The following is a 72089-nucleotide window of genomic DNA, read 5'->3' on the forward strand; positions in this document are numbered from 1 at the left end:
AATAAAAATGTATTCCATCATAATTCCTAATCCAAACGTGCAAAATAACTAAAAATGCCTCTGATATTGAATCCATGTGAGTTTTACTAGAAACAGATGTTTTTCTATGGTTTGCAAACACCAAAAATAGGTTTAACCCAATTTGACTGTACACTCAATATGAAGGTTATTTAAACATTACTTCCAAACCACACATGAAAAATGGCTAATAATGCCTGAAATAATGCATATTCGGGAGTTTTACTCGAAACATATGCTTTTTAAATCTTGCAAATGCAAAAAGTAGTGTTTTACTCAATATCAAAATAATGTTCTTAGAATCCTGAGATATTGCAAAAAAAGCAATAATAATGTATTCAAGCATGATTTCTAAACAACACATGCAAAATGGCTAATAATGCCTAGTTATGTTTATCCGTGTTAGTTGTACTAGAAAAAATATATTTTTTAAGGTTTGCAAAGACACAAGTTGTTTTTTTTAATTCAATATAACAGTATAACTGTCATCTTAATATGAAATGTTTATAAACATAACTCCAAAACCAAACATCAAATCTGTTTAATAAAGCCTGTAGTATTAAATTTTTCTGAGTTTTACCAAAATCAGGTATTTTTAAAGGTTCACAATTACAAAAATAAGGTTTTACTCACTATGACAATTTACAGTCACATTCAATATGACAGTTTTTGAACTATAACTCCAAAAACACACATGCAAAAGGTCTAATAATGCCTGAAGAAATGTATATTTGTGAGTTTTACTGGAAAAAAATATTTGGTAAATTTTGCAAAAACAAAAAGAATTGTTTTACCCAATTTGACAGTAATATACTTAAAATCCAGAGATAATGCAAAAATAGCAATAAAAATGTATTCCAAAATAATTCCTAATCCAAACGTGCAAAATGTCTAAAAATGCCTGTGATATTGAATCCATGTGAGTTTTACTAGAAACAGGTGTTTTTCTATTGTTTGCAAATACCAAAAATAGGTTTTACCCAATTTGACTCTATACTGTAACACTCATTTGTGATTTAGGGCTATATAAATAAACATTGATTGATTGACTATTACATAAGTCAGGTCAGGATGAAGGTGAGGAGCAGCGTTAGCGGGGAAGATTATTGATGTGACAGTCGGACAGAAATGCATGCAATAATCTTCCCCGCTAACGCTGCTCCTCACCTTCATCCCGGCCTGACTTGTGTAAAACTTATTTGTTTGTCAAATAATTGGTAGCCTATCCTAAATGTTCAAATGTTATCTTGTTTTATTGGTCAGACCTTTTATTCAATTTCAACTTGTCTGCATTTTTGGGTATTCTGGTACTTGCACTCACACCTCAATATGTTATCATCTTTTGCAGATTGATAATTGTTTTCAAGCTTCGTGTGGCAGCCTCCTAATGTTAAGCATTACCAAGCTCCTTGTGGCAGCCTAGTGATTGTAAGTAATAGGGTATATGTTTAATGCTGGTACAAGCTGATCTCTATCATTGTCATCCTCTTGATGTGATACATGCTAATTCTCTTTATTCTCTATTTCAGGATTATGAATGTGGCAGTGTAAAGAATGCAGTTTGGAACTAGCTAGCAGGTATTTGTTGTTGCAGCATTTTAGGCAGACTCATGGGCATTTAAGGGACAGTTATCACTCATTACAGATTGCCCATGGAGTAAGCTACTAAATCATACATACAAAGTTCATGGTAAGCCGCAAACTCCCAAAACAGCAGAAGTAGCTACATTCAAGTGTCATGTGTGGACATGCAAAGACCTAACAACAGAAATAGATTATTTTCAACACCTAAATCAACATTTGAGGCGTAATGAAACGGTTCCATGCATGTTTTTAGGTTGCTCATTTAAAACAAATCTATACAGTACGTTTAATACACACAAAAATAGGAAACACAACCAACATTCATTGGTAGATTTTAAAGCTACTTTTGTCAGCACAAGAGGTCAGGTGCAGGAGTCAGACAAATCTGAAGCTGGATTAATAGTCTGTCGATACAGATCATGAATTTGAAACACTTAGTTGTGATGAGGCAACATAACTGAACCTGCAAATATCTATTGAACGGTGAATTGCTTGCATTTTATTGAAGTTAAAATATTTTTTATATTCTAAAGTCAGTTATTGATGAGGTCCTTTCTGAATTCCACTACATATTGAGTACAGCATCTTGGCCTGTCAAAAAAGCTTCAGTTCCGGATGTATTTCAGCATCATAAACTACAAGTTCAAGAGTCACGAACTGATGAGCTGTCCACTGTCCTATGCCAGTCTAATCAATTAGGCGTAGCTATTGCAAAGGACGGCCCCCTTGCTACTGCGCATAAACGTAAACTAATATACATCTCACTTTTCTGTTTTAGAGCCAGTTGAGTACATACTAGATGCCCAGTGGAATAAGGCCAAGGCAAAGCTGCAGCCAACATCTAGAAAGCGAGAAGAGCTGAAGTTTACTACTTACCACTGCACCAAAAAGGTGAAAACAAAGATAGCTTGGAAAGTGAGAGAATGGCTTTGTTTTCAGAAATAAAAAAGTGTGACAATGAAGTGCTGATAAAAGCAAAAAGGGTATAAAACTTCTCCCACAGACAACGAGAGGTCGTTGAACGGAGGCCCATGATAGAGGAAATCAAAAACCGATGACCTGCTCGGCTCCAGCAGAGTGAAGTAAGTTAACTTATATTTTTACGTATTGATATTTAACTGTAAGAAAATGGCAATTTTTTTCTAAATACATTTTATTGAATATTTTTCAGATTAATGAGGAGTTCTTGCAGATCACTACAAAGCCACTGCAGTCAAATTTTATAAACATCTGGACCACATTTCACTCAAGATGATGCAGATCTTCAAAAGCAAAGGTGGAGTGAAGGGGCAACGAATCAAATAAGTGTATATATACAAACATATATATATATATATATATATATATATATATATATATATATATATATATATATATATATAAAGATGTATTGGTTTATCTAGTTTTCTTCACACGCTCTCATCAACTTACCCCTCTCCCTGTGCCACCAATATTTAGCTAAATTCTGTTTTGATTTGTCACCCCTGCTTTTGTGTGACGACATTGACATCAGGAGGGAGTGCATCCTGAGAAGCCTTGTTATCCGTCTCAATGAAGATCCAGACACTTTCTTCAAGGAATATCTAGTAAGTTACTAGTTTGTGTTCTACATTAGCATGAAATGATGTTACCCATTTTTATTTACATATTTTGTGGTCCTTTGAGCTCAACACACTACAACTTTTTGAATAACTGGCATTTTGTAAACAATGGGGCTCTTTGAATTTTTATTTTTGTTTGGAATCACTGGTAGGTGCAAGAAAAGACAGAGTAGTGGTAGTGGCAAACGGGCAGAGGCCCTATGGAGTAAAACAGCTATTTCTGTTCCACAGGTCCATCTCTATAGGGATGTGGTTCCCTAAAGCAGTGGTTCTCAACCTTTTTTCAGTGATGTACCCCCTGTGAACATTTTTTTTATTTCAAGTACCCCCTAATCAGAGCAAAGCATTTTTGGTTGAAAAAAAGAGATAAATAAGTAAAATACAGCACTTTTGCATCAGTTTCTGAGCAAAGCATTTTTGGTTGAAAAAAAGAGATAAAGAAGTAAAATACAGCACCTTTTCATCAGTTTCTGATTTATTAAATTGTATAACAGTGCAAAATATTGGTCATTGGTAGTGGTCTTTCTTGAACTATTTGAAAAAAAGATATAAAAATAACTAAAAACTTGTTGAAAAATAAACAAGTGATACAATTATAGATAAAGATTTCTACACATAGAAGTAATCATCAACTTAAAGTGCCCTCTTTGGGGATTGTAATAGAGATCCATCTGGATTCATCAACTTCATTCTAAACATTTCTTTACAAAAAAAGAAATCCTTAACATCAATATTTATGAAAAAATCTAGCTGTCAACACTGAATATTGCATTGTTGCAGTTCTTTTCACAGTTTATGTACTTACATTCATATTTTGTTGTAGTATTATTCAATACATATATTTATAAATTATTTTTGCGTTGTTGCTATTTTTATAATATTTTAAAATAATGTCACGTACCCCTTGGCATACTTTCAAGTACCCCCAGGGGTACTCGTAACCCCATTTGAGAACCACTGGCCTAAATGATCATGTTGCAGCATTTGCATTATGTTCATGACTACTTGCTGAAGTTATTTACGGGCCAATTTCAGACATTATATTATTTCATATATATATATATACAGGACTGTCTCAGAAAATTATAAAATTGTGATAAGGTTCTTTATTTTCTGTAATGCAACTAAAAACATGAACATTTCTTACATTCTGGATTCATTACACATCAATTGAAATATTGCAAGCCTTTTATTATTTTAATATTGCTGATTATGGCATACAGCTTTTTTACTTGGTCTGAGGAAATATTCTAATTTTTTTAGATAGGATTTTTGAGTTTTCTTAAGCTGTATGCAATAATCAGCAATATTAAAATAATAAAAGGCATGCAATATTTCAGTTCATGTGTAATAAATCCAGAATGTATGACATTTTACATTACAGAAAATAAAGGACTTTATCACAATATTCAAATTTTCTGAGACAGTCCTATGTATATATATGAATATGGTTAATTTTCCAATCACGTTTAACTCATAATGCATAAATGACTGATTTGACAAGCAACAAAGACTTAAAAAAAAAGAAAGAAAAAAAAGCTAATTCATTTTCTGCTAGTGGTGTTCTGTTTTTGTGTTGTTCAGGCCTCCGCCACTGAGGATGCAGTAAGGGACATTGCCCTCACAGTCATGGGGATATACTGTACATAATCCGGGGAGATGGCGATAGGGAGCCAGAGGATGTTGGAGTTGTTATCGAAGGCATCAAAGTCCTGAGCAACGTGGACACCGTCATCATGGGGATTATAATGATGTTTGGGCTCTTTTATGCCCTCGATCTAAGCTTTCCAGACAACTTCAAGTACACATTTGAGTTTTTCCAGAAGATACTAATGAACTTGGATGGTCACAAACTGAACACAAAGATACTGCAGCTGAAAATCAAGTTGTTTGCATGAGAGGTGAACACTTGTTGACGAAGTCCATCATCGGATCTTTATTTTTGGTTGTATTGTTTTTGTCTTAATTTTCACCCCATTTAAAGACAATCTATGACCTAAAACATTTTGAACTGGAGAATTGGAGAATTGACAATGTTTCAGGGAAGAAGAGGCTGTTTACTGAACTGCTGGACGTACACGATCAACATATGAAATGCAGTCATGGAGAGTGGAGAGCGACTACGGGGGTTTAGACTGGATGAACTTTACCTCCCCGTTTTATCTTTGTGTGTGACTACCTTCCACACTTCTCACATCCATTTCTCTCCTCTGTTTCATCACTTAACTCAGGGTAAATGGATTGAATTTGATTAAATATTTTGGATTGTTTTTCTTTTTTTGAATAGCTAATACTGTTCTCATGTTTTGTTTTTACTTGCTTACATTCAAAAGATATTTGCTACTAGCATCCCATTAATATCAGATTCCTGGTCTGTGATTAAGTTTTTCTTATTTATTTGTGTTTGTTGCCAATTTGATCCATGGGAATTGTGTATTTTCCTTGTTTTCTTTTCTTTATTGTATGCAGCTGAGACAGGCTCCAGCAACCCCAAAAGGGACTAGCGGTAGAAAATGGATGGATGAAACTCTAGTACATTAAGGCTAATGGTTAAATTAGTACACTTGCGCAGGACTCAAATGTGTTTTTGCAGTTTCCTTTGTGGTGCTGAGTGTTAATTTTACACCACTTTGAGCTATGTTGGAGAACCATGTCTCGCAAAGTGTGCCTCGATTTATTTAAGAAAAGGTAAAACTGTTTCTTGCTGTTTTATATCCAAGACTGAGTTCTGTGTGCTTTGTATTAAGTACATTTGACATCTTTGTTTATATAAAACTAAGTTATTGGTCTGTGTTGGTACGCAAATCTGACATCTTTATGTAAAATTGACTTCTTGATATTTTGTTTTCACTAAAACGCAACATTTTGATTTGTGTTTGCAAGTCACCTTTGACAGTGTGTGCTGTTATTTTCAAGATTGTTGAAAAAAGGATTATTCTACATTAAAAGTACCAACCAGGTTTTGTCTGTGTTTTTATGGCATCAAGGGTGAGTTTTAGCTTGCTAAATTACCAGTCAATTTTGAGTTGTGCACATATTAATCAATTTCACTTATTAACCAAAATAATTTCATTTTAGCTGTATTTGTAAAAAAAAAATTAGTCCGACAAATGTAAATAGATTTCGCTTAGTTATTGCAATAATTTTAGTTTGGCTATATTTGCAAAAAATTTGTTGAATTAACTCATTTTTTTTGTATTGTTTGAATGTACTAATTTTGAGTTGGGGCAACATGTATTTGTTGGATGGAAATTCTGGCTTCATTTTAACTGAGTTCATCCAATGAGTCATTTCTTTGAGTGCATGTTCTCCCCGTGACTGCGTGGGTTCCCTCCGGCCGGCTTCCTCACACTTCCAAAGACATGCACCCGGGGATAGGTTGATTGGCAACACTAAATTGGCCCTTGTGTGTGAATGTGAGTGTGAATGTTGTCTATCTGTGTTGGCCCTGCGATGAGGTGGCGACTTGTCCAGGGTGTACACCGCCTAACGCCCGAATGCAGATGAGATAGGCTCCAGCACCCCCGGCAACCCCAAAAGGGACAAGCGGTAGGAAATGGATGGATGGATAAATTAAATAAATTCAGAATGTTTATCATGGTTGTTCTTTGTACTATGTAAAAACTCTACGTTTGAAGAGTTTTTTGAAAAGGATCATATTAGTACATTGTTTATTTGCTTAATCTATTCCATAATTGAATTCTATATACTGAAGGTCTTAAGAGTTGCACGTGCCTACTAATGTTTTAAATTACATGTTTATAAAAGTGATGTATCATATTGAAACTGTACACATGTTCTAAATAAACTTCAAACAACAATTGGTTTACTAACAAAATGAAAATAAATGCAATACATGCAGCAGAAAGACACAAAAATATTAGGCAAACAATTTGACGGAACGAACGCCGGAAGCGGACCTACATCGTTTTTACATAAACCAAAGTACTTCCAAACGATAAAGGAAATACAATAGATAACTGGAAATAAGTTAGCGAAAGAGAAGGTTAGGTTAGTAGTGGAAGATATTTTAGGGCTGCACTCAGAACACGTAGGATAAAAAGTATTATATACATATTTTAATAAAGACCGGGTTAAATAAAATAATGTAGAGCAGGGTTCCACCTCGGTCCACGCTCCATTTCAGAAGGTGGCGGTAATGCACACCAGAAGGTTGCAAAAAAGAAGAAGAAAGTACTTCCGGTTAGGATCTCTTTCGCCACAAAAACCTTGAGTAGCTTTTGTCATGTTGCGCAATGTTTTTGTCACATTTGGGACAACATCTGCGTCTTTAAAGCGTTACGTGCGACATACGCGTCTACCTTTAACTCTGTTGTCGCCACTGAGGACATTTACGGACTTGAAAGACGACACGACGACATTTGACTCTTCGCTGCTGGACTTCCTCGTATGCCCGCTGTCCAAAAAGACGCTCAGGTTAAAAAAGTCATGTGGTTTATTTTTACTACTGATTGAAATATTTGATTGTCACTTCCCTCAATTGTACACTTCTGCACTTATGTATATATATATATGCATATATATATATATATATATATATATATATATATATATATATATATATATATATATATAGATATATATATATAGATATAGATAGATAGAGAGAGGAATGATGGGAAGGTGGCAGAGGGGTTAGTGCGTCTGCCTCACAATACGAAGGTCCTGAGTAGTCAGGGGTTCAATCCCGGGCTGGGGATCTTTCTGTGTGGAGTTTGCATGTCCTCCCCGTGAATGCGTGGGTTCCTTCCAGGTACTCAGGCTTACTCCCACTTCCAAAGACATGCACCTGGAAATAGTTTGATTGGCAACACTAAAATTGGCCCTAGTGTCTGAGTGTGAATGTTGTCTATCTGTGTTGGCCCTGCAATGGGGTGGCGACTTGTCCAGGGTGTACACTGCCTTCCGCCTGATTGTAGCTGAGATAGGCACCTGCGCCCCCAAAGGGAATAAGCGGTAGTAAATGGATGGATGGAATTTAGTAGATGAATCAGCGCGCTGAAGCAGCAATTTTTTCGTGACATTATGTGTTGGCCATTTTTAAAGGGGTCCGTTTTTCCAAAACCAACTTTTCTCAACGTTCAAGTTTTGGAAACTAATGTGTCCGAGAACACTCATTCAATCCTGAAATACCAAACAATATCAAGCTTTTGAAACGGCAGCTTATCTACAAAGCTAGCTAGCAAAAAAATGCCATACACCCACATCACATGTTTTTTTTTTAACATTTATTTATAAATTTCAACATTCACAAGCAGTTCAAAATAATAATCAAAGTAAATACAAAAACAGTATAAAGCAGTGCCACTTTGTTTATTAAATACACACATATTTATATACAAACACACATATATATATATATATATACACACACGTATACATATATATATATATATATATGTATATATATATATATATATATCCATCCTTTTTCTACCGCTTATTCCCTTTGGGGTCGCTGGTGCCTATCTCAGCTACAATCGGGTGGAAGTCGACACCTCATTGCAGTACCCACACAGACAGACAACATTCACACTCACATTCACACACTAGGGCCAATTTAGTGTTGCCAATCAACCTATAACCAGGGGCATGTCTTTGTAAGTGGGAGGAAGCCGGAGTACCTGGAGGGGACCCACTCAGTCATGGGGAGGACATGCAAACTCCACACAGAAAGATCCCGAGCCTGGGATTGAACTCAGGACCTTCGTATTGTGAGACAGACCCACTAACCCCTCCTCCAATGTGTTGCCCTATATATATATATATATATATATATATATATATATATATATATATATATATATATATATGTATATGTATTTATGTGTATGTATTTATTTATGTGTATATATGTATGTGTATATATATGGGTATATATATATATGTATGCATATATATGTGTATATGTATATGTGTGTATATATATATATATATGTGTATATATATATATATATATATATATATATATATATATATATATATATATATGTGTGTGCGTGTATATAAATATGTGTGTATTTAATAAACAAAGTGCAAAGCCATAGGTTCAATCAATTTCAGTAAGTAACGTAAATTGGAAACACAGCATCATCGTTTTCACTGCTTTTTGATTGTTAGAGGTAGAGAGTGTTTTAATGTAGGGTTCGAAATACCATAACAACCCATCTCATCTGCTTGTTTTGATGCGTAACAAACAATGTACAAATGGCCACGCTCTCTGTTAATACACATCCGGTCTGATATCGCTAACAAAATAAAGGTTTTACAAAAAGTACCTTGCGCAAGCATAATGTACTTAAAGGCCTACTGAAACCCACTACTACCGACCACACAGTCTGATAGTTTATATATCAATGATGAAATCTTAACATTGCAACACATGCCAATACGGCCGGTTTAGTTTACTAAATTACAATTTTAAATTTCCCGCTGAGTTTCCTGTTGAAAACATCGCGGAATGATGACGCGTGTTTGTGACGTTATTGGTTGGAGGGGACATATTAGCCCAGCACCACTTATGGCTAAAATTTGTCTCTTTTCATCGCGCAATTACACAGTATTTTGGACATCTGTGTTGCTGAATCTTTTGCAATTTGTTCAATTACTAATGGAGAAGTCAAAGTAGAAAGATGTAGGTGGGAAGCTTTTAGCCTTTAGCCACACAAACACACAGGGTTTTCTTGTTTAAAATTCCTGGAGGCGAAGCTTTACTATGGATCAGAGCTGTCAAGCAAACATGGATCACGACTACATGTCAACCGGCAGTTTTCGGTGAGAAAATTGTGGAAATAAGTCGCCTCTTACCGGAGATCAGCGGAGCCAGCGTCCTCCGACTTTAATGTATTCTTTAACTCACTAAAACACTAGCAACACACAATAGGCAGACAAGGGATTTCCCAGAACTATCCTAGTAAATGTGTCTAAAAACATCTGAATCGCTCTCACTTACCCTCGCCTTTTTTTTTTTTTTTTTTAGGCCTTTACTCTAAATTTCCTCATTCCCCATCCATTGTCGCTTTCTCGGTCCGAATAGCTCTTGCTGCTGGAGGCTCACATTATAAACAATGTGAGGATGTGAGGAGCCCTACAACCACTGACGTCACGCGCACATTGTCTCCTACTTCCGGCAAAGGCAAGGCTTTTTTATTAGCGACCTAAAGAATTGTTGTTGTTGTATTTAATTAAAAAACGATTTATAAAATATTATTTGACACAAAAGGAACACACTCTTATGGTGGTAAAATAGTGTAAAAAAAACAACTTTTCAAAACAAAACAAAAGACTGAAGTTTATTGTTGTTGTTTTTTGTCTTAAATTTACTGTTATTACTATTATTTTACTTGCTGTCGTTTATTCATTACTAACATCCATGTTTTATCTGTATTTAAAGTTGAATTTTGGTGGTAAAATAAATTCTGTTTTCAAATGAATGGATAATCGTGATTACAATATCAATCAAAATAATAGAGATTAGTATTTTTGCCAGAATTGTCAAACCCTAAATTGCCATTAGTCCCTAAAATGTATAATCAAACCCTGGAGGGCGTGGTGGAGATATTTATAGAACAATGTCGCCATCCTCCAAACTTGATCCAAACCAACCTTTTTAGATATGTGACATTTTTCCCAACATGTAACACACCAGGATAATCATTGAGTTCTTTCTTTTTCTATATCGTCTTGTTGTCGCTATGTACTCAGTGACCTAGTGGTTAGAGTGTCCGCCCTGAGATCGGTAGGGACCCATTACCTCATTGCTTGGCACTCATCATTAAGGATTGGAATTGGGGTTTAAATCACCAAAAATGATTCCCGGGCGTGGCACTGCCGCTGCCCACTGTTCCCCTCACCTCCCAGGGGGTGATCAAGGGGATGAGTCAAATGCAGAGGACAAATTTCACCATCCCTAGTGTGTGTGTGTGTGTGTGTGTGAGACAATCATTGGTACTTTAACTTCTGGGGAAGAAAGGCTTGTAGATCCACATGCCTGCTTTGTCCACTGTTGCTATTGCTAACAAAATGTAGAGAGTAGTTTAAACGTATATCTGTCATTAGACTTGACGTGGGAGCGCTAAAAACATGGATGACGAGAAGAAGACAAGTCAAAGTGGAGGCACGTAAATAAGACCGCCCACAAAACGGAGCATTTTAAAGAGAAGATGGTCTAATCTATGAAAAATATTGACCAAAGAACCACCATTAAATGCTATGTAGACCACAAGGAAGTGTTTTGAAGGTAGAAAAAAAATCACAATTTGACCACTTTATGGCAATGCAATCCAATAGTGCATTGTATATTGAAAATTAATCATGATTTTCTTATTTGTTAATTGATTTTAACAGTTAAATGTTGTTAATTTGTGAAAATAAAAGAAAATTACCTTCGGAAGATGACTCCCACTGTATTTCAAATATAGAGTATTTATGATGGGTTGGCACTCGTCTTAGTTTCCATGCCGTCTACAACAAAGCAATATCCTGCTGGTACTTTCTCCTTACTACTTTAGGCAGGTTGTAAGCCGTGTGTACAGTAGCCAACAATTGCACTGTGACTTTGGAGAAATGTTAAGTAAAATTAAAAGTACTCATCCAAATAATTACTTGAGTTAAAAGTATCCAAAAAAACCACTCAAGTAATGACTCACTTCTGATTTAATGAGTAGCTATTTTTATTGGTACTTGCACTACACTGTAGTCTGTGCATGCATGTGAGAGACACTACAGCATGTACTACAAAAATGCACATTTTACATTAATTTATGTCGTTATAACAGATCTAATGTTAGCATATGCTCAACTAAAACATTAAAAAAAAAAAAACATCTACAACTTACCACAGCATGTTTTCTTATGTTGGGAGTAGACTTCTTGAAGGCTGAAATGTGACCATTTCTACTGACACACATAAAAGTGCATGACATAAATGTTCTTTTCGATAGTTTGTTACTGAACATTGAATAGTCGTGCCACCTCTTCTGACATCATGTCACCTTGTACAGTGTGTAGGATGAGTCTGGCCCTTGGACTGCCAGGCTTGTCTGATTGGTGAGATGGAGTCAAACGTCACCAGTGTTTACATTGGACTGGTGATACTGTGCCAGCTGAAATTAGTCTCTGTAAATCCAAAATAATACATCTTTGCTAGCAGTAATCAATGATTATGAATAAATGTAATGATATTAATAAATGAAACTCGATGTAACAAAACAGGGCAGGTAGAATTTATCCCAAAAGTTATTGAAGTCAATGTAACAGAGTAAATTACCTGCTCAGTGGCCTTGTCGTTATTGTCTGCCCTGAGGTCGTGAGTTCAAACCCCGGCCAAGTCATACCAAATACTATAAAAGTGGGACCATTATCTCCCTTCAAGGGTTGGAATAGAGGGTTAAATCACCAAAATGATTCCCGATCGTGGCCACTGCTACTGCTCCCCTCACCTCCCCGGGTGGGGTGGGGGAGACAAGGGGTGTGGGTCAAATGCAGAGGATAATTTCACCACACCGAGTGTGTGTGACCGTCAGTGGTAGTTTAACTGTAAAGTGTGTTTACCTACCTCTAGTATATCTATAGTATATATGGTTGTGGTTATGCTTTTCTAATTGTTTTCCTCCCTCCAGGTTTGATGAGAAGACCAACGAGCTGATCAATGACGAGCTGGGAATCGCGTACCCCATCACTGACGGCATTCCCAACATGATCCCCCAGGAAGCCAGACTTTTAGAGAAGACTTCTCCTGCACAAGGACACAATCTCCCATCTTGAATACAACTCAATTCATCTTGATGGGCGCTGCTGGTGTTCATTGATCCATCAGAAGAGTGTTTATGAAGTTAGAAATATTAATAAGTGAGCAAGTATGTTCTCCCTGTCTGTGATGGTTGGACTGGTGCCCATCATGTCTCTATTTGGTTTGTTCTATTCTGCTGCAGTGGATGAGAACTTCCCTCAAGGCTGCACCAGCATTAATAATGTGTGTTTCTACAGCCTGCTGCTTCCTGTCACCATCCCTGTCTATGTCTTCTTTCACCTGTGGAGCTGGATGGGAATCAAGCTTTTCAGGCATAACTGAAATAAGGAAAAAATAATAAAATGTTTACTGTGTTTTTCTGAATGGTGCTTATGTTCTTTCAAAGTCCTCACTTGGCTTGAAATTTGAGGAACAGCGCCCGTGCAAATAGGAGGTTGAGGCCATCAATGAAACCTGTCACCACTGAATGGCACCGTGACTAAATCAGGAAGTGTGTTAGCATAGATACAAGATGTCATAGCACCAAATATGATGGTGATCTGACTTAGTGGAGCAGAGTTCTGTTTACATTTTTGTGACAAACTAAAAATTCAACTGGCAGCACAGGTGCCAAATCCAGCCCAGAAATTACACCATATCTGTCTCTCAGTTCAATTCAAAACATAGGAAACAAAATTTGTTGCAGCAAGTTTCTAAAAACACGAGACTGTTCCTGTTGTATCTTATCTTGCTGATTGTATTGTACCAATGTCCTGGCAAGAAATCTGCATTCAAAGAACTCTGGCTTATTAATGATTCCCAGAGCCCCAAAAAAGTCTGCGGGCTATATAGTGTTTTCTCTTTGGGCTCCAGTACTCTGGAATGCCCTCCTGGTAACAGTTAGAGATGATACCTCAGTGAAAGCATTCAAGTCCCATCTTAAAACTCACTTGTGTACTCTAGCCTTCAAATAGACCCCCCTTTCAGAGAAGTTGAACAACCGTTTCTTTTCTGCTCCACGAGGGAGAGGGGGGCACATATTCGGTGACCACAGATGTTGCGCTAGCTGTCCAAAGTCGGGACCCAGAGGGTTGGGGGGGTTCCCACATCTGCGGTTCCCTCCGAGGTTTGTCATTGTCATCCCATTGAGTTGAGTTTTTTCTTGCCCTGATGTGGGATCTGAGACATTGTTGTAGCCCTTTGAGACACCGATGATTTAGGGCTACATAAGTGAACATTGATTGATTGATTGTTGTATGGAGGAACCTGGACCACTGTAAACACATTTTCAGATCTTTGCATTCACATTTTGACCTTGCAAGCAAACACAACACTGGGGTCCATACCTGTGGTTTACAAAACCCAAAAGCAGTGAAGTTGGCACGTTGTGTAAATGGTAAATAAAAACAGAATACAATGATTTGCAAATCATTTTCAATATTCAATAGTATAGACTGCAAAGACAATATATTCAACGTTCAAACTAGAAACCTTCGTTATTTTTTGCAAATATTACCTCATTTGGAATTTGATGCCTGCAACATGTTTCAAAAAAGCTAGCACAAGTGGCAAAAAATACTGAGAAAGTTGAGGAATGCTCAACAAACACTTATTTGGAACATCCCACACGTGAACAGGCTAATTGGGAACAGCTGGGCACGTAAGCGGCTAAGCCCGTGACCTTCGATCCCTCAGGCAATACTGCATCCAAAAGTGAAATCAGTGTGTAAGGGATATCACCACATGGGCTCAGGAACACTTCAGAAAACCACCGTCAGTAACTACAGTTGGTCGCTACATCTGTAAGTGGAAGTTAAAACTACTAGCCAAAGGGAATGCCATTTATCAACAACACACAGAAACGCCGCCAGCTTTGCTGGGCCAGAGCTTATCTTAAAATGGACTGATGCAAAGTGGAAAAGAGTCCTGTGGTCTGACGAATCAACATTTCAAATTGTTTTTGGAAACTGTGGACGTCTTGTTCTCCGGAACAAAGAAGAAAAAGAACCATCCGGATTGTTATAGGCGCAAAGTTCAAAAGCCAGCATCTGTGAATTACACAACGTGCCAACTTCACTGGTTTTGGGTTTTGTACATAACTGAGGCACTCCTCAAGGCCCTCCATTGAAGTCTCCTTTTTGTCAGTTAAATCTTTTTTTCATAATATATATTTTTTATTCTTTAGCTTGTTTACTTCAGAAGCAGTCAGTAGTCGTTTGTTCAGATTTTTCCGTTGTACTAGTAGTGTTCCTTGAAGGTTCCATTTTATGGCCTCTCATCATTTTGTTATTCAACTGGTGACCCGTGAGTTCACTTCAAAAGCATTGTGAAAGACTCACATTTTTGCAGCAGAATCTTTAAAACACAATAGTGCTGTCATAAAGATGATCGTTCATCTGCTTTTTTGTAGAAGGTCCTTAAAAAAAGATTAGCACCCCTGTAACTGACAAGATGAGTAGAGCAAAATCAGATGACTACTGTAGAGGACGGTTGTTCTTTAGAGTATTAAAAATACATCATCACCCTGGTTCTTAGCTTTCTTTTGTGTGGCCTCCAAAACAATTTAGTTGAATATCCCTGGTGTAGCATAAATCAGTTGCCCATCTGACTGATACAGGGCAAAAAGCAACTTACAAAGGTTTTCATTCAGCTGAACAAACATCACCCAAATAACAAACCCATACAGTTTTATACAAACCCCGTTTCCACGAGTTGGGAAATTGTGCTAAAGGTAAATATAAGCGGAATACAATGATTAACAAATCCTTTTCAACCCATATTCAATTGAATGCATTACAAAGACAAGATATTTGATGTTGAATCTCATAAACTTTATTTTTTTTTGCAAATAATAATTAACTTAGAAATTAATGGCTGCAACACGTGCCGAAGTAGTTGGGAAAGGGCATGTTCACCACTGTGTTACTTCACCTTTTCTTTTAACAACACTCAATAAACGTTTGGGAACTGAGGAAACTAATTGTTGAAACTTTGAAAGTGGAATTCGTTCCCATTCTTGTTTTATGTAGAGCTTCAGTCGTTCAACAGTCCGGCGTCTCCGCTGTTGTAATTTACGCTTCATAATGCACCACACATTTTCGATGGGAGACAGGTCTGGACTGCAGGTGGGCCGGGAAAGTACCCGCACTCTTTTTTTTACGAAGCCACACTTTTGTAACACATGCTGAATGTGGCTTGGCATCGTCTTGCTGAAAAAAGCAGAGGCGTCCATGAAAAAGACGGCGCTTAAATGGCAGCATATGTTGTTCCAAAACCTGTATGTACCTTTCAGCATTAATGGTGCCTTCACAGACGTGTAAGTTACCCATGCCTTGGGCACTAATGCACCCCCATACCATCACAGATGCTGGCTTTTGAACTCTGCGTCAATAATAGTCCGGATGGTTCGCTTCCCCTTTGGTCCGGATAACACGATGTCGAATATTTCCAAAAACAATTTGAAATGTGGACTCGTCAGACCACAGAACACTTTTCCACCTTGCATCAGTCCATCTTCGATGATCTTCGCGGCGTTTCTGGACGTTGTTGATAAATGGCTTTCGTTTTGCATAGTAGAGCTTTAACTTGCACAGTAAGCAGCACATGCGTGGAATTAAGGTAAATAACAACAAATATTAACTATTTACTTAATTACATGTTGTAAAATTAGTTAGTTATATTCCATTTGTGTAGTTATTAGCCTCAACCCGTGTAATCAAAATGCTAATGTTAACAAGCTAACGTAAAAGTCGATGTTTGTGTTGTCGGCGTGAGATAAACACTGACATGTATTATTTATATATTGTTATTTACAGCTGTAAGGGCCTCTTGTGTGCTTATTGGAGGACATTTAGGACATTTGCACAAGTAAACACGCTGCAGAACTGCTCGTATCGGACATTTTACATGCAAGTATATATAGCTGATATTGTTTTTTTTGGCTGATATGGGACCAATAGCCAAAATCAATATCGGATTGGAACAGCCCGAAACTCCTAACTGTATATTGTTGTTTTTTAATGATAATGGTCCTTACACTATCTGCTGAAAAAACGTTGGCCCCTTGGAAAAATCTAATTGTCGAGTTTGGTGTAGTATCTGTGATTCTGCCTTCTCACTGCCCAATTTACTGAGCTCCCCGATCCGTCAGCTTACGCGCTAAAAGTCCATCACTTCTGTTCCTGACTTGACGGTAGTTTTTCTAAAATATAGGCATCTTACTATTTTGTTTAAAAAACAGTGCATCAAAGTATCTACTGTTAACCTGAAATAATCAAAAACCACAGTTGAGGAATATAATAACGTTACTTTATCCACATTGTTTACTAAGCCAGTGTTAATTTTGATCAGCAGTTATTAATTTTGTTTTAGTCTGTCTTTTGACGAAAATGTATTTTACTTCATCACATTTTACTCACATTTTAGTTATTTAAATGAATTTAGTTGTAGATGGATGGGTTTAGTTTTATTCAACCAAATTCCTCAATATTTTAGTCGAAAAAAATTACAGTAAATTTTGTGCAACTAAAATATAAAGTAAAACAGATAACGCATTTTTGAAGATGTCTTGAAATCACTAATCATTAATCATCATTGCAGCGCAGCTCAAAAACAACAAGACCTGCACTCCATGAATATTTCAATAAGTACATTTTACACTAACTTAACTGTGTGTTATTATTTTAACTGAAATTAAGCCGTTTTCCGATGTTGAATAAAATATGATTAAAATGGTCATATGAAGAAACTAGTTTTGCTCTATATTTTGTATTATTACACCGAGTGTGCAGAATTGGCGTATTGGTGACTGTCCCATATAAATATACCAACAAGTCTTATAAATGTAGGACATATTGCGCTCTACCACGGTATCGAGCACTATTCTCTGGATAATCCAATCAAGACATATATATATATATATATATATATATATATATATATATATATATATATATATATATATATATATATGTCTTGATTGGATTATCCGAGACATATTGCGCTCTACCACGGTATCGAGCACTATTCTCCGGATAATCCAATCAAGACATATATATATATATATATATATATATATATATATATATATATATATATATATATGTATATATGTCTTGATTGGATTATCCGGAGAATAGTGCTCGATACCGTGGTAGAGCGCAATATGTAGGTGTGGGAAAAAATCACAAGACTACTTCATCTCTACATATCTGTTTCATGAGGGGTTCCCTCAATCATCAGGAGATTTTAATGGAAGCATTCACATACAATGGTTTGTATAGAGCACAGAGTGGGTGGGTACAAGCAGGCGTAGGGTGTGGTGATTGGCTCATGTGTTACCTAGGAGGTGTTTCCGCCTGTGGCGGCATGTTGAAATGATTTCACTGCGCTTGTTGAGGGATGATAGCTCTGGATGATATATAATAAACAGTTTCTCTTTTAAGCATAAGTTGCATCTTTTATTACCACTGTTGTAAGGTGTGCTGGATGCAAGAATTTGCCATGTTATTGAATATTCAACATTATTGTCTTTGAGGTTCCAAATGTGTTTGCTGAGTTCGGTAGAATTCTGCAAAGTCTGGTTTCTAAAGGAGGCGTTGTGATTATTCCATCTTGTTTTGAACGCTCCTTCGGTTAATCCTACGTACGTGTCGGATGTGTTAATGTCCTTGCGTATTACCTTTGCTTGGTAAACGACTGATGTCCGTAAGCACCTTCCGTTGAGAGGGCAATCAGGTTTCTTGCGACAGTTACATTCATTATTGGTTTCAGAGTCGTTTAGTCTGGGGGTAGGCAGTCCTTTTGCAATTGCTTTGTTGTGGTTTGAAATGATTTGTTGCATGTTATTCATACAGCTGTAGCTCAATTTAATGTTGTTCTTGTTGAATATTTTTCTTAGGGTGTTGCCTTTGGGGAAGTGTTTGTCGATCAGAGTGAGGAACTTGCGGCCGATGTTGGTTGAGACGTCTTTGCTGAATGGCGGATTGTACCAGATGATGTTGTTTCGTTTTCTGCTCTTTTTTGGTTGGTTTCCTGGGGTGGGTTCATAGGTGAGGGTGAAGTTGTATCCACTTTCATCAAGTGCTTTCTGGTACGGGGGGGTTGCTTGGTCGAATTCAGCTTTGCTGGATGACAGCATCGATAGCCTTTTATTAATTCCGGTAGGTATTCTTTTCGTGGTGGTGGGTGGGTGGTTGCTGTCGTGGTGCACGTATTGGAGTGTTGTGTTGGGTTTCGTGAATGGTTGGTAGCTGTTATTTCTCAGGTTGAAAGTGACGTCGAGGAAGTTGACGGTTTGCTTGTTGGCTTCAATCGTGATCCGTAGGCCGTTTTCTTTGACGATTTGGCATATGCGCTTCTTGGTGTTCTCGCTGCTCCTTGGCGAGGCGCGGCACACTGCCAGTCCATCATCACGGTAAATACCAAGGTTCAGGTTGAGGCTAGCAAGCTGGGAGAGGAGGAAACTCCCAACGAGTTCGCACGTTTCTGCTCCGTCAAAACTCCCCATAGTAACGTCAAATGTTGAATTGTTCTTTTTTTGCCATGGTGTACTGTTGTGGATGAGTATGGAGTTCTTTGCGTGGATGATGATGTTTCTTTCGTTGCCTGTGATTGAGTCGTAGTCCGAGGCGAAGTTTAGTGCTTGGGTCAGTAGGTCTTGCGTGATGGAAATTGACATTGACAAATTGACATTTGTTGAGCACTGTACGACGATCCGAAATGGAAAAGTTCAGCATCGACTACTCCACGAAGAACATTCCCATACCCGCGCAGAAGGACTACAAGCAAAGACTCATAGAAAAGACGGAACACTTCCTAAGAAGGATGCGGTGGAAAGCACACTTTTTCCTCCACCCTGAAACAAAAGGAACGCAAAAGGAAACTTACGGATTCAAATCTACCAAGAACCCACCCACAGTCAAGGAATTAAAGGACTTTGAGAACGACATGCTCAAAATGATACAATCAGTCAAATTTAAGCCAGCCCGCAACCCATTCCTCACCAAGCTGAAAAATGACACGGAGTGCATCAAGAAAGTAAGCAACCTCATCATAGCCGCCGATAAAACCACAAACTTCTCCAGAATGGACATACCAGAACATAACTCTTTACTGGACAAAAGCATCACCAAATCATACAAAAAAGCGCAACCCAACACTTTACAGAACATCCACCTGGAAAACAAGCGGATCGCAACCGAACTGGACATTGAGGACAGGGTGGACGCCACAGCCAACAAAGAAGCCTTCATCACACTGAAGGACCACAAACCCAACTTCGCAAATAACCCAACATGCCGACTAATAAACCCAACTAAATCCGAAATAGGAAAAATCAGCAAAATAATCCTGGACAGAATCAACGCAAAAATCAAGGACAAAACACCACTCAACCAATGGAGAAATACAGCAGCAGTAATCAAATGGTTCAACAACATCCAAGACAAACAACAACACAACTTTATCTCCTTCGACATCGAAGAATTTTACCCTTCCATCACGCAAGACCTACTGACCCAAGCACTAAACTTCGCCTCGGACTACGACTCAATCACAGGCAACGAAAGAAACATCATCATCCACGCAAAGAACTCCATACTCATCCACAACAGTACACCATGGCAAAAAAAGAACAATTCAACATTTGACGTTACTATGGGGAGTTTTGACGGAGCAGAAACGTGCGAACTCGTTGGGAGTTTCCTCCTCTCCCAGCTTGCTAGCCTCAACCTGAACCTTGGTATTTACCGTGATGATGGACTGGCAGTGTGCCGCGCCTCGCCAAGGAGCAGCGAGAACACCAAGAAGCGCATATGCCAAATCTTCAAAGAAAACGGCCTACGGATCACGATTGAAGCCAACAAGCAAACCGTCAACTTCCTCGACGTCACTTTCAACCTGAGAAATAACAGCTACCAACCATTCACGAAACCCAACACAACACTCCAATACGTGCACCACGACAGCGACCACCCACCCACCACCACGAAAAGAATACCTACCGGAATTAATAAAAGGCTATCGATGCTGTCATCCAGCAAAGCTGAATTCGACCAAGCAACCCCCCCGTACCAGAAAGCACTTGATGAAAGTGGATACAACTTCACCCTCACCTATGAACCCACCCCAGGAAACCAACCAAAAAAGAGCAGAAAACGAAACAACATCATCTGGTACAATCCGCCATTCAGCAAAGACGTCTCAACCAACATCGGCCGCAAGTTCCTCACTCTGATCGACAAACACTTCCCCAAAGGCAACACCCTAAGAAAAATATTCAACAAGAACAACATTAAATTGAGCTACAGCTGTATGAATAACATGCAACAAATCATTTCAAACCACAACAAAGCAATTGCAAAAGGACTGCCTACCCCCAGACTAAACGACTCTGAAACCAATAATGAATGTAACTGTCGCAAGAAACCTGATTGCCCTCTCAACGGAAGGTGCTTACGGACATCAGTCGTTTACCAAGCAAAGGTAATACGCAAGGACATTAACACATCCGACACGTACGTAGGATTAACCGAAGGAGCGTTCAAAACAAGATGGAATAATCACAACGCCTCCTTTAGAAACCAGACTTTGCAGAATTCTACCGAACTCAGCAAACACATTTGGAACCTCAAAGACAATAATGTTGAATATTCAATAACATGGCAAATTCTTGCATCCAGCACACCTTACAACAGTGGTAATAAAAGATGCAACTTATGCTTAAAAGAGAAACTGTTTATTATATATCATCCAGAGCTATCATCCCTCAACAAGCGCAGTGAAATCATTTCAACATGCCGCCACAGGCGGAAACACCTCCTAGGTAACACATGAGCCAATCACCACACCCTACGCCTGCTTGTACCCACCCACTCTGTGCTCTATATAAACCATTGTATGTGAATGCTTCCATTAAAATCTCCTGATGATTGAGGGAACCCCTCATGAAACAGATATGTAGAGATGAAGTAGTCTTGTGATTTTTTCCCACACCTACATATATATATATATATATATATATATATATATATATATATATATATATATATATATATATATGTCTTGATTGGATTATCCAGAGAATAGTGCTCGATACCGTGGTAGAGCGCAATATGTAGGTGTGGGAAAATATCACAAGACTACTTCATCTCTACAGAACTGTTTCATGAGGGGTTCCCTCAATCATCAGGAGATTTTAATGGAAGCATTCACATACAATGGTTTATATAGGGCACAGAGTGGGTGGGTACAAGCAGGCGTAGGGTGTGGTGATTGGCTCATGTGTTACCTAGGAGGTGTTTCCGTCAGAGGCGGCATGTTGAAATGATTTCACTGCGCTTGTTGAGGGATGATAGATCTGGATGATATATAATAAACAGTTTCTCTTTTAAGCATAGGTTGCATCTTTTATTACCACTGTTGTAAGGTGTGCTGGATGCAAGAATTTGCCATGTTATTGAATATTCAACATTATTGTCTTTGAGGTTCCAAATGTGTTTGCTGAGTTCTGTAGAATTCCGCAAAGTCTGGTTTCTAAAGGAGGCGTTGTGATTATTCCATCTTGTTTTGAACGCTCCTTCGGTTAATCCTACGTACGTGTCGGATGTGTTAATGTCCTTGCGTGTTACCTTTGCTTGGTAAACGACTGATGTCTGTAAGCACCTTCCGTTGAGAGGGCAATCAGGTTTCTTGCGACAGTTACATTCATTATTGGTTTCAGAGTCGTTTAGTCTGGGGGTAGGCAGTCCTTTTGCAATTGCTTTGTTGTGGTTTGAAATGATTTGTTGCATGTTATTCATACAGCTGTAGCTCAATTGAATGTTGTTCTTGTTGAATATTTTTCTTAGGGTGTTGCCTTTGGGGAAGTGTTTGTCGATCAGAGTGAGGAACTTGCGGCCGATGTTGGTTGAGACGTCTTTGCTGAATGGCGGATTGTACCAGATGATGTTGTTTTCGTTTTCTGCTCTTTTTTGGTTGGTTTCCTGGAGTGGGTTCATAGGTGAGGGTGAAGTTGTATCCGCTTTCATCAAGTGCTTTCTGGTACGGGGGGGGTTGCTTGGTCGAATTCAGCTTTGCTAGATGACAGCATTAATAGCCTTTTATTAATTCCGGTAGGTATTCTTTTCGTGGTGGTGGGTGGGTGGTTGCTGTCATGGTGCACGTATTGGAGTGTTGTGTTGGGTTAAGCACTTGATGAAACCAGACTTTGCGGAATTCTACAGAACTCAGCAAACACATTTGGAACCTCAAAGACAATAATGTTGAATATTCAATAACATGGCAAATTCTTGCATCCAGCACACCTTACAACAGTGGTAATAAAAGATGCAACCTATGCTTAAAAGAGAAACTGTTTATCATATATCATCCAGATCTATCATCCCTCAACAAGCGCAGTGAAATCATTTCAACATGCCGCCTCTGACGGAAACACCTCCTAGGTAACACATGAGCCAATCACCACACCCTACGCCTGCTTGTACCCACCCACTCTGTGCCCTATATAAACCATTGTATGTGAATGCTTCCATTAAAATCTCCTGATGATTGAGGGAACCCCTCATGAAACAGTTCTGTAGAGATGAAGTAGTCTTGTGATTTTTTCCCACACCTACATATATATATATATATATATATATCTCACATACCTCTTTTGTGTGTTGTCAAGTTGTGCAATTAATAGCTGAACGATTATAGTGCACTGTACAAGTATCTTGCTTATTAGATTGGAGGGCAAGCTGGCCCATGGTGTACAACAAAAGTACCGTAGTTTCCTTACTACCAAGTGCACTGAAAATCTTTTTTTTTTCTTAAAACTCGACAGTGCACCTTATAACCCGGTGCGCCTAATGTACAGAATAGTTCTGGTTTTGCTTACTGACCTCCAAGCAATTTAATTTGGTACATGGAGTAATGATAGGTGTGACCAGTAGATGTTAGTCAAACATAAGAGATATGATAGCAATATGACTCAAGTAAACAACACCGACATTTTATATGTTCCATTGAGAATATAGAACATTACACATGGCACTCCAAAATCCAACAAAATGTTTAAGTACGACTTTGGTAAGCTCTGAAGCCGCACCGCTTGATGTACTTCAACATACGAGTATTACTATAGTGTGTGTATAAGGTAAGACCTATTACTTGGCGTTTTGTTTCGCAATATTATTCAGAAGCAACTTTTCTTACCTTCTGGTACCTGCTGATTGGTATTTGGGATCTGCATAAATCCTGAAAAATTGAAATCATCCGCCTTTGTAGTCAGTGCCGTAGTCAATAATCTTCTTCTTTTTCTCTATCTTCTTGTTATGGGACATTCATCCTCCGCTGTTGCCATTTCTAATATAAAATAGTGTAAAGTTCTTACTTATATCTGTCAGTAAACTCACCATGAAAGCGCTAAAACATACAGGTGTAGTGTGTTTACATTATTCACCCAAGGAAATTTAGTTATTAAAGAGTTCCGGTTGCACAGTTTTTCACGGGACACATTTTCAAAAAAATTCCCACTTTTCCCCAAATTCCCAAATTTCCAGGAAGTTCCCATTGAAATGAATGGGGCATTTTTACAAGTTGCACAATTCCCACATTTTTCAACCTACTCAAACCATTCCAACATCAACACATTCCCCTCATCCTGGACATTCCAACTAACACTTTCCCAAGTTCCAAATCAAATTTCTGTTTCCCTGGAAATTCCAACTCCTCAACATTTAAACCATTCCAACATTCAAACTATTCTTACATTCACACTACATTCTGTCAGCATTTCAGTTCAACTTCAGCATTGGAGCGTTCACACGCAATTCCTTCAGGAATTTCCTTAATCTAGTTTAGTCATTGTTTTTGTCAACATGGATTTTTTGAAAATGAGACCCATTACCTCCCTGCTTGGCACTCAGGATCAAGGGTTGGAATTGGGGGTTAAATCACCAAAATGATCCCCGAGCGTGGCCACCGTTGTTGCTCACTGCTCCCCTCACCTCCCAGGGGGTGTAACAAGAGGATGGGTCAAATGCAGAGGGTAATTTCACCACCCATAGTGTGTGTATGACTATCAGTGGTACTTAAACTTTAACTGTACAAAGCTGCTCTTTTCACCTTAGCTTTGAATCTGGGTGACCTTGTTGGTGGTTACTGTAGTTTGCTGTAACTAAATAGGCTTTATTTTTATATTTTTTGGGGAATGACTTTCGCTATCCAGACACATTGTTATTTTTGTAATATTTGTTACAACTCAAAGCTTTAAAACTGAATAAGCCCAGCAAGAAGTTGCCATGTTGTGCAAGTGTGCGTGTTGCCCAGTGAATCGTGCAGTGACAGGCCCAAAATTACCAATCCGAACCAAAATGGACGACTTTCATTTTGTTCCTGGACATGATTTGTAGAGACTTTTTGTGTCTGCTGTCATGATAGATTTTCCACAAAATGTAACTATCTGTCAAATGGGTGTATAGGATTCATTTAATAGGCTCTTTTTAATGTACAGGGGGGACTACTGATGTTTAAGCATTGGTGTTCAAGTATCCAACTTTTACTTACGTGCTCGCAGACTTTGGTGAGGTTTTGTGCATGTTTAGGCTCTCAAAAATGCAATAATGCAAGGAAACGCATGGAATATCAATAATAAACATACTGTAGCAGTTCAACAGCTATTACTAGCCCTTATCGAACACGTTTAATACCATAACATCTGCTTTATTAATTCAGTAAAAGCGCTTAAAATGTTTTAACAAAGCAATAACATAAATCAAAAGCATCTCATGTTAACTTGAACATGCAATTACTTCCTTATCCATGCATTAAAAGTAAGGAAGTTAAAGACATGCACCGAATCCCCACGCAAGCCTCCATTTTTTAACACAAGTAATGTTTTGTTCTGAGATAAGAAACATCAGAAAACATGACAACCAACTGCTCACTTGTCAGTGTCTCTTCTTGCCCTTCACGTCCCGCTCGCCGGCTCTACTCTCGGCGAGTTTCATGAGCGGTGACTCGGGTCTGGGTGATAGTCCGTCCCCTTTGGCCTTAAAGAAAAACGACTCGTTCAGTCTCATCTGGACGGGTCTGACCTGAGGAAAGGCAAATTTTAGTTTTAGCAGTATGGATGCAGTTATGATTCACACAACACAGTTTACTTTATACGCACTGTGACATCTTTGCAAGCGACACAGGGTCTTTAGTTATGGTGTGTACAGTACAGTACAGTACAGTATCAAAGTAAACTCAATTTGAACACGTGATAAAAACCTCTGACCCAACAAAGACAAATATTGTTGCTTTCTGTACGTTACAACTGTAAAAGATTCTGGAAGACATTTTGACACATGAATTTATACCTGGCCATATGAATTTAATTGTTAGAAGATACAAAACCAGTGAAGTTGGCACGTTGTGTGAATGGTGAATAAAAACAGAATACTGTAAGACTCAGGGCGTCCCTGAAAGACAGTGACTTGGGTAGACAAGCTCCCTTGGGTGATGCTGGGGCTTCGGACTGCCCCCAAAGAAGACATGCAATCTTTCTCGGCAGAGTTGGATGGACTGCAAAGCCAAGATACTTAATGTTCGAACAGGAAAACTTTGTTATTTTTCGCAACTATCAACTCATTTGGAATTTGATGCCTGCAACGGGCTTCAAAAAAGCTGGCACAAGTGGCAAAAAAGACTGAGAAAGTTGAGAAATGCTCATCACACACTTGTTTGGAACATCCCACAGGTGAACGGGCTAATTGAAAACAGGCGGGTGCCATGATTGGGTATGAAATTAGCTTCCATGAAATGCTCAGTCATTCACAAACAAGGATGGGGCGAGGGTCACTACCTTGTGAACAAATGTGTGAGCAAATTGTTTAGGAACAACATTTCTCAACCAGCTATTGCAAGGAATTTAGGAATTTCGACATCTACAGTCCGTAATATCATCAAAAGGTTCAGAAAATCTGGAGAAATCGCTGCACGTAAGCAGTAAGGCTGAAAACCAACATTGAATGCCTGTGACTTTTGATCCCTCAGGCAGTACCACATTAAAAAGCGACATCAGTGTGTAAAGGATTTTACCACATGGTCTCAGGAACACTTCAGAAAAACACTGTCAGTAGCTACAGTTTGTCGATACATCTGTAAGTGGAAGTTAAAACTCTACTTTGCAAAGAACAAAGCCATTTATAAACAACACCCAGAAACGCCGCCGGCTTTGCTGGGCCAGAGCTCATCTAAGATGGACTGATGCAAAGTGGAAAAGTGTTCTGTGGTCTGATGAGTCCGCATTTCAAATTGTTTTTGGAAACTGTGGATGTCGTATCATCCGGAACAAAGAAGAAAAGAACCATCCGGATTAATATAGGCCCAAAGTTCAGAAGCCAGCTCCTGGACAACAAAGTATGAATGTTCTGCCCTGAGCAAGTCATTAAGTCATTGTTTTCCTGTTTTTAAGCAACAGACACAATGCTCTAGACAAGCAGCAACAAGTTGAACAACGTTAGAAATCCACACAAGTAAGCTTCATCACGAACTTTGACAGATCTTTGCAAGTAGATATTCTGCATAAGTATTTTTAGTTGGGTTTTTTTATTGATATTGTTGACTTTGTGATATCTTGTATTTGCGGTCGTGTTGTTTTTTTTTGTCTGAGAGTAACTTTGGCGAACAAAGCTCATTTAATACATGTAGTGTTAAATTTGACAAGTAGAGGGCAATAATGCTACACCTAAGTTAATTGTGATGAATCACATACATTGTGTACAATGTTTGATGGAGATAATGTTTGATTTCTACATGCGTACACATCTGTAGTTTATTGTGTGAATGTATTAACACAAAACTTATTTTACTTATGTAAAATACACAATGGAAATTATTTATGTAAAACACACAATGGACGTAATACTTTTGTAATGTTTACTTTATGTTTAAATTTTCAGTCTTACAAACCTAAATAAGGAAAAAGTGTAAAGAAATAAACTAAAAGATATTCTCTTGTCAACAAAATGCCAGATAATATGTCTTACCTTATACACACGCCATAATAATACTCTATGTTTAATATTTAATGTGCCAACAATCCATCAAGAGGTGCAGCTTCATAGCTTACCAAAGTCGTACTTAAATATTTTCATACATTTTTGAGCACCCTGTCTAATGTTCTGTATTTTCAATGGAACATATAAAATGTTGGTGTTGTTTACGTGAGTCATATTGCCATCATAGTACAGCCTACACGTATCTCTTATGTTTGGCTGCCATCTACTGATCATACTTATTATTACACCATGTATCTAAAAAAATTGCTTCGAGGTCGGTAAGCAAAACCAGAGTTAATCTGTACATTAAGCGCACCGGGTTATAAGGGGCACTGTCGAGTTTTCAGAAAAAAAGTAATTTAAGTGCGCCTTATAGTCCGGAAAATATGGTAAGCGTTTCATCACCTGGATGGGGTCCAGCTTTCTGCTGCGGCAGGACGCTTGGTTGCAGTCACTGGAGGTGTTGGTGTCCACAGACTTGGTCTCGGAATCCGACAGAGGACTTGGGGTTGTGTCCTCTTTCCTCTTGGCTTGGACGCAGCCTTCTTGTCCAAAATCAGCTTCTGTCTTCTCCTCTATCATTGGATAGGACAGAGGATCACAGCCCGCTTGCTCCTCACGCCCCTCTGTGACATCATCACTTCCTTCCACGCACCTGCCAAGGTGTCTCCTAGCTCGATGCGGCAGGCTGAGGTCCAGAGGGTGGACGTTTTCAGCGCACAGTCTTGTTTTGCGGAAGCAGAGGTAGGAAGAGTACAGAGCAGTGAAAAAGTTCTGTGTCTGCGTGGAGGTGTTCACCGTTTGTGTAAGGGACGTCTGCTGGACTAAAAACTTGGCTACCTTTGGAGACACGTCCGCAGAGGCCCCCTCATCCACCTGAGGACGGGCCTTGGCAGTATGTGAGACAAGACTGGACCCGGCTCCTGTGTGGAGGGAACACTTCTTGTTTTGCTTCTTCAGTCGATGTACCCGCTTTATGTTCCTGGGACGCTTCTGCAGGTGTTCCACACCATCCCGAGAGCTCCGTGGTTTATCTGCGTGTCGTTTCCACACGGCTTTGGCGGCGCCCTCACCGCTAGATTCGGAGCTGGACGGTCCGAAAGTCTTTTGGGTGATGAACAAGTCCTGGCTGTTGAAGTCCTCCAGCTGAGAATCTTCTTCTACACATTGGTGATGACTCAACTGAGAAGACACCTTGTCCTGTGACAACTTTGGAGATGGAGATGCAGAGTTGGGACGTTTAACATGAATGCAGCTGGACGACAAATCGAAGCCAACTTTTCTTTTATTTTTGCTTTTGTTGTGGGTGTCTCCTATCAGTATGGACTCGTTGGTGCTGGACATGAAAATGTCACTTGTCTTGAAAGCAACACATTTCCTCCTCTCCTTCTCCTTCTTCTTCTCCTTCTTCTTGTCTTTTTTTCTTTGCTTTGCATCTTTTTGCTTACTCTTCTCATCGCACCTATTTGTCTTTTCGGGAATGTTGCGTTTGCTTTTGAAGACGTTTTTGCCCTTCTTTGGCTCTTTTTTTCTCTTCCTTTTCACAGACGAGATCAACGATTCCCACAAGATGTCCTCCTCTTGCCCCATACGCCTGTCAAGCAATCATAAGACACATTTAAAACTTTTGTGCTGGCTTCTGCCTTAAAATGTTTTTGTGTGTGCTGCTAAGGTTTTGAAGTAACTCCAATAAATTCCAATGATATCAACTTTGTCCAAATTGTTTGTGGTACATTTTGTGCTGTCAAAACATTTGTACTAATATGCTTTAAACGTAACTAACGGTTTTTTTTTATTCACAAAAATATATCCTTTTAGTCCAAATCTGTTCAAACATGTCTCAAACATTTGTGCTGTCAAAAAATCATTTAATCTAGGGGTTTCCATACTATGGGCCGCGGGAAGTCCCATGTTAATATATATATATATATATATATATGTGTACATATATATATATATATTTATATATATATATATATGTGTACATATATATATATATATATATATATATATATATATATATATATATATTACGGGTGTAACGTTACGTGAATTTGTATTGAACCGTTTCGGTACGGGGGTTTCGGTTCGGAGTTGTACCGAACGACACGGACATATAAGTAGCACACCGCACGTTGTGTAAACGGTGCACACCGAGGCACCATGAATTGATTAACGTGGACCCCAACTTAAACAAGTTGAAAACTTATTCGGGTGTTACCATTTAATGGTCAATTGTAGGGAATATGTACTGTACTGTGCAATCTATTAATAATAGTTTCAATCAAACTAAAAAACAACAACACACGGCATGCTAGCAACGACTGGGCTATGATAGACTGACCACACCTCCTCTTTTCACAGGATATGTCCTCTTTGCCGAGCTTTCCAGGTGGAGTTCCTTAAATGCCTCGAATGTCCGGCATTTTAAGTTAGGTTTGCGTGTATTTTCAATGTACGTTCAGGGTTAAGAGGGGGTTGAAAACAAAAAAAAAGTGGTGCACGCAGCGTTAACATTTGTGAGGGCGTGGCAGAGACAGAGAGCGAGAGAGTTATGATAAACGTGCATGCGTCACCAGGCTCTGCTTTTTATCCATTGATTAATCAGATTTTATTTTTTATTATCTATAGCAGGGGTGTCAAAAGTGTGCCCCGGAGGCCATTTGCGGCCCACAACTAATGTTTTAAAGGCCCATGGCACATTCTAAAAATACTATTAAAATGAACAAAAACATAAATAAAAGTGAAAATAAAAACCTTAAAGGCTAAATGTAATTTAGAAAAAGTTGCAACGTTGACTAATAAAACAAAGCTGTTTTTTTTTCTTTCAAACTGTCATTGCTCAAAACATAATATTAAATCAAAATCAATGTTATTTTGAATTATTGACCTATCCAAGTTTCCGATTACTTCACATCAAATATTCCACAAAGAAAAATATTTTTGGTGGAAGATTTAGCAAATTTGTTAAATAAATAATCAAAAAATTTATATTTTGTTGTTTTCGTACTGTACCGAAAATGAACCGAACCGTGACCTCTGAACCGAGGTACGTACCGAACCCAAATTTTTGTGTACCGTTGCACCCCTAATATATATATATATATATATATATATATATACATATACCTACATATATATACATACATAATTACATACTAGAGATGCGCGGATAGGCAATTATATCGCATCACTAAAGTCATCATCCACCCGCCACCCAACCGAACCAACATTTCATCAAACCCACACCCTCCCGCCACCAGCCCGTTGTTATATATCTAATATAGACGATGCAAGGCATTAGTTAGGTTAGAAAGTGTAACTCCCTCCAAATAGCACAGACACAATGGCTTTCTCGAACTGATTTATTTGAAGGCTTACTTTCCCTTCAAATTCACGTGAAAACTGTAATAAATAAAGCACGTTACAAACGTAAAAATAATAACATGCACAGCATGTGGATCAAACATTTCACCAAGTAAAATACCAACAAATGACAAATACCTCGTTGGCCATACCCGGGTAGCTTCCTTACATCCGTCGACAGACCAAACGAGACACTTCAAAATAAAAGTATGCCCAAATACTGTTTCAAAGAGTGCTGCTCGTTTTTCGTATGTGGGTAAAAACATTCAACTATTTATAAATGGTTGATTTTCATAGGCTAGTAAGGTAAAGTGTTGTACCTGACAAGTTTGGGCTACCTTGCTTCTGCAGCCTTCATCAGAGGTGTCACGTGATGTTAGCGTGACGTTGTCTGTGACGTGATAAATGGATTGTACCATCAAGAGTTGTCAGGTACAACACTTTACCTACTAGCCTATATAAATCAACCATTTATAAATACAAGGCAGTAGGCTAAATAAACCTCTTCAACATAATATTTAACTATGTATAATGTAGCGGCTGGTTACGGGGTGTTAGCCAATGACTTTGGCTGGGGGGCGGGACTTCCGGGAGAGATAGGGAAGTGACGTTATAGACAGGAAGTGAGAGTTCGAGTTGTCCCGGGAAAAGCGTTAGAGACATGAGAGCTGTTGTGTGGTTGTATTACATCTTGTGCAATAAAGACAAGACAAACAAAGAAGTTTTATGAGCTTACATTCCTGGGATTATTACAATATAAATTTCCGAATTGGTTCAACCGCCACCCGCCCGAATCTATTTAAAATCTATTTTTTCTTCATGTCTCCCGCCCAACCCGCGGTTTATCCGCGGACTCCGCAGTTGTGACCGCAAACCGCGCATCTCTAATACATACATATATATATATATATATATATATATATATATATATATATATATATATATATATATATATTAGGGGTGTGGGGAAAAATCGATTCGAATACGAATCGAATCGTTGATGTTGTGCGATTCAGAATCAATTCTAATTTTGTAAAAATCTATTTTTTTTTTTTTTTTTTTTTTAAATGTTTTATTTTGTTTATTATTATTTTTTTTTAATCAATCCAACAAACCACTACACAGCAATTACACAGCAATACCATAACAATGCAATCCCATTCCAAAACCAAACCTGACCCAGCAACACTCAGAACTGAGCACCATTTATAAAAAAATTTAAAAAAGTGTCAAACTGGCTTACACCTGCATCGCATCTCATAAGCTTGACAACACACTGTGTCCAATGTTTTCACAAAGATAAAATAAGTCATATTTTTGGTTCGTTTAATAGTTAAAACAAATTTACATTATTGCAATCAGTTGATATAACATTGTCCTTTACAATTATAAAAGCTTTTTACAAAAATCTACTACTCTGCTAGCATGTCAGCAGACTGGGGTAGATCCTGCTGAAATCCTATGTATTGAATGAATACAGAATCCTTTTAAATCGGGAAAAAAATTGTTTTTGAATCGAGAATCGAATCGAATTGAAAAAAATCAATATATTTTTGAATCGTGACCCAAGAATCGATATTGAATCGAATCGTGGGACACCCAAAGATTCACAGCCCTAATATATATATATATATATATATATATATATATATATATATATATATATATATATATGTATATATTTTTTTCTTTAATTATTATTATGATTTTTTTTTTTATCTGTCCTTTTTAATCTGTTTTCTACCGCTTGTTATTCTAAGGGTCTCCTAGCAGCTCAGGCAAACCACATTGTTTAAAAATGTATTTTCCCATCGAAAATATGCAAATAATCATTAACTTTAGAATTCGATGCCAGCAACACGTGACAAAGAAGTTGGGAAAGGTGGCAATAAATAATGATAAAGTTGAGGAATGCTCATCAAACACTTATTTGGAACATCCCACAGGTGTGCAGGCTAATTGGGAACAGGTGGGTGCCATGATTGTGTATAAAAACAGCTTCCCAAAAAATGCTCAGTGTTTCACAAGAAAGGACGGGGCGAGGTACACCCCTTTGTCCACAACTGCGTGAGCAAATAGTCAAACAGTTTAAAAACAACGTTTCTCGAAGTGCAATTGCAAGAAATTTAGGGATTTCAACATCTACGGTCCATGATATCATCAAAAGGTTCAGAGAATCTGGAGAAATCACTCCACGTAAGCGGCATGGCCGGAAACCAACATTGAATAACCGTGACCTTCGATCCCTCAGACGGCACTGTATCAAAAACCAACATCAATCTCTAAAGGATGTCACCACACGGGCTCAGGAACCCTTCAGAAAACCACTGTCACTAAATACAGTTCGTCGCTATATCTGCAAGTGCAAGTTAAAGCTCTACTATGCAAAGCGAAAGCCATTTATCAACAACATCCAGAAACGCCGCCGGCTTCTCTGGGCCTGAGATCATCTAAGATGGACTGATGCAAAGTGAAAAAGTGTTCTGTGGTCTGACGAGTCCACATTTCAAATTGTTTTAGGAAATATTCGACATCGTGTCATCCGGACCAAAGGGGAAGCAAAGTTCAAAAGCCAGCTTCTGTGATGGTATGGGGGTGCGTTAGTGCCCAAGACATGGGTAACTTACACATCTGTGAAGGCACCATTAATGCTGAAAGGTACATACAGGTTTTGGAACAAAATATGCTGCCATCTAAGCGCCGTATTTTTCATAGACGCCTCTGCTTATTTCAGCAAGACAATGCCAAGCCACATTCAGCACGTGTTACAACAGTGTGGCTTCAGAAAAAAAGAGTGCGGGTACTTCCCTGGCCCGCCTGCAGTCCAGACCTGTCTGGCGCATTATAAAGCATAAAATACGACAGCGGAGACCCCTGACTGTTGAACGACTGAAGCTCTACATAAAACAAGAGTGATAAAGAATTCCACTTTCCAAGCTTCAACAATTAGTTCCCTCAGTTCCCAAACGTTTCTTGAGTTTTGTTAAAAGAAAAGGTGATGTAACACAGTGGTAAAAACGCCCCCTGTGCCAAATTTTTTACATGCCCTTTCCCAACTACTTTGGCACGTGTTGCAGCCATGAAATTCTAAGTTAAATAATATTTGCAAAAAAAACAAAACTTTATGAGTTTGAACATCAAATATCTTGTCTTTGTAGCGCATTCAATTGAATATGGGTTGAAAAGGATTTGCAAATCATTGTATTCCGTTTATAATTACATCCGACACAATTTCCCAACTCATATGGAAACGGGGTTTGTATATACAGTATATATAGTCGAGGTTACTGTGGTTTATACGTTATACAGTGCCAGTGGGGTAGAGCGGAATATACATTAGGTCAGGAAAAAACACAGAGGCTATTTCATTTGATATAAAATACCCTGAAGAGCAGGGAAACTTTCGAAACAGGCTTGAAGGGATGAAATAGCCTCTGTGTTTGTTTCCTGACCTAACATATGTATATATATATATATATATATATATATATATATATATATATATATATATATATATATATATATATATATATATATAACACCTCCGAACCGAACCGAAACCCCCGTACCGAATCGGTTCAATACAAATACACGTACCGTTACACCCCTAATATATATATATATATATATATATATATATATATATATATATATATATATATATATATATATGTAGATGTGGGAAAAAATCACAAGACTACTTCATCTCTACAGATCTGTTTCATGAGGGTTCCCTCAATCATCAGGAGATTTTAATGGAAGCATTCACATACAATGGTTTATATAGAGCATATATATATATATATATATATATATATACTGTATATATATATATATATATATACATATATATACTGTATATATATATATATACATATATATACTGTATATGAATATATATTCATTGGTCAGAAAATGTATTTTAGAATTACCTAACCTAACAGCACAATTGCACGATTAAAAATAACATATGGCACAAACCAGCACCAATGAACAGAAGTGTAATTTTAATATTTGCAATTACAAGGTAAAAAAAAAAAATGGATGGATGGTTGCAATAATAAGGTGGGCCAACTTGACACAGGCGCTTACTAGCATTCCGTAGTACCACAGCAATATCGCCCCTAATTTAATACACCTATTTGACACTTTCGTATTTAACCAGTGAATAATAAAATAATACAATAATGAATGAATTCATGACTATATAATATATATTCCCTATATAAGGTATTTATGTTCCGTTCTAAGGACGAGTGGAAGCTCCTGTTAGGCAACTATGAAGGAAATCACTGCATACATTGTACTTGTTGTCTCATGAAACATGTTTTACAGCATATCGAAATAATAATGTGAATACTTTGAAAAATAATAATTAAACGACGTGAAAAGGGTGAAAAATAACGTCGGTACCTGAAAGATTCGCAGAATGTTGAGCTTCTCTCAATATCAAAAGGTGCCGCCGCCGCCACCTTCATGTCGCATTCAGGAACTACACGTAATTTTTGCAGTCGGCGGGGATATCAGCGGCTATCTTTGACCAGGCGACGTTCAATGGGCCATTGAACGCAGTGCAAACATCGCCGGGAATGGGATTAAAAGATACTAATAAATTATTTAAAATATCCTGAAAATGTTGAGCTCTTTTGGAAAAGAGATGAGAAGGCGATGAGCAGTTCAAGGTCAGATCTAGTGGACAGTGTTGCCAACTCTTCAGTAACGAGAGTAGCTATTGGCTGTCATAAAAGTTGCGAGAATTCGCGAGAAGACGATTCTCTAGCTTTTAAAACTTTGTGAGTTGTGTGGTCCTCTGTGTTTTTACATGTTTATTTCTATTTATTGCTTAGTTAGCTTTACCCCATTAAAAACATTTTATTCATATTTACTTTTATGTTGTTTTTAAATTGGTTTTATATTTACTTATTTTGTTTTTATTCAGTAATTGGTGGAGCTAAGGATACTATTTTAATCTTGTTTTTAATATTTGTGTGCAGCACTATGGAAACATGTTTGTTGTTAAATGTGATATATAAATAAATTGGATTGTATTTGATTGAATTACTACTGTGCTACTTATTTGGGGTTGCAGAGAACTGAATTTTAGTTTTAATGTAACCCTGGGGTTTATATAAGTCGCTTATACTGTATGAAACTATAAAATAACAAACACGGAGGCTCTAGTTTTACACGAGGACCACTTTATTTTCTCTCTTTTCAAAACTTTGCTCCACTCCAACTTGACACCACTTCTGCTCTTTGCACCTTCAAAATAAGAGCTCAAGGCATATACTTGTATAATAGGATCTTAACATCACAAAGAGGCAAAACCATAAAAATAGGTTACATACCTTCCCTCCTACAAAAAAAAAAACGTCCTCATTTCAACACAGGATAAGTGCAAAAACAACACAAACAAGCAAAACTAAAAAAAACATATTAACCTGTCCCCCCAAATATACCGAGCACACACAACAACAACAAAACAAATATATATATGCATGTTTCCTTCACACCACAGCACAGTCCCAATCACGCATGCCACACTATTTCCACGTACACCAGAAAGTTCTGATACACCATAGCATCCAGACATACTATACGCCAGGGCTGCCCAATACGTCGATCGCCGAGGGTGTGTCAGTCCATCGCAAGCCAGGTATTAAAAAAATAGACATGAAAATGAGCAATCATCAATCTTCACCAAGACTTCACTTTCGTCAGTTGTCATTCTCCGCACCGAGGATCTTGTGAGATGACGCTGGCTGCTGCGAGCTCATTATTAAGAAAAAAATCACTCACAGGACGGAGAGAAAAACGTTTTACTTCAACAGACTCTTGGGCCGTACCTACTGTCAAACTCTAAAGATCGACTGCACAGTTCCTGTCTTCATCATTAAAGACCTGCTTCATCCTGCCTGTGCTAACAAAATAAGAGTCTCAGAAAGCTAGCGTGCACAAGCTAGCAAGCGACTGAGTTTGATGCCAATGTATTTCTTATAAAGTTGTTGCACCTTTTCTGCTTCCGGCGCCTAGACCGTAGTCAAGGAGCGCAGAGGAGACACTTCTCCAGGGCCGATGGATTCTTGGGGCAACACCCTTCACTTTGTGGTCCTCTCCAAGCAGTGGGTCTTCACAATTCTGGACTCCAGGGCAAAATGACGAGTCCAGCGATTAGTTGCAAATCGTGGCTTTTTATCTACGTCTTGCACGCAGTCAAAATCCCACACAAAAACACTAGCCACTCCCCCGCCCTCAGCGACCGCTCCCTCTCCTTTCTCACCCACACACTCGCTAACATCACTCACTTGCTGTCACACATTAAAGGGCCACACACACATATGCTACTCTCATAACAAAGTGTTTAAGAAAAGTATGCTGGACCACCTCCATCACCATCACCATCACCATCACCACCACCACTATTTGCGCCAGCTGGGCACAGGACAGCCAGTGGCAGGGTGGCGAAAGTGCCTGACAGACTTGATCTTTGAGCACGTCCGAACTTTTGAGTTTGTTGGATAAAGTTTACCTGGGACTGGTTTGTTAAGATTGTTCACACACACACACACACACACACACACACACACACACACACACACACACACACACACACACACACACACACACACGCACACACACACAAAGATTGATGTAATGCTGGTATTACAAAGGTTTTCATTAAGTATTATTTGCATTAAAAGATTGGTTCTCACTGTGCTTGCACTAAGGTTTTCAGCAATGTAAAAGTTGGCATCTATAAAGGGGGAGATGTTCTAGGGTTTGTGTTGTCACAACACCCCTTGTGAAATGGTATGCCCCAGTAGCATGGAGGAGGTGGGCGTGTGTGATGTTCTAGGGCCAGTTCAATACAGTCGTACTAGAATATTCACTATTGTCTCAGGTCATATTAGATTAGATTAGATAGTACTTTATTTATTCCGTCAGGAGAGTTCCTTCAGGAAAATTACAATTTTCAGCACAATCCCATTCAAGAACATTACAGGGAGACAGAACAGGATCGCTGACGGGTCTGCCGGCTTCCAGCGCCCTTACAAAAAAGATGACATACAGGTAAACATGGGGGGGGGGGGAAAGGGAAACATCAAACATCAAAGAACACAGAGGACATTAAAGACATTAAAGCAGCAGATACAACCAGACACTTCTACATACAGCTATGAATAAAAAGTAAAATAAACATATACACTGTGGTGGCCTCTGCGGTGTTCCACGCCATTGTCCGCTGGGGAGGAGGGAGCATGGCCAGAGACAGAAGCAGACCCAACAAAGCAACCAAGACAGCCGACTCCACTCTCGGCCAATGTCCAGTCCGCATGGATGAGCGAGGATACGTCCAAGGTGACTGAGGTGTCCGACACCTGCTCACCCAGTCGAGACACCGCGAAGCCTCTCCGTCCCAGCGCTCAGTGCTAGCTCTGCAGCCCTGTCCCCTCATCCGCATTTCCTTCAGTCCCTCCAAACAGACTCCGGTGTAGCAGAGACCCAGCAGCTGGTCTCCATGGCCAAAAGGCTCCTGGGAGGCAGATCCAAAAGTCCACAAAAAAAGCACCACAGAGGTCACGAAAGTGCCACCCCTTGTCACACAGTCCCAAAGGGTCCAGGACCAAAATGCAAAAAAATATAATAACACATGAAAACAAGAGGGAAACACAAAAGGATGACACAAGAGCACAGAGCTCCTGCCTACAGCAGCCACTACAGCAGCGCCATCTTGGAAAAAATGTGTGTATTATTCATACACACAAACAATATGACGCCATTTCCGCTCTGGCGGAGACAACCTTACTGGCGCAAGTTGGGTCCCCCCTGTATATAGCCGCCGAAATAGCCGACTTGTGGACCAGACGCGGCATTCCCCTCATGTAACCTATGCTGAATCAACACCAGAGGACCATAGACACCAAGTTGGTGACCCAAATTGTCCCGGCTTCGACACATGCCGACGTCATAGCGACAAACATTGGGTCAGGCAATGGAGTGCCCCCCGGCGGCATTGTGTCAATACAGGCATACACAATCGTAATAGAGGTCTTGCACTTCCCCTTTCTGAACCCCATGCACATATTCTGCCTACATACACCCCCAAAAAAGCAAAATACCCTGACAAGACCAGGCATGACAATCAATTTGGCTCCAAAGCCGAATTGTCTGCAAACCCAAAGCATGCATAAAATCATCAAAATTATACATCATCTCAAAAACATTACTAAAGGAAATCAGCCGCCTACAATATCTAAAATTGTTCTCACTTTGACGACCATGATCAGGCCAGCAGTCATTCATCCCAATACACAAGCCTTGATCATAAACAACGCCAAAAATTGGGTAGACACTACAATTTGCATTTTGAGGGACCACTACCAAAAAACCTTACAAGTTGAGATGGACAAACTGATCCTCTTGATCGGAACGGACTGGATGTCCCCATTCCCCATTGCCTCGGTCTGGGCAAATAAACAATCGCTGTGCAGACTGGCGGTCGTCACTCTCGTCCAAGCAGAGGCTTGAATAGTCTCTTGCTTATTAACCCCCACCCCTCCTCCCCTTCTCACAGCCAGGACACAAGGGCACATCAGAGCGAGCTGCAAGCAACTGGAGGACCTCAGCTTGGCGACTCCCTTCATCCAGTTCCTTCTACGACCTGCCTGGCACCTGCAACACAGACGGCAACACAAATCTCATCCCAGGAGCCACAGAAACAGGCGGGAACTTGCGATGAACCCCTTCCCACGACCTGCTGACACACTGGCTTCGACAACTCATTTGGAGTCTTCCTACACCCGATCCTTCGGGGGCACCAGCATTAATAAAGCGTGTTGGATTGGACTTCTAGCGGTCCTTGGTGGGTTTGAGTTTGGGTCCATCAGTGTTCCGTTGAACAGTGCTTACCAGGGTTGTGACCTTTACGGGTCCTAACCCTAACCCCAAATCATCCCCCCTACTCTATTCTAAACCTAACCCTTACCCTAACCTCAATGTCATTAAAGAAAAATCTTCAAAGCCTCTCAATATTAAAAAAAGCAAAAGTATACCTTGGTGAAAATGCACTCCGTACGTCATACTGCACCTTGGAACTCCCATACCTTACGTATTTTGTTGGAGTGTGGGGAATACTGGGATCATATTGCAAAAAAAAGCAATGTGGATTATTCACAAGGTTTTAGTTTTTTTTTTAGAACATACAGTACTCATAATCTGTTTATGCAATCAAAATTGCTCAAATTTGATGATCATGTTAAATTTAATACATCAATAATCTTATACAAAGCATTTCATAAATGATTACCGCCTAACCTATGATGTATTTTTAATAACACTAGTGCAGACTTATAACTTGAAAGGTTTTGGATATTTCTTATTGCCGAGAGCTCAAACCACTCGCAAACGTTTTTGTGTGTCTGTATACGGACTGAAACTCTGGAACAAACTGGACTTACAAGTTACAACACAAGAAATGTCAAACTATTTATCCTTTTTAGACTATTTTATAAACATCAGGTCTGGTAAAGCCTGAAAGTATTTCATTTGAATTTGTCTCAGAGTGTTAACACGTGCTCATTGTTTTCTCACCATTGTTGGTATTTTTTACTCCTATTATGTTGTTGGTATAAATTGTTGTTACAGTGTAATACTTCTTTGTTTCCTGTGGGAACACCACCATGATTTAAGGTGTGCACAATCATTCCAAAACCGCTCTAAAACAACACCTCCAGGCAACTTCAACCCTTTACTAATACCCTCCTCCATTCACATCCCATCTCCCCGGATTGTAAATAACCTAATGTAAATAATCAAATGTACTTCTAATGTATTTAGTTGTTCTTATGCTATCTGAACTCACTATGTTCTCTGCTCGCTGTACATATCCTACCAAATAAGAACTACACTGTTTCAATGTCCATTTCTCTGTTGATGCAATTGTTGATGACTGAAGTACTGTTATCAACCAAAGCTCCTCATCCCACCCCCCAGATTGTAAATAATGTAAATAATTTAATGTATATACTATGATGATTAACCTGTGTGGTGACTGTACTATGCTGATAGTATATATTTTTACCATGAAATGATTAACGTGGACCCCGACTTAAACAAGTTGAAAAACTTATTCGGGTTTTACCATTGAGTGGTCAATTTTACGGGATATGTACTGAACTGTGCAATCTACTAATAAAAGTATACAATCAATCAATCAATAAAACAAAGTAACAGTGAAGCTCAACGAGACTCTGGGGGTGAGATCAAATACGGATCTTCATGTTGACATACTGTATATTCATGTTTGCATTAAATGACTTCATATTAATATATGTTGTCTACCTTGTACTTTTTCTGTTTCATTACCTGAATAAAATAAACTGATGGCCATTTATTTACACTGTGTAATATTTTATTTTCCAAATATTATTACTGTCTAATATTGTCGAGTAATTATTGCAATATTTGGTGTGAAATAAAACATTATTAGTGGAAAACGATAGGGCGGAACCAAAGTTTGAGCGTCCGCCAAGCGCGCCGGAATCCTTCGATCAAGGACACTTCCGCCTCCTTGCCAGACTGATGTGGGATGGAGAAAGGATAGCTTCCATGTCTCGTTTCTTCTTTGCAGGTTGGTACACGGTGAAAATCACATAAACGTTTTCTATGAACGTGTTTTGACAAGTTTGACAATCTTCTTGTTGGATTGTAGATGTGAAATGTCGAGTTAGAAGTTGTGTTTGTTTGGAGTCCTTTGTTGAGAAGGCCGTGTTGTAAAATATATTATTGTGGAAACACACAGCATAGTGAGAAAAGCTGTGTCCCAATTCAGGTTCTGCATCCTTCGAAGGGCGAATTTGAAGGCCGCTTACGTCACATTCACATACTTTGCGCGCCGTTGTTCAACCCGTTTTTGGGTGGCAGGAGTCAACCAGGAAATCCTCCTCAGGCTCGACTGTCCCATTTAACAAACGGTGACGCATCCCTCGGAGGCACTTCCGAAAGTCCAGCCTTCTGAGGCTGCGTAGCCGGTGTCCTCCAAAGGATGCAGACCCTGAATTGGGAGACAGCTAATTTTTAATTTTACTTTAGCTCTGGATATCTGACATGCAAGTATAAAACTGTTATATGTGTGTTTGACAGTAAAAGAAAAGTGATTACCGTATTCCCTTGTATTGCCGCCGGGGCGCTAATTAATTTAAAACCTCTTCTCACTCCTGCGCTTACCAAAGGTATGCAGTAAAAATTTGAGTGTGATGTAAGCTTGGACCTTAAATCCTACTGAATAGCTCTTAATCTTCTTCCCTTTATGCGATTTCAACTTACCGGTATTGAAATCAGCCTCCTCCATTTTGAAAATGATGACAGGGGAAGTGTCACTTGTGACATCACGAGTTTGACCAGGCAGTAATACTAAGCATGCGCTAATTATTTTGGGAAACGTGATTCAAGGCAGGCGCATACTATATACCCTGCGGAAATTCAAGGAAATACGGTATCTCGTGTATGATGCAGACCAAGGTTTTTTACCTTTTTTGAGCCAAAGCACATTTTTTTCTTTGAAAAATTCACAAGGAACACCACCAGCAGAAAATGTTTAACATGAAACTGGATTTAAAAAAAAATATTTTCTGACCAACTAGATGGAATTGTATAAGACTGTTTAATTTTCTAAATGAGAGAAACCATCTTTGAATGTCTAGTAATATTGTGTTAAAAGCCAAATTTTTTTATGGTGGCATTTCACCTATGTTACACAGGAACAAAATTGTATTTAATGCTGAAAACAGGCACTTCAACTTGAAACAATGTGAATTTGGATAAGTAGTTTTATTTATATTTGAATTTAAATGGTAAATATACACTGTACTGCGTGTTGTATATTTTTTATGTTTTATTTGACAGCCAACCATTTTATATTTAAGCAGACATGTTAACTAGGGAAACATTTTAATTTTGGAATAAAGAGAATAACAGTCCTGATGCTTCATTCCCGTGTTAATTTTTATTTGCTTTTTAGGGAAAGAAAAACTACGGAGCCCCTAAAGGGACATGGAAGGAAAAAATGTTTTGCAAGAGCTTGCGAAAGGTTTCATTCCTATGTCAGTGAACCAGAAGTAAAACAGACACAGCGATGGTGAACCGGAAGTGAAGCAGACACTTCTCATTCATGAGAGACGTTTGATTTCAATTTTATTATTGGCCTAACATATAAAGACATCAAATCGTATTATGGTCCCACAACAGAGTACAGATGATGGGTAGGCTCCCGTATGCTCCCGCTCCTCCATCGCTGTGTCTGTTTCACTTTCGGTTCAATGACAGGAAAAAAATCTTTGTCCCTTTAGGGGCTCCGTAAAGAACAACTGTCAACCAAATAAGATTTCTATTTGTTACCACCGTCCTGGTCACTTGGAACCCTTAACATTAGCAATGTTAGTTCCATTTGTAGTGGAGATTTTAGCTCAGCCTTCTAATGTAAGGCAACCGCTTCACCAACCTCCCAAAATACTAAAATACATATTGCACACACACACACACACACACGATTGCACCGTGCATAGACAAACAACAACACAAAACTTAGCTTTAGGCTATTGTTTACAAGCTTGTGCCAAAGCAGCAGTATAGGTTTTGTTAAACACACATTTTACATCATTAAATTCAGCTTTTTAATGTTTTACCAAAGTGTGTATAATGTCAGGGTTTAATCCTTTTTAATAGTTCTTGTTTTTTTAACATACACATTGTCGTGGGCAAATACACATTTCTGTTCATTGATTAGCTCGAAAAAGTCAGCATTTTGCCAGTGATTTAGTTAGCTAGCAGTTGAAGCAGTGCTTGTGTGTGACTAGGGGGTGCAACAATGAGGCGACAATAAAATATTGTTTCTAACAATTATATCTGTCGAGAACAGTCACTTGTATTTTTCTGGTTGGAAGCGGGTCTGGACCGCCACTTGCAAAAATTTGGCCAGTGCTAACATGTAAAGGGTGAGAACAGTTCCTCTTATTCTTGTTAAAAACATGAACACCATGCTAATTTTGCGAAGCAAATGGCGGTACATCTGTGATTCGCCAGCATTTATACCGTAAGCATGATACCGGACATCTGGTCCGGTATCATGCTAGGACTCAAAGCTAAGACTTAACCTCGGTAGGAGTGTTAGCTTCTACCTTGCTAGCTAGCTAACATAATAATATCCATCCATCCATCCATTATTTACCGCTTGTCCCGTTTGGGGTTGCGGGGGGTCGCTGGAGCCTATCTCAGCTGCATTCAGGCGGAAGGCGGTGTACACCCTGGACAAGTCGCCACCTCATCGCAGGGCCAACACAGATAGACAGACAACATTCACACTCACATTAACATACTCGGGAAAATTTAGTGTTGCCAATCAACCTATCCCCAGGTGCATGTTTTTGGAGGTGGGAGGAAGCCGGAGTACCCGGAGGGAACCCACGCAGTCAAGGGGAGAACATGCAAACTCCACACAGAAAGATCCCGAGCCCAGAATTAAACCCAGGACAACTCAGGACCTTCGTATTGTGAGGCATATGCACTAACCTCTGTTCCACCATGCTGGCCCATAATAATAATAATAATAGATTTAATTTGTAATGCAAATGTTAGTGTGAGACAGACTTTTGTGAAAAAAACAACAATTATTTATAGCCGAACTCAGCTATCAACTGAAATACTTTTTAAAGCAGCTGTAAAAAAAGGATAAATAACAAACCTTAGTCGCGTGCACACACACACACACACTCACGCAGAAAGGCAGGCATAAATGCGAAGTTATCATAGTATTAAACATACAATCTGATAAATAGCCAATATTTGAAAAGTTTATCAAATATATAATTCTATACATTGAGCCTATTAGAATGCTAAAACTGCAAAGAGTTAATCAATATACCAGTGTGCAGCTTTTTAAACGTCACAAAATGCCTTTCTCTTAGAGGAAGTTACATTTTGTGTTGTGTTTTGTTTTCATTGCTGCTGTTTTATCTGTTTTTAATTACATAAACATGGTTAATTGTTTTTTTTTGCAATTTGCCTTTTCTTTCATTTAAATAGACAACATTTTAAGAGTCATTTTAATTCATATAACAGCTGCCTAAAATAACTTAAGCTGCAATTAAGTCGGTAGAAAATTTAGAGCCATTAAAAATGTGTATACAGTATGTGACTAATCGTTAAGATAGTCGTCGACTATCAAAATATTCGTTAGTTGCAGCAGTAGTGTGAATGATATTGGAGTGAAGTAATGCTCACAAAGTGCATTCTAAAATGTGTTTCCACAGAGCGATACAACAAGTCAGGAGACATCATACACTTATACAGACTGCCAGACACAATCACCAAAGACCTGCTCAGTTGGGACACAACTTTCCATAAAGACTCTCCAAGCGCATGTCAGAAGTAAACGTTTGTAAAGTACTGTAACTACTTGTAGTACAAGTAGGCAACACAGTTTCATTGTGACTAATGTTTCTTTTTTCTTTCTACAGGGACACCGACGAACCCACACTACACAGATAAGTCAACAAAGTGTCTTCATTGAGAGGCTACAGACCAAACAAAATGGAGACATGAGGACTGACTCCCCCAGGTACCCAGTAGTCCTTAAAATATAAATAGACTATAAATCAACTCGACATGCATTGCATCGACATTTGGAAGGGTGGTCCCCTCATCTGGGTCACTTCAAGGGATGTCCCGGTATGAAAAATCTTATCACAGTTATTGTTACCAAAATTATCACGGTTATCATTAATATCGTATGCAATATGCAAAAAAAATTCAAAAACTATTTATAGTGAAATATTTTGACCGAGTTTTATTAAACAAAATAAAACACATGCAACATGTTAGGGCTGGGCAATATTGGCTTTTATTAATATCGCGATATTTATATGCCATATCGCGATATACGATATATATCTCGATATTTTTCCTTAGCCTTGAATGAACACTTGATGCATATAATCACAGCAGTATGATGATTCTATGTGTCTACATTAAAACATTCTGCTTCATACTGCATTAATATATGCTACTTTTAAACTTTCATGCAGAGAGGGAAATCACAAATAAGTCGATTGACCAAAACTGTATTTATTAAATACTCTTCATCCACTCACGGGTGACTTTTTAAAGGAAAGAACAAATTAGTAGTGCTGCTACTACCTTTTGTAATAACACTTCTGCTGCATACTTTGTATATTGGTGTTGTCTGCTGAATATCTTCCCGCTTGAAGCCAAACCACCGGCAGATGATGGACCCCTTGCTGTTTTTTTGGGGCATTAATTTTTCTTCCTCCATTTGTGATCAGTTTCGCACCTTCTCTCTCTTGTAATGTCACTCGCTCCGCTCTGCTCAGCTTGCGCCACCTGCTTCAGCTAACGTTAGCCATGCTGCTAGCTCTCTGCTCGGCGAGAGCGTATGACGCTACACACGCAACAGTATGTGACGTATGTTTAAAGGCGGGCTTGTTTTACGTCTCTGTGAGAAGGAGAGACGAGAAGGAGTGAGAAACGCCTGTAGTGTAATGCCCGCAGCTAAAAGCAACTGCGTGAGAACGTATACTCTAATATTACGATACAGTCATTTTCTATATCGCACAGAGACAAACCCGCGATATATTGTTTGTATCGATATATCGCCCAGCCCTACAACATGTATATATTTACCTCAAGTACAAAGTTGAATGTGCATATGAAAGCAACACAAGCATTATAAACAAAGTAATATGGCAGAAACAAAATAATACTATAAATAAATACAAAAAAATTTTAACATTTTGCAAGATTACACCATATGGACATAAAACATAAAACTTTTTGTCCATATAAATAAACATAGTGTTTATATATGAGGTCTCGTCTTATACATAGAGCTGCATGGTTATGGGCAAAATAATAATTAAGATTATTTTTATTAATATTCAAATCAGGATTGTTAATTATGTTAGGTCAAACAGTGTTGGGTTGTGAATGTGACGCCATAATGTAATTTGTAATATCTAACAAAACTGTTATAGATAAACATTATCTATATATTTAAAGACAAATATTTGTTTTTTTGTTCACCAATATTATCAGCGTGTCAGTGTTTTTATTATATGATGCCCTTATCTCTATTTTTACATTTTCATAGGGGGAGGTCTTTTTAATGTTATGTGCACACAATTACATGTACTATGTGTACAAGTTCATGTTGTATATCTGTTGTTATATCCATTGAGAGTTTGAGCAGGAATCTGTCATATAAGAAGTAATTACACACCACAGAACATTTAACAAAATGCTATGTCACATGAGTGGTTATTAAAGTAATTACTTTGGTCAATGAAAACACACAAGTAATGTTAAAACATAGTTTACCTTTTGATATCAATATAAAACACACCACAGTTTGACTAATGACTATAAAGTCAAATAAACAAGCTCTGTTCTTCAACAACAACCATGTACTTCAGTCCAACAGTTTGGCCAACAAAAATAAACAAGAGTGATACTTCTCACATCAAATACACAATCTTTTTGCCTCCCCAACAACTCCGCCTGCGTTCAATTGGATGAGATGACAAAATATTTTAGCTAGTAATGATGTTATTGGATCACTAACAAAGTTAGCAGTTAAATAAAGGAGGAGTGAGCATCTCAGTAAACAAACTACAGACTTTACAAACAAGTTCCCGACACATCGCCTGCTGTGTGCTAACTCTCAGTCTCAGCAGCTGACGGAAGGATGCCAGCTGCACGCTCAAAATGAAACTGTAACACAAAATATTGTTCTCCTCCAACAGCATTGCGGTCTTAATCGCACACCAATACTCCACGGAAGTAGAAGCGATTGAAAGGAAGTGAAACGAAGTGATGGGCTCTGTTAGCTCGGGGGGAACATTTTCACAGCAAAGTCTGTGAAGTCGCCGCCATGTTTCGCGAGCTGAACGGCTCTGGTGCACTTGCACAGGCGCTGCGGCGCTTCAGCATTCAGAAAGTAAGCAGTAGTGACTAAAATTAATTATTAAATGACAGCTTTTTGTTTATTAAAAACTTTAACGGAATTACTAACCGTCTGAAATTTTACCGCAGTTTATCATTATACCGTTTATCGTTACATCCCTAGTCCCTTCTCAAGGTTTCTTAATTTTCCCTAACTGGAGGATCCCACAGTGGCGGTGTGAGGATGAAATTACCACGTGCTTGGTCCCGTCAGTCAGGTAAGAGCCGAACCAGTGAAAGGCAGTGTCAGAGAGGCCGTTGAAGTGCTGCAGACGGTGGAGGAAGATGTGATCAATGGTGTTAAACGCAGCAGACATGTCAAGAAGAATGAGGAGGGATGTAGAATCGGATCACTGGTGACTCTGATGAGAGCTGTTTCTGTGCTGTGGAAGGGGCGGAAACTGGATTGGAATTTTTAATAAGGGTGGTTTTAGATTTAAGATGGCTGTGAAGCTGAATGGAAACAACCTTTTCTTGGATGTCTATGAAGGTTCTTAACCTTTTGTAGGATTTTGGAAATTAATGGAAGATTTGAAATGGGTCGGTAATTTGATTGAGGGATTGGGTCTAAGGTTGTTTTTTTTAAGCAGCGGTTTAATCAGAGCTGTTTTAAGGGAGGGAGGAACATTGGCTGTTTGGAGAGAATGATTAATTATTTTTGTTATGAGCTGGGTAGTGGAAAGGTTGTGTGTTTTTAGCAGAGGAGAAGAGAGGGGTTCAAGGGAGCATGTGGAGGGTTTGGATCTGCAGATGATCTTCTTGACCTCCTGCTGCGATGTAGAGATGGAAGTGTAAAAAATTTGTGTGCTGAAAGTTGCTTTGGATGACTTGAATGGGGCTATGCGTTTGTATGATAAATGAGCGGATATTGTCAATTTAGGAGGTAAATCATTCAAGGAATTTTGATTGATTGATTGAAACTTTTATTAGTAGATTGCACAGTTCAGTACATATTCCGTACAATTGACCACCCGAATACGTTTTTCGACTTGTTTAAGTCGGGGTCCACGTTAATCAATTCATGGATTGGTTGCAGTCATTGTCTGTATAAATGTAGTATGGAGTGATCTGAGGTTTGAGAATGTGGATTACTGTAGAGAAGATCTGCTTGGAGTTACCTGGCTTATTATTGATGATTGTTGAATAGTGCTCTGACCTAGACCAAGAGCTTTTTGTGTAAGACCTTTATTGTTCCCGGTAGGCCAATTAATACACCGTCATACCGAATTTTACGCCGGCTTGCTCCAGGACATGGCCTGACCTTTTCATTTGCCTCAGCTCTTCTGTTTACCATGGGGCAGATCGGGAGAAGGTGACTGTCCATTTTTTTAATGGTGCATGAAAAACCAGGATGGAGGATAGACTGTTATTGTAAAAAAAATCCACAACCCTGGAGACTGAGTACGATGTAGGTGGGAGAAGAAGTTTCAGATGATGACTGGAAGAGGCGGAATCGATGTTATTTAGGTTCGTAAAAGTTATTGTATGTCGTGTAGGATGAACAAAATGAAATGAGGAAATTGTGTATGTCTGTTATAAAATTCGGTTGGGGTTTTGGAGGATGGTAAATACGAGCTATTGTTACAATAGTGTTGGCATTTGAGTAGTAGATTTTCAAAAGAACAAAAATTTGGGGTAAACAAGGCTCAGTTAGCCCTGTATAAACTTATGGCTGCTGCCACGTTTTTGTGAGGTAGAGAAGGCCCAGCCCCTTGTCCTTCATGTGTTTGTGGACAAATACAGATTTATTGGATAAAAATTGTTCATTTAGTTGTTGAAATAGGTTATGGTTTGTTGAGTCCTATTTGTTCGCACGCCAGAGGACGTTGTGATCCACTCCAGATTTTGCAGTGTGCTGGCTCAGAATCAGAATCAGACATTTCAAAGAACTCAGGACATACTAACGACCTGTTACTCTGTTCATCATGGATGGCATAGAGCCTTACTGCTTGTTCAGGATGGCCTGCTGGGTAAACTTTAACAAGACTAATTTTAGAGCAGGATCTGCCTGCTTTGTTCATGCCACAAACCTGAGTGCACTTGGATGTGATCTCCTCCGACTTAGCGGAGTCACACTCCCCGCCATACTCTGCTGCAGGTTCAGTTTCTTTAAGCCAGGGTGCTGGTCCTGGGTGAAGAGCAGTGCAGTGTTTTTCATCAAGGCACTCAGAGCACTGTATCTTGACCATACAGTTTTTTGCAATGTGTGTAGATGAAGAACAGCATTTGAAGCAAATGTGGTTCTCTTTTAAGAATGCTTTTCGATCATCGAGTGTTTTCATTCGAAATGATCTGCACTTCGAGAGGGGATGAGGTTTCATGTGAATTGGGCAAAGCTTGTCGCTGTCTACAGCTTTGTTTGCCGTTCTTTGTGTATCTAAATTGTAACGGGAGACAACATTGGTTTTGTGCACTGAAATTTCTTTTTGTTTATAGGCTCTCCAAGGCAGTTTGTCGAGTTTTGGGAAAAATGTAAAGTTGAAGCTGGGGTCATTTCTTGCGTTAGCTTCCTGCGTTACAAAGTCCACAAAAACATTGAATGGTGGGAAGGGGACGCGTGTGCGTTTGTAGTTAGCTCCTACTGTGATCCACCTTTCTTGCAAATTGAAGGGAAGTTTCTGCACAATTGGGTTTAATCCTCTTGCGGTATCCAAAAACGCAAGACCAGGAAGGCCTCCTTTGGCTTTAGCACTCTGCATTTCCATGAGCAGGTCACTAAACTTCCTTAGTTTTGTGTAGTCTTTGGATGGGATTTTGGGGAATATATCAATTCTTTTGAAGAGTGTATCCTCAATCACTTCAGCTGAGCCATAACATTGCTCAAGCCTGTCCCACATCATATTGAGGCCTTTGGTTGGGTTGTTAATGTGTATGGCTCTAATTTGTTCTACGTGTTCAGAAGATTCTTTGCCAAGCCACTTTAACATCAAGTCCATTTCCTCACTTGTTAAATGTAATCCATTTGTTGCATTTTTAAAGGAGCGTTTCCAAGCTCTGAAATTTTGAGGCTTGTCGTTAAATTGCAGTAGTCCTGTTGCTACTATTTCCCGACGAGCAAAGTATCTAATGAAGTCACTCACATTAGGGTTTATAGGCTCTTGGCATGAAGGCCGAAAATCATCGAAGTTGGATGCTGATACTTGATCTGACCAACATGCACTGTAATTGTTATGGATGTGAGGAGAGGAGGAAATAACTCGGGCGTTTTGGAAGTTTTTAAGCTCATTAGGAGGGCCAAAGGTAATTTGTTGAGAGTCACTTTGTTTTGTTGGCTGAAGTAATTGATTGCTAGTGAGCTTTGACTTGCTCTGAGGAGCATTTTCACATTGTGATGGCTGTGTAACATATTTTCCCTGTTTTACAAATTCAGCTTGGCTTAGGACATATTGCTTCGTAAGTTCAGATGTGACAAAAGAACAAGGATTGCTGCGTGCTTCTACCTGTGTGACTACAACTGCTTCTAATGCCTCTGCTTCAGCAATAGCTGATGCAACACATTTTTCATGTTGAAGAAATTCAATAGATGCTTCTATTTTAGCTTTTTCTACTTTTAAGTCCATTTCTTTTGCTGCAAAACCGAGGCGGGCTTTGGCTGCCTCAGCTTTTGCTCTTGCCCTAGCTGCTGCAAAACCTGTGGAGGAGTTCGTCGAAGCCTCAGACCGGGTCTTTATGGATGACGCCTTGCTGGACATGGTGGGGTAGATGACTGCTGAATCACTGCTGTATCACTGCTGTATGCCGTTTGCGTTGTGGCGTAGTAGTGGTCACGCTATTGCGTGCGACGACTGCGTTACCTCTGTCTGCTTGGATCCCTCTATTTCACTGTGCCGTTAGGAGTGCATGTCTAATGCAAGGGCTGTTCAACACCTTTCTTATGCCACGACTCTGAAGACCGATGAGCGTTGTCAGCAGGTTTATTGACATTCAAAAGGGTGAAACTAAAAAGACAAACAGTATAGTCAACATGTACATATATATTATGCAAATGTATTCATATAAATGCTGTAATGCTATTTTACAAGGCATGAGAAGGTAAACAATGGTAAATTTGTACGACGACGCCATTTTAGATGACATCGCAAATTAATGCTAATGAGCACGACAAAGATCTCATACATCACAAATCATAAATTTAGCTCCAAATATTTTAGACAAAAAACAAGTTTCAAAGTTCAATTTATGATACATACCGGCGATGCAACCTTAAACAAAAGATATATGCAGTATTTCTTCGAAAAATAACCACCATAAAGTACGTGCTGGCACCGTAGATTTCTCTGTCTTATGCAACTTCCGGTCTATAAAGTTTGATTCAAAATACACACTTCTCAACGATGTAGTAACTGCCATGGCCACAAGATGGCGACAAATACACATGTAATAATGTTATATGTAAGAAGCACAACACACTTAAAAAAACAAGAGTTTACAACTTTTAGTTGTAACAGCACAGACAGACTTTATTAATCCCCGAGGGGAAATGAAAATTTTCAGCACAATCCCATTCAAGATCAGACAAACATTTCAGGGACACAGAACAGGATCGCTGACTGGTCTGCCAACTTCTGGCGCCCCTTACAAAAAAGGTGAGATCCAGGTAAGCAAGTGGGGGGGAATGGGAGAAAAAATAAATAAATAAAATAAAATTTTAAAAAAATCGGTCTAAGCCTGGGCCCATGGAGAGGGGACCCAGACTGGAGGCCAAAGGAAACAAATGCATTTGCGTTTTTTTTTAACCCTTTTTTTTATTCCCAGTCCGTCGCTATCAATATCCTCTAACACAAATCTTTCATCTTTGCTCAAATTAATGGGGAAATTGTCGTTTTATCGGTCCGAATAGCACTTTTTGTTGGAGGCTCCCATTATAAGCAATGTGAATATGTGAGGAGCCCTCAACATGTGACGTCATGTCTGCGACTTCCGGTAGAGGCAGGGCTTTTCTCTTAACACCGACAGTTGCGAACTTTATCGTGGATGTTCTCTACTAAATCCTTTGAGCAAAAATATGGCAATATCGCGAAATGATCAAGTATGACACATAGAATGGACCTGCTATCCCCGTTTAAATAAGAAAATCTCATTTCAGTAGGCCTTTAAAGCTCTACTATGCAAAGCAATTTATCAACAACATCCAGAAACGCTGCTGGCTTCTCTGGGCCCGAGATCATCTAAAATGGACTAATGCAAAGTGGAAAAGTGTTCTGTGGTCTGACGAGTCCACATTTCAAATTGTTTTTGGAAATATTCGACATCGTGTGATCTGGACCAAAGGGGAAGCGAACCATCCAGACTGTTATCGACGCAAAGTTCAAAAGCCAGCATCTATGATGGTATGGGGGTGCATTAGTTCCCAGGGCATGGGTAACTTACACATCTGTGAAGGCACTATTGATGCTGAAAGGTACATACAAGTTTTGGAACTACATTTGTTGCCATCTAAGCGCCTTCTTTTTCATGGACGCCCCTGCTTACTTCAGCAACACAATGCCAAGCCACATTCAGCATGTGTTATAAGAGCATGGCTTTGTAATAAAAGAGTGCGGTACTTTCCTGGCCTGCCTGCAGTCCAGACCTGTCTCCCATAGAAAATGTGTGGCGCATTATGAAGCGTAAAATACGACAGTTGAACGACTGAAGCTTTACATAAAACAAGTATGGGAAAGATTTCCACTTTCAAAGGTTCAGCAATTAGTTTCCTCAGTTACCAAACGTTTATTGAGTGTTGTTAAAAGAAAAGGTGATGTAACACAGTGGTGAACATGCCCTTTCCCAACTACTTTGGCACGTGTTGCAGCCATTAAATTGTAAGTTAATTATTATTTGCAAAATAATAAAAATAAAGTTTGAGTTTGAACATCAAATACTGTATCTTGTCTTTGTAGTGCATTGAATTGAATATGGGTTGGAAAGGATTTGCAAATCATTGTTATCCGTTTATATATAGATCTAACACAATTTCCCAACTCAAATGGAAACACGGTTTGTGTGTATATATATATATATATATATATATATATATATATATATATATATATACATACATATACTGTATATGTATATATATACGGTGTAAAAAAACAGAATATGGGTAAGATTCAGGTGTGCAGTCTCATCTCAAACGGCTAGTTCTTGATGAAATAAAACACTTGTTTTGAATGGTCTCTCATTGGTATTCAATGGTTTCTTAAATAGTAGGGGAAAAATTAAAGATGTGATTTTAGGGCATCTCGCCCCGGCCTACTTATAAGGATTGTGAAGTACATGTAAAATAAAATAAAAAATTAATGCAAACAGGTTCCACTTCACTGGCCCCATTTTTACATAAAACTAGAAAAGTCAATCAAGTGTTTAATGTGGTAAATATAGACATTTAATTGCTCAATCAAAATTTACAAATCTGCCAGCTAGATTTTGGCATTCTGAATCTAAATGACATTTAATCCAGTGTGGGTCGCACTGAGAGCAGAACATATGCAGGACAATGTCTCATGTGCCTACTAGCTAAGATGGAATTTTCTAAATTATGTGTTTGCTTTTCTTGTGTCCTGCAAACATCTGTGAAGAACATATTCTCCCTGAGCAGCACAAGTGGACCTCAAGGATGGAGAAGGATAAGCCCCAGTTCCCCTATATCAAAGAGGAAGAGGCGGAGCACCGACAACTAAAAGTGGAAGAGGAGGAGGCATATTACCCCCACATTAAAGGGAAAGAGAAGGAGGATGAGCAAAAGCAACCCTACATTAAAGAGGAGGAGCCACATCTCTCTTACATTAAGGAAGAAAATGAGTTCCATTCCCCCCTCACATTACAGACGAAGAGCTTTGTTCATATTAAAGAGGAAGAGGAGGAACACAGCATCAGTCACGAGGGAGAGCATTTTGAAGGAAAGGAGGAGGTTGATGTCACAAAGATGCCATTAACTGGTGTGATTGTGAAGATTAAAGATGAGGTCAAAGGTGAGAAGAGCGAGGTGGAGCCTCCAAGCAGCAGCTCAAGTCAACACATGACAACAGAAGCTGATGGAGACAACTGTGGGGGATCACAGGCAGACAAGCTCTTAGCTCCACTATCAGATAGTGACGACACAACAGAACACTCTTCCGATTTTGGTGATGAAGACTCTAAAGCAGATAAAAAATTTCACACTGACAACACACACTTGACATGTTCTCACTGTGACACAAAATTCAAAAGCCCTAGTCATCTGAAAATACACATGAGAATACACACTGGTGAAAAACCTTTTTCCTGTTCAATCTGCGGTAAAGATTTTACTCGACGGTACCAATTGAAAACACATATGAGAACACACACCGGAGAAAAACCTTTTTTCTGCTCAGAATGTGGTAAAGCTTTTGCGCATAACAGTGTGCTGAAAACACACATGAGAAAACACACTGGAGAAAAACCTTTTTCCTGTTCAATATGTGGTAAAGATTTTACTCGAAGATACCATTTGAAATTACACATGACAGCACACACTGGAGAAAAACCTTTCTACTGTTCTGAATGTGGTAAAGGTTTTACACTTAAAAGTGTGCTGAAGGGACACATAAGAATACACACCGGAGAAAAACCTTTTCCTTGTTCAACCTGCGGTAAAGATTTTACTGAAAGACACCATTTGAAAAAACACATGAGGATACACACTGAAGAAAAACCTTTTTCCTGCTCAGAATGCGGGCGAGATTTTGAAAAAAAAAATGCGCTAAAAGAACACATGAAAATACACACTGGAGAAAAACCTTTTTCTTGTCCGATTTGTAGTAAACGTTTTATACGAACTGGTGGTTTGCAAATACACATGAGAACACACTCTGGAGAAAAACCCTTTACCTGTTTAACCTGTCGTGAAGGTTTTGTACAAAGTCAATCTTTGATAGCGCACATGAGGACACACTGGTGAAAAACCTATCCCTGTATAAATTGCAGCAACAGCTTTTGTGAACAAAGAGACTCTGTGGTACACATTTGCGAGAAGGTGCAGTGTGTGTGGTGAAAGATTCTCTTCTAAGTACTAGTGTGAGAAACACAAGTGTGCTGGTGAGAACAGCAGCAGCAAATGAAGCTGCACGTTTTGAAATCAAGTCTTTAACAATGACTTTCTAACAGTAGCAACCTTGTTAATATGCTTTTAACATTTATAGATTACATGGGTGTAACGATTTTTTTCAACAACAATTCGACTTTTTTTTTCCAGAAAGATTTGATCCTATACAATGAAGTGAGTTGATATCGATCGTCACTTTTTATCCAAACAATTCAAGCTGTGTGAGTGTGAAATAAATTCTAGATACTGAAAAGCGAAGGTGAATTTTCCTATAGCTGGGACTTATGTATAAATGAATAATGGGTTTAAACATTCAAACTAATGGCCAATTAAGGCATTCACACCTTGTTTACATAAAGTGCAAGCATCACTTTAGCTTGAGTGTACAACATTTTCAAACAATTTCAATAACATTTCAGTGTACAACATTTTACCAGTAGATTTGCCTGCTAAATGAAATGTATCAAGTTTGAAGAAATGCAACCAAAACTTTAGAAAGGTCCCAATAAATCAGGACATTCCCAAAAGCAAACAATACTTTGAAGGGACTCAAGACTTGTCTTTAAAACTCCTACAAAAATGGAGCAGAGCCAAAATTATGGACAATATTTATTGAGGAATGTTGTGATGCACTAAAATGTTACAGAAAATTGCAAGTGCAGAGTATTCCTGACAAGGATGGCACAGGATTGCTTATGACATTGTAATAGAAGCTAAAGGAAATGTTAACACATCAATACGTACCTTGGGTGTTTGTCCACGGTGTGATGCACAAGGATGCTGCAAAAAACATCACAAAGATATCACACTTGTTTAGCAGTAATTTAGATTATAAAGTGTGCAACACTGGGTTAGGGTTAGGGTAAAGGGATAGGTTTGCACTGTCCATCCTTGTGCATTACAACATTCATTGCTTATGCGTTTGCAAGTCGTGAGTCCCTTCAAAGTAGCGTTTGCTTTTGTGAATGTCCTGATTTATTGGGACCTTCGAAGGTTCTGGTTGCAATGTTTTTCCACTTGATATTTCCACTGCATTCACTTGGTGCCTTTGCACTCGTATGTTTTACCCACAAAGTCCTGGAAGAGCCCACAAATGGCAGGACGCCAACCACTCGATGGACTGGAAGCACGAGCCGGTAGGTTTGGGTTTTGGAGATAGGTGTACACTGTCCATCTACAGCCCACCAGGGTGACACCCAAACCACATGCGAAGACCCCGATCAAAGACGCCAAATTGATAGTGAATGTATGTCAAACACATTTGTGATTATATTTCACTGTTTGTGGGCACAAACCAGTCCAAACAAAAATAATAGAAAACTGCTTTATCTGTGGAGGATACAGTTAGTATCACTTCCATGCTGGTAGTTAAAAAGATGGTAGACATCCTGCTTGAGCAACCGCTTGCAAGTCCAGCCTGAGGAAGATCAATACGTTCTAACAGAGACTTGACATTGCATTTTGCCACAATTTTTTGAACACCAGGCACAACTGCTTTGTATGTATATATATACACATACACACATATATAATATATAATTTGTGTGTATACATATATATAATATATACAGTGGGGCAAAAAAGTATTTAGTCAGCCACCGATTGTGCCAGTTCTCCCACTTAAAATAATGACAGAGGTCTGTAATTTTCATCATAGGTACACTTCAACTGTGAGAGACAGAATGTGAAAAAAATCCAGGAATTCACATTGTAGGAATTTTTAAGAATTTATTCGTAAATTATGGTGGAAAATAAGTATTTGGTCAACCATTCAAAGCTCTTACTGATGGAAGGAGGTTTTGGCTCAAAATCTCACGATACATGGCCCCATTCATTCTTTCCTTAACACCGATCAATCGTCCTGTCCTCTTAGCAGAAACACAGCCCCAAAGCAAGATGTTTCCACCCACATGCTTCACAGTAGGTATGGTGTTCTTGGGATGCAACTCAGTATTCACCTTCCTCCAAACACGACGAGTTAAGTTTATACCAAAAAGTTATAATTTGGTTTCATCTGACCACATGACATTCTCCCATGTGCTCTCTGGCAAACTTCAGACGGGCCTGGACTTGCACTGGCTTAAGCAGGGGGACACGTCTGGCACTGCAGAATTTGACTCCCTGTCAGCGTAGTGTGTTACTGATGGTAACCTTTGTTACTTTGGTACCAGCTCTGTGCAGGTCATTCGCCAGGCCCCCTGTGTGGTTCTGGGATTTTTGCTCACCGTTCTCATGATCATTTTGACCCCACGGGATGAGATTTTGCATGGAGCCCCAGATCGAGGGAGATTATCAGTGGTCTTGTATGTCTTCCATTTTCTGATAATTACTCCCACAGTTGATTTTTTCACACCAAGCTGCTTGCCTATTGTAGATTCACTCTTCCCATTCTGGTGCAGGTCTACAATTCTTTTCCTGGTATCCTCCGACAGCTCTTTGGTCTTGGCCATAGTGGAGTTTGGAGTCTGAGGCTGTGGACAGGTGTCTTTTATACAGATAACGAGTTCAAACAAGTGCCATTAATACAGGTAACGAGTGGAGGACAGAAGAGCTTCTTAAAGAAGAAGTTACAGGTCTGTGAGAGCCAGAGATCTTCCTTGTTTGAAGTGACCAAATGCTTATTTTCCACCATCCATCCATCCATTTCCTACCGCTTATTCCCTTTCGGGGTCGCGGGGGTCGCTGGCGCCTACCATAATTTACAAATAGATTCTTTAAAATTCTTACAATGTGAATTCCTGGAATTTTTTTTCACATTCTGTCTCTCACAGTTGAAGTGTACCTATTAGAGATGTGCGGAGAGGCAATTATATCATCCGCAACCACATCACTTAAATCGTCATCCACCCAAACCAATATTTTATCAAAACCGCAACCGCCCGCCACTCGCCCGTTGTTATATATCGGGGGTCGACAACCTTTACCACTTAAAGAGCTATTTTCACCCGTTTCACAGAGTAAAGAAAACAATGGGGGCCGCAACCATTCTCGCGAATATATGCTGGTGCTCATCCAGATAACGAGAAAAATGGCATGCCATAAAGCCATTGCCTTTGACGCCTTCTACAACATGTACAAACTGCTTGCCAGTCCAGCAACATGTTGTATGCAGCTTCCACAGATACACGTACAAGATCGAAAGGCATACTGGGTATTACAGGGTACACTAATGGTTGTGATATAAACAACTTTAACACTCTTACTAATATGCGCCACACTGTGAAGCCACACCAAACAAGAATGACAAGCACATTTCGGGAGAACATCCTCACAGTAACACAACATAAACGCAACACAACAAATACCCAGAATCCTTTGTATCCATGAGTATTTCTGACAATATTTTACACCCCCACCCCGCCCACATTACCAACGCACGGGGGGCGATGTTTGGTGCTAGCGGGGTGTATAATATAATCAGGAAGAGTCATGGATGCAAAGGATTCATGGATGAAGAGCGTTTCTTTTTTTTTTTTTTCTTCTTCTTTATCTTCTCTCCTCAGCTAATAAAAATGAATCCTGCTTATCATGCTATACATATGTAGTCTTATTGTAGTTATTAATCTAGGTTTTTATTTGTTCCATTATTTTGAAAATACACATATTGTGACAATCTGTCACTTAATTTCTGATAGTTTTTCGTGTTTTGTACTTTATTTCCTGTTCAGTGCTCTTATTTTGTTGTACTTCCTGTTTACTCCGCTGAGCACTGTTTTTGTCACACTCGCCGTTGATTGGCAGCGGTCCTCAGCTGCTGTCAATCAACATAGGTCTATTTATGTTTCACTCGAGCACTCCTCAGTGCTCGAAGTTAAAACCATGTTGGGAACATCTCCATGCAAGACTGCTTTCTGTTTATATCTTTTACTTTGATGAAATTAAAATCATCTTACCTGCGTTCTGCTCTCCTGGATTCTTGCCTACTTGAGGTCACACAACTGCAGCCATGCGAAGTCCTAACAGTAACTTCGAGCCAGAAAATTGTGACCTCGCAAGAGTCCCTGTCGGCAATCCTCAGCCGACGTTCTGGACCGCACAATTCCTGGTGGACTTGAAGGCCAGGTTTGTGCGGTCCCAGCCTACAGACGCGGACCCTCTCCCCGCGGCAACACCACCGGCTTCGGCTCTCCGACCGGCGTGTCCCCCGCCGCCATCTTTCCTCTCGGCTGGACGGCTGGCTACGGCGCTCCGACCAGCACGTCCGCCACTTCCTGCATGCCTCGCGGCTCCCGCGGCAACGCTACCGGCTACGGCTCACAGACCGGCGCGTCCTCCGCCGCCATCCTTCCTCTCGGCAACGCCGCCGGCTACGGCTCACCGACCGGCGCGCCCGCCTCCTCCTTCACGTCTCGCGGCTCCTGCGGCTCCGTCGCTGACTGCGGCTCTCCGACCGGCACGTCCGCCGCTGCCGCCATCCTTCCCGTCGTCTGCTGAGCTGCTTCTCCCTGCTCCTACGCAGCTTCCAGCGGCTGCTCCCCGGCTGCTCTTTTTGCCAGCTCCCGCTCTCTTTTTTGGTTCGCCAAGAGCTCCAGTGGAGCCCACAGTGAGGTTGCTTTTGTCCTCCTGCTGGGACTCGGTGCGGGACGTGTCTTCGTCCCTCCTCCTGGCCCCCTCCCGCCCGTCCCTGGTTTTCGCACCGGGGGACTCTGACAAGCAGGCACTTTTTCCCGCAAGTGTTGACGGCGTCTGGCAGACGCGTAGTGGAGGGGGTCCTACAATACACCGCGGTGCAGCCAGGCACACACCGCTATCATCTTCGCAAGTGTCTCCTTCCACGGAGACATCCACGTGCCTGGCGAGCTTTCGCACAGCTCCAACGCCGGCTCCACGCCGAGCTCCAACACCGGCTCCACGCCGAGCTCCATCGCCGGCTCCAACGCCGGCATTACGCACGGCTCCAACGCCGCCAGTAGCAGCACCACGCCAAGCTTCGCCGCCGCCGGCATCTGCTACTCCTCGGCCGGCATCTGCTGCTCCTCCTTCATTTGTCGCTTCCACGCCACCGATGACGCCTGCCACTACTCGCGGCGGTGCAGCCAAACACACGCCGCTGTCATCATCCACGCCGCCGATGACGCCTGCTGTTTCCACGCCGCTGTTATCCACGCCATCATCTTGTCACACGGAGACATCTTCATCAGCGGTGGGACTTCGCATGACACCGCCATCATCATTGTCGTCGTCATCGTCACCGCCTGCTCCAATGCAGGCATATGCTGCTCCTCGGCCGGCATTTGCTTCTCCTCGCCCGGTGTCTTCATCTGCCGCTTTCACGCCGCCGAAGAAGCCTACGGTTTTCACGCCGCCGATGACGCCTGCTGCTTCCCGGCCTGCTTCAGCGCGTCCGCCTCTACGTCAGCCGCGGATGTGGCCGTGCCCTGGGCGTTCTCCTCGCGGGACGCACTCTCATCTTTTTCGACCAGTGATGTGGCAGTTCCCTGGCCGCCCGCCTCGCCAGTTCCAGCGGCGCTCTACGCGCCGTCGCCACCTGACTTTCCCTCGCTGGCTGCGAGGACACGAGGTTTGGCGACCCTCCACCAAATCCTCCTTCCACCCTCCCTTACATTGTGGACTTTTTTCCATTTTTTCTTTTCCAGGGAACATCTGGTATCTGTTCCTTGAGGGGGAGGTCCTGTGACAATCTGTCACTTAATTTCTGATAGTTTTTCGTGTTTTGTACTTTATTTCCTATTCAGTGCTCTTATTTTGTTGTACTTCCTGTTTACTCCGCTGAGCACTGTTTTTGTCACACTCGCCGTTGATTGGCAGCGGACAATCAACATAGGTCTATTTATGTTTCACTCGAGCACTCCTCAGTGCTCGAAGTTAAAACCATGTTGGGAACATCTCCATGCAAGACTGCTTTCTGTTTATATATTTTACTTTGATGAAATGAAAATCATCTTACCTGCTTTCTGCTCTCCTGGATTCTTGCATACTTGAGGTCACACAACTGCAGCCATGCGAAGTCCTAACACATATATATATATTTGCATATATAACAGCGCTATTTATTTACTCAAACATACATATATATCTTCAGTCTACATTTTCTTCATATCTTATTTCAATACACATTATCTCTGTCGTACGCTTTAGTTTATTACATTTCGCATTAAATCTTCTTGATTTCTTCTCATTTCTTCAACTATTTTAACTTTTATCTCACTTTAGCACTTTGAGATTTTTTTCTATTTTAATTTTATTTGAACTTCCGGGGTTTTTACACAATTTGTACCTAGAAAGATACACACTTAAACACACATTAACAAACAAAAAAACAAACAAACAAACAAGTTTGCAGCGATCTTACCACTAATGGCAAACGCTGACAACATTACTAATTGGTGTCGTCTTTTAACAGTCATGCTGAGTTACTTTATTTTATTTTTTCTTTCAGGACAGTCTATTGCAAAATGTCCTTTTCTGCCACAACGCCAGCACTGTTGTTGTTGTTGTTGTTGTTGCTGTCTTTTTTAACCAGCTCATACCTACTTTTTTACCTTCCTTTTGCCTTCTGTTACATCCTTGTTACCTTCTTTTTACCTTTTTATAACCATCTAATATCTACTTTTTCCTCTGTCTCTCTCTTCTGCCTGTAGCAGTGCCCCATCTCATCAGCTTCCTTCCTGCAATTTAACACCTCAACCCCCTTACTCTGTGGTCCTTTCATCTTTTTAAGATTGCTTTTTGTTTTAGTTTTTATGGCGCCTCTAGGTTCTACTAATTTGGTTGTTTATAATTGTCCCTCAAATTTGTACTCTTTTATCCATTTATTTAAACATTTGATTCTAGCGGGATCCTGTTTTTCGATTACCTTCCAATCTTTACATTTTAGTTCATCTCGAGGTTTGTTTTTACTGTGTCCTTTTCCCCATTTTAATCAATTTAGAGTAAGCCGTCGTCCCCTACAGGGCCGCACTTTTAAGGATTACTCTTGTCACGTTGTAAGATAGTGGTTAAAATGTATTATCGTGGTACACGTCGCTTCTACTGGAGATTATTCCCCAGTGGAGGTGTCTTACCTAAAGTGTCCACAATAACCCACTATTTACTTCTCACAACTTTAATATGGAGTGAAAAACCTAGTGGTAATCACTCCCAATCACACACACGTTCACACCATTCACACACAGAAATTTCAGTTTTCGCGGTTCTTGTCGACTTACAGACTGCAGTTTTGCGGAAGTTTCGGTTTCTTGACACAACAAAGTGCCTTTAAATCTACAAGTACTTTCTGTAGACCGAACTCCAGTACCTTCGGAGTTCTCAATGCGGACTCCGCAGTCCTTCTATTTTACCTGTTAGGGCCTTGGATTGCCAGGGGTTGTCTATGCGTCGTAACCCCTAGTCACACGCTTTTGCATGCATCGTTACACCGTTTTTTTAGCAAGAAAAAGATTATCTTAACCACTGGCTGTCTTCACCTCTTCTTCGGAATACCGTCAACCGTTGGACTCCAACGGACGAGCTGACACCCAGCCTTTGAAAAGGGTTGCTTAGGAATCGTCCTAGAGAGGTCCTGCCGTGGCCACGGTCTTTCTGGATCTCCGCTGACGTTCGCTGGGATCCTCAGGTGTATTGGTATCCGGCTCGAAGGACCAAGTTAATGTGAGGGTCAAATACCATGAGACATTATAAAGACACAAAAACAGAGAATAGAAGACAAACCAGTGATTGCTTTTCACGTACGAGGAGAGAAACTGGTGCGAGTTGTCAGTTACAGGCTCCCAATTTACTCTGAAACTTTCTCCAGTCTCCTCGCCTTTTTAATTAATTGATGGGAGCCCTTTCAGTACACACACGCACACACATCTGCACTCAGGGAGGGGGATTTACAGCTGTGCTAGATACCTAACCCCTGTGGTGAGAACTAAACACAGGCAAATACATAGCAATAAAAGGATTAGCAACATCCTGCATTGCTCTGGACCATCTGCAAATTCCTTGTTTAAGTGGGTAGGTCAACCTAAGTTCAATCTAACACCAAGTGTCCTTTCTACTTGTCTACTCAATGCACAAAACAATCATATTTGAATAATATGAGATAACTTATTTACAATAAATCCAACAAGCACATCCTAAGCAGCTGCTCTAAAGCTCTGGGGGAGTGCCGCTATCGCTGGCGGCACGACCAAGTGCTGAAGCCATAGCTAAAGCCGTGGCCGAAAACAACAGCAGCAAACAACAACTTGCCTTTGTCAGGGCTGGAGAGCAACCACAGTCACCGCTCAAACCAGCAGCCGGTCTCTTCACCTCAGCATTGGACTGGGATCTTCGAGTGGACTTAGGCAAGCAGCTCAAGTTTCCAGAATACGTCACAACAACTTCATTGAGGTCAGACATCTTGCTGATATCTGTATCTTCACGGCAGGTGCTACTGATAGAGCTGACAGTTCCTTGGGAGGATCCCATAGAGGAGGCAAACGAGCGGAAGCGGTCAAAGTACCAGAAGCTAGTCGAGCAATGCCGCAGAGGAGGCTGGAAGGCACGCTGTGAGCCCATTGAAGTGGGGTGTAGAGGCTTTGCTGGCCGCTCACTGTCTAGGGTGTTTACACTACTTGGCATCACAGGTGATGGGAAAAGGAAGGCCATCAAGGCCACCATTGAGGCAGCAGAGAGAGCCTCTAGATGGCTTTGGATCTGGAGGACCGAACTGTGGGCCAATGCTATTGGGACGCGAGCTGGGGTCTGATCAACCCTGGCTGGGTCACCTGAAGGAAGGGGTATGATGTTGAAAGACCCAAAACCCCCAGTGATCTCAAGTGCATATGAGGATGTATCTTACAATCAATATAAATGTGGACATATATGTGTGTGTGTATATAAAATTGATATAAATGTCTGTGTGTGTGTGTGTGCATATATATATATATATATATATATATATATATATATATATATATATATATATATATATATATATATCCATCCATCCATCTTCTTCCGCTTAGCCGAGGTCGGGTCGCGGGGGTAGCAGCCTAAGCAGGGAAGCCCAGACTTCCCTCTCCCCAGCCACTTCGTCTAGCCCTTCCCGGGGGATCCCGAGGCGTTCCCAGGCCAGCCGGGAGACAGGGTCTTCCCAACATGTCCTGGGTCTTCCCGGTGGCCTCCTACCAGTTGCACTTGCCCTAAACACCTCCCTCGGGAGGCGTTCGGGTGGCATCCTGACCAGATGCCCGAACCACCTCATCTGGCTCCTCTCGATGTGGAGGAGCAGCGGCTTTACTTTGAGTTCCTCCCGGATGACAGAACTTCTCACCCTATCTCTAAGGGAGAGCCCCGCCACACGGTGGAGGAAACTCATTTCGGCCGCTTGTACCCGTGATCTTATCCTTTCGGTCATGACCCAAAGCTCATGACCATAGGTGAGGATGGGAACGTAGATCGACCGGTAAATTGAGAGCTTTGCCTTCCGGCTCAGCTCCTTCTTCACCACAACGGATCGGTACAACGTCCGCATTACTGAAGACGCCGCACCGATCCGCCTGTCGATTTCACGATCCAGTCTTCCCTCACTCGTGAACAAGACTCCTAGGTACTTGAACTCCTCCACTTGGGGCAGGGTCTCCTCCCCAACCCGGAGATGGCACTCCACCCTTTTCCGGGAGAGAACCATGGACTCGGATTTGGAGGTGCTGATTCTCATTCCGGCCGCTTCACACTCGGCTGCGAACCGATCCAGTGAGAGCTGAAGATCCCGGCCAGATGAAGCCATCAGGACCACATGGTCTGCAAAAAGCAGAGACTTAATCCCGCGGCCACCAAACCGGAACCCCTCAACGCCTTGACTGCGCCTAGAAATTCTGTCCATAAAAGTTATGAACAGAATCGGTGACAAAGGGCAGCCTTGGCGGAGTCCAACCCTCACTGGAAACGTGTCCGACTTACTGCCAGCAAAGCGGACCAAGCTCTGACATTTATCGTACAGGGATCGGACTGCCACAATATATATATATATATATATATATATATATATATATATATATATATACTGTATATATAATATATATATACATATATATATTTATATATATATATATATATATAAAATATATATATATATAAATGTGTGAGTGTGTGTCTATATATAATGTATTTATACAAACCCCAAAAGCAGTGAAGTTTTCACGTTGAAATGGTAAATAAAAACAGAATTCAATGATTTGCAAATTCTTTTCAACCTATACTATAATTGAATAGACTGCAAAGACAAGATGCATAAGTTCGAACTGCAAAACTTTATTTTTTGCAAATATTAGCTCATTCGGAATTTGATGCCTGCAACATGTTTCAAAACAGTTGGCACAAGTGGCAAAATAGAGTCAGAAAGTTTAGGAATGCTCATCAAACACTTATTTTGAACATTCCACAGGTGAACAGGGTAATTGGCAACAGGTGGGTGCCATGATTGGGTATAAAAGCAGCTTACATTAAATGCTCAGTCGTTCACAAACAAGGATGGGGTGAAGGTCACCACTTTGTCGACAAATTCCTGTTTAAGAACAACCTTTCTGAACCAGCTATTTCAAGGAATTTAGGGATTTCTCCATCTAGGGTTTGAATATAATCAAAATGTTCAGAGAATCCGGAGAAATCACTGGGCCCCATTCAGCAATAAGTTTTCCTCTTATCTTTCTTCCTAAGAGGAGTCCATTCAAATTCATGACGTGTTCTTAAATGACCAAATTGTTCCCACCTGGGGTTTTTAAGTTGCTGATTGCCAAATGGTCAATGCGTTTGTGTCTATCATAATTTGCAAATAAACACGCCCTTATTTCCCAAATATGCATATGTAAACACCTTTAATTCCCCATAGAAGGGCACAATTCTGGCGGAAAAGCCCAACATCAAACACATTGACAAAATACAAACAGATTACAGAAGAGAAATTTGTATCATCCCACAGAGGTATTACATAGTGTCAAAACGTAAGACTCCTGAGGTAGCCTAAAGCGTTCAAATAAATATTTGTAATTTCAGGCAAATAGGTCTGCTTAGTCGTGAAATATGCGCTACCTCCCCAGGGCACGATCTGCGGCACACAAAGGCATTGCCATTGTGTGAGTTAAGTTTTTCAAAGAGTCACCAATCACTAAATCATTATTTAATGTATTAAATGATTGTGTTTGTGTGTGTGTATGTGTGTGCGTGCGTGCGTGCGTATGAAATGTCTATGTATTGCTCATTTTGCTATATGTCTATTTGTCTGTCTGTCTGTTGATCTATCTGTCTGTCTGTCTGTCTATGACAGGGGTCTCAAACATTTGGCCCGAGGGCCAATTGCGGCCCGCGAGACGTTATTACGCGGCCCGCGCTTTGATATGAGAATTTAATGTTGGTACGGCCTGTGAGTTTGATATGAACGGCGCTTGATAGGTCATGCTTGCTAACGTCCCCAATTTTCCCAATTTTCCCGAGAGACCCCTTAATTTCAGGGCACCTACTAATAAAAGTATCAATCAAAAACCAATCCTCTCAAAGCCGCTGTCAATTTTTACCAGATCAACAATATTCAAGGAGTGCCATAACGGCACTGCATTTGGCGCCCCCTACATCCTGAATTGACAGCATGCAAGTCCAGTTGTATATTGCATCTGGCCATGTGTGACGCACATGTGTAATTGCAAGATATATTTGATCAACAGCTACACACGTCACACTAAGGGTGGCCGTAAAAAATCTTTTAACACTGTTACAAATATGTGCCAGACTGTGAACCCACACCAAACAAGAATGACAAACACATTTCGGGAGAACATACGCATCGTAACACAGCATAAACTCACCAAAACAATTACCCAGAATCCCATGCAGACCTAACTCTTCCGGGCTACAATATACACACCCCTGGTACCACCAATTCCCCAAACCCCACCTTCCCTACTTGCGTCGGTTGAGGTGTTGTATATTGTGGCCCTGCAAGGTGTTCTGGGTATTTGTTCTCTTGTTTTTAAATTGTGTTAGAGTGCGGGAATTCTCCCAAAAAGGGTTTGTCGTTCTTGTTTGGTGTGGGTTCAAAATGTGGCGCATAATTGTAACAGTGTTAAAATTGTTTATACGGCCACTCTCAGTGTGATCTGTATGGCTGTTGACCAAGTACGTCTTGCAGCCACTGACGTTGTTCTGCACAAGTCTCATACAACATGTTATGGAGCCGGCACATTGGATGTGTGATACTAAAGCGTGCGCGATGACATGTAGTGGAGCAGTATAGTCTTCTTTAGGGGGTGCGCTGTACCCCTGGAGGTACTTGAAGGTATGCCAAGGGACAGGTGAGAGTTATTATAAACATCCTAAAAAACAGCAGCAATTCATAAATCCTTAATACATATGTTTATTAAATAATACTTCAATGGAGTATGAATGTAAGTTCATAAACTGTAGAAAAATAATACAACAATCCAACATTCAGTGTTGACAGCTAGACTTTTTATAGACATGTTCCATAAATTAGAATTAGGTTCATGAATCCAGATGGATCTCCATAACAATCCCCAAAGAGGGCACTTTAAGTTGATGATTACTTCTATGTGTAGAAATCTTTATTTATAATTAAATCACTTGTTTATTTTTCAACAAGTTTTTTAGTTATTTTTATATCTTTTTTCAAATAGTTCAAGAAAGACCACTACAAATGAGCAATATTTTGCACTGTTATAAAATTTAATAAATCAGAAACTGATGACATAGTGCTGTATTTTACGTCTTTATCTCTTTTTTTTCAACCAAAAATGCTTTTCTCTGATTAGGGGGTGCTTGAATTTAAAAAATGTTCACAGGGGGTACATCACTAAAAAAAGGTTGAGAACCACTGTTGTAGAGGACGTTAAAGGCCACTGCACTCAGTCACGGCACACCTTAATAATGTCGGCCGGGTGAAAATTGGGGAAAATGCGGGAGAATGGTTTTGCAACGACTGTCTAATTGTCGGGAGGTGCACTGAAATTCAGGAGTCTCCTGGAAAAATCGTGCGGATTGGCAAGTATGTTGCTAGGGCGGGAAAGCCTTTCATAGAAGGTGAATTCATTAAAAAGTGCATGTTTGATTTTTAAAGAAATATTTTCTTGCGGCCCAGCCTCACCCAGTTTCTGCATCGAGTGGCCACCGGGTAAATTGAGTTTGAGACCCCTGATCTAGGATATTAATTTAACAATAGACGAAAAAAAGTAAGGGAATTTGTCACACTTAAGAACAAATAGGCCACCCTAAAAGTGCTCTAGAGCACTCGTTGATTTTGTTCTTACCTACGAACAAATTTCAGCTAAGAATACTTTGGTGAATACAAAAGTCTCCTTAAAAACTTAGTAAATGGGCCTAAAAACTAAATTTGTTCTGAAGAACGGTTGCTGAATGGGGCCCACTGCACATTAGCGATGATATTACGGACCTTGGATCCCTCAGGCGGTACTGCATCAAAAAAATGACATCAGCGTGTAAAGGATATCACCACATAGGCTCAGGAACACTGCAGAAAACCACTGTAAGTGCAAGTTAAAACTCTACTTTGAAAAACAAAACCATTTACCAACAACACCCAGAAACGCTTTGCTGGGCCCGAGCTCATCTAAGATGGACTACTGCAAAGTGGAACATTTTTCTGTGGTCTGATGAGTCCACATTTCAAATTGTTTTTGGAACCTGTGGACGTCGTGTCCTCCGAAACAAAGAAGAACCCTCCGGAACTTTCTAGGCACAAAGTGTAAAAGGCAGCATCTGTGATCATATGGGGTGGTATTAATGCCCAAGGCATGGGTAACTTACACATGTCTGAAGGCGCCATTAATGCTGAAAGGTACATAAAGCTTTTGGAGCAACATATGTTGCATGCCAAGCAATGTTATCATGGACTTCCCTGCTTATTTCAGCAAGAAAATGCATGGCATTTGTTACAACAGCATGGCTTCATAGTAAAAGAGTGTGGGTACTAGACTGGTCTGCCTGGAGTCCAGACCTGTCTCCCATTGAATATGTGTGGTGCAATATGAAGCCTAAAATAGCAAAATGGAGACTGTTGAACAACCTAAGCTGTACATCAAGCAAGAATGAGAAAAATGTGCCTCCTCAGTTCCCAAACATTTACTGAGTGTTGTTAAAAAGAAAGGACATATAACATAGTGGTGAAAATTCCCCTCTGACTACTTTTTTTGCAATGTGTTGCTGCCATTAAATTCTAAATTCATCGTTATTTGCAAAAAATATGAAGTTTCTCAATGTGAACATTAAATATCTTGTCTTTGCAGTCTTTACAATTGAATATAAGTTGGAAAAGATTTGCAAATCATTGTATTCTGTTCCACACAGAAAGATTCGGAGCTGTGTGGAGTTTGCATGTTCTCCTAGTGACTGCGTGGGTTCCCTCCGCGTACTCCGGCTTCCTTCCACCTGCAAAGACATACACCTGGGGGATAGGCCCCCCCACCTCCAAAGACATGCACCTGGGGATAGGCCCCTCCCACCTCTAAAGACATGCACCAGGGGATAGGGTCCTCCCACCTCCAAAGACATGCACTTGGGGATAGGCCCCTCTCACCTCCAAAGACATGCACCAGGGGATAGGGTCCTCCCACCTCCAAAGACACGCACCAGGGGATAGGCTCCTACAATCTCCAAAGACATGCGCCTGGGGATAAGCTCCTCCCACCTCCAAAGACATGCACTAGGGGATAAGCTCCTCCCACCTTTCAAGACACACACCTGGGAATAGGCCCCTCCCACCTCCAAAGACATGCACCTGGGGATAGGTTGTTGTCTATCTGTGTTGTAGTGATGGGATCGGCAGTTCTTTTGACTGTACTGAATCACTAGAATCAGTTCCTTAAATTGATTCGTTCGAAAGATTCGTTCACCGAATCACTTCTGCGGCAGCAGTTCTGTGTGCAGTTCGATGAATCATGAGTCAGTCAGTAACAGCTGCCCCAGCGGCAGATCTCGGTTTGTGTGAATCTGACAAGATAATAACAATTTATTTTTAAATTTGCTACAAATATTATTTTCTTTTTTTTTCCTTCTTTTTTTTTGTGTCCTCTCCATGAGGTGTCCATGACATTTTAAAATGGATCTGAAAACAAAATAAAAAAAAAACGTTTTTTAAAGTGGTAAAAATTACATACAAATTTACAAACGGTATTATCATTTTTACATTTTAACATTTGACTCGACAACAAAATTGAAATATATTCCTAAATGTGTTTGAAATGCAATTATTTTCTACATTATTACATTACATTTATTTTAACAATTCATAGTGGATTTGACAAGATGGAAAAAACGATTCTAAAATGTGTTACAAGTTTTCTTTTTTCACATTACATTTTATTATTTTAGCATGTAATGTTTCTAACAAAACATACATGTATTAAAAAAGTAATAAAAATCACTCTTCCTTTTATATCACATCCAATGTGAGTTTGTTTTTTTTAAACAATTATGATCACTCTAAAAGCGGTATATAATAAACACATATGAAAAATAGAATAAAAAAATGTGTGCAGGTCTGCGAATCGTGAGTCAGTCAGTAACAGCTTCCCCAGCGGCAGATCTCGGTGTGTGTCAGTTCGAGAAAGACACAAGCCCTCAGCACCCAATGAACGACGCGCGCAGTGACTGAACGAGATCCTCAATGTGACGTCATCCTCCGCGACACAGTCACTTCTCTGTGTCAGTACGTTCGCGAA

At 39.9% G+C, this 72089-nt stretch overlaps 5 protein-coding genes across 12 annotated transcripts; 3 read left to right on the plus strand and 2 right to left on the minus strand.

Annotated features, from left to right (window-relative positions):
- The first annotated feature begins 7363 nt into the window (after nt 1–7363).
- On the plus strand, nt 7364–13338 carry LOC133568237 (protein preY, mitochondrial-like). The gene is made up of 3 exons (XM_061920044.1): nt 7364–7640; nt 12845–13073; nt 13212–13338. The coding sequence occupies exons 1-2, from the start codon at nt 7450–7452 to the stop codon at nt 12987–12989; spliced, it is 336 nt and encodes a 111-aa protein (XP_061776028.1). The 5' UTR covers nt 7364–7449; the 3' UTR covers nt 12990–13073; nt 13212–13338.
- LOC133568238 (phosphatidylinositol N-acetylglucosaminyltransferase subunit Y-like) lies at nt 13084–13338 on the plus strand. The gene has a single exon (XM_061920045.1). It carries the CDS (start codon nt 13084–13086, stop codon nt 13294–13296), a length of 213 nt encoding a protein of 70 aa, XP_061776029.1. The 3' UTR covers nt 13297–13338.
- A 12278-nt stretch (nt 13339–25616) lies between these two features.
- Nucleotides 25617–36082, minus strand: LOC133568930 (uncharacterized). Of its 2 annotated transcripts, none has more exons than XM_061921117.1 (3): nt 35763–36082; nt 28389–29577; nt 25617–26028 (listed from the first exon to the last, which is right to left on the minus strand). In XM_061921117.1, the coding sequence occupies exons 1-3, from the start codon at nt 35825–35827 to the stop codon at nt 25990–25992; spliced, it is 1293 nt and encodes a 430-aa protein (XP_061777101.1). In that variant the 5' UTR covers nt 35828–36082; the 3' UTR covers nt 25617–25989. The 2 variants fall into 2 exon arrangements, with proteins under 2 accessions (XP_061777101.1, XP_061777100.1); XM_061921116.1 differs by having other exon boundaries at nt 25617–26033.
- A 5777-nt stretch (nt 36083–41859) lies between these two features.
- On the plus strand, nt 41860–59948 carry LOC133568241 (gastrula zinc finger protein XlCGF52.1-like). Of its 7 annotated transcripts, none has more exons than XM_061920050.1 (4): nt 41860–41979; nt 45656–45788; nt 45863–45963; nt 54926–59948. In XM_061920050.1, the coding sequence occupies exon 4, from the start codon at nt 54964–54966 to the stop codon at nt 56266–56268; it is 1305 nt and encodes a 434-aa protein (XP_061776034.1). In that variant the 5' UTR covers nt 41860–41979; nt 45656–45788; nt 45863–45963; nt 54926–54963; the 3' UTR covers nt 56269–59948. The 7 variants fall into 7 exon arrangements, with proteins under 7 accessions (XP_061776034.1, XP_061776031.1, XP_061776035.1 ...); XM_061920047.1 differs by having other exon boundaries at nt 45656–45773; XM_061920051.1 differs by having other exon boundaries at nt 45656–45773; nt 54946–59948.
- On the minus strand, nt 47718–52793 carry LOC133568240 (uncharacterized). The gene is made up of 2 exons (XM_061920046.1): nt 52553–52793; nt 47718–52300 (listed from the first exon to the last, which is right to left on the minus strand). Exon 2 carries the CDS (start codon nt 52052–52054, stop codon nt 50147–50149), a length of 1908 nt encoding a protein of 635 aa, XP_061776030.1. The 5' UTR covers nt 52055–52300; nt 52553–52793; the 3' UTR covers nt 47718–50146.
- Nucleotides 59949–72089: the final 12141 nt, after the last annotated feature.

The sequence above is a fragment of the Nerophis ophidion genome, linkage group LG14 (genome assembly GCF_033978795.1).
Source record: "Nerophis ophidion isolate RoL-2023_Sa linkage group LG14, RoL_Noph_v1.0, whole genome shotgun sequence".
Taxonomy (NCBI): domain Eukaryota; kingdom Metazoa; phylum Chordata; class Actinopteri; order Syngnathiformes; family Syngnathidae; genus Nerophis; species Nerophis ophidion.

Excerpts from the sequence above, each read along its gene's own strand:
- LOC133568240 (XM_061920046.1), bottom strand. The coding sequence starts at position 52,054 with ATGTCCAGCAAGGCGTCATCCATAAAGACCCGGTCTGAGGCTTCGACG.
- LOC133568930 (XM_061921116.1), bottom strand. The coding sequence starts at position 35,827 with ATGAAGGTGGCGGCGGCGGCACCTTTTGATATTGAGAGAAGCTCAACA. Across the intron at positions 29,578-35,762 it reads ACATTCTGCGAATCTTTCAG|GCGTATGGGGCAAGAGGAGG; the intron begins GTACCGACGTTA and ends ATTGCTTGACAG. Across the intron at positions 26,034-28,388 it reads GAAAGCTGGACCCCATCCAG|GTCAGACCCGTCCAGATGAG; the intron begins GTGATGAAACGC and ends GCCTTTCCTCAG.
- LOC133568237 (XM_061920044.1), top strand. The coding sequence starts at position 7,450 with ATGTTGCGCAATGTTTTTGTCACATTTGGGACAACATCTGCGTCTTTA. Across the intron at positions 7,641-12,844 it reads CTGTCCAAAAAGACGCTCAG|GTTTGATGAGAAGACCAACG; the intron begins GTTAAAAAAGTC and ends TCCTCCCTCCAG.
- LOC133568241 (XM_061920050.1), top strand. The coding sequence starts at position 54,964 with ATGGAGAAGGATAAGCCCCAGTTCCCCTATATCAAAGAGGAAGAGGCG.
- LOC133568238 (XM_061920045.1), top strand. The coding sequence starts at position 13,084 with ATGTTCTCCCTGTCTGTGATGGTTGGACTGGTGCCCATCATGTCTCTA.